This window comes from Papio anubis, chromosome X (assembly GCF_008728515.1).
Source record: "Papio anubis isolate 15944 chromosome X, Panubis1.0, whole genome shotgun sequence".
In the NCBI taxonomy this organism is placed as follows: Eukaryota; Metazoa; Chordata; class Mammalia; order Primates; family Cercopithecidae; genus Papio; species Papio anubis.
In genome coordinates this window covers 13027247-13099335 of record NC_044996.1, presented here as the reverse complement: position 1 = coordinate 13099335, position 72089 = coordinate 13027247, and positions in this window count along the sequence as shown.

Genomic DNA, 72089 nt, shown 5'->3' with positions numbered 1-72089 from the left:
TCTTATTTTATTGACTCTCTGTTCTTATTCTGATTCACTTTATTACAAAGTAACAGACATCTCTTTTTACCTTCGTATCTTTGACCTCATTCCTTAGTCAGTGCTACTTTCCTTAGCTTTCTACTTTCACTGACTGCTAAGCTCAATTTACTGCATGAATTCTACCAGTTGGAAAAAAAAAAGCATGGAATAAAGCCCTAATAAAGAGATAAAGCTTGGGAGCCTGCAGGATATAAGACATCAATGACAGGAAGTCTGAGGAGTTCCTATGAGTAGCAATGAGCAGAGTTCAGAGCCAAGGTGAATGCTAACAGACCTGTAACACTGATATGATAAATGATGCAATAAGAAAGTAATGACCATCTTTTCCAAATTAATACATCCTGCAAAGCACCTACACTATAAAGACAGCAATTCCATTCTTGAGGTTGAAGCCTGAAGCTTAGATGGGGTTTATGATAGTCCATTTTAATTGCCAACTTGACTGGGCCACTGGGTGTCCGTATATTTAGTTAAATATTATACTGGTGTGTCTGTGAAGGTGTTTTTGGATGGATTTGAGTGGGTAGGCTGAGTAAAGCAGATTTCCCTCCCTGATGTGGGTGGGCATCATCCAATCAATTGAGGGCCTGAATAAAACAAAAAGACAGAATAAGAGAATTTTTTCTCTACCTTACTGACTGGACTGGGGCATCAGTCTTCTCCTGCCCTTGTGCTGGGACTTACATAGTCAGCACTCCTGGTTCTCAGATCTTAAACATGGACTAGAATTTACACCATTGATTCTCCTTGTTTTCTAGCTTGCAGAGAGCAGATTGTGAGACTTCTCACAATAAAATGTGGAATTGACTCATGTGACTTTGGAGGCTGATATATATATATATATATATCTTATATTACATATATAAGAATACATATATATTACATATGTAAGAATCCTACATTATTTTATATATGTATTTTATTTGTTTTGTTTTTCTGGAGAACTCTGACTAATGCAGGGCCTAAGTTATTAGGATTTTAATCATTTGGGAACTATTATTACAGATTAATTGTACTAGCCATGTATATAAAATGTCAGTTACAAATATATGTACTACTGGCCCACTTTTACATGCATTGTCACATTTAAACTTCATAAAAAACCAGGGAAACAGCAAAGCTACTATAATCTCCATTTCAACATAGGGAAGAATCAAGCTTCAAAGAGTTCAAATAATTAGCTACAAATCACACACCGTCAAGTAGTGGAAGACGATTTGATTCTGTTTGACTCCAAATTCCTTGTTTTTTCATTTTTCCACACTGTCTCACTAAAATGAAACATAATGGTTTGTTAATCAATAAATTAATAAATAATTGATAATATAAGTACTCATAGTTTTTGGCTTCAGTGTTAGTGACTTTGTTGGATTCTTCTTATTTGTATGGTGCAAGATTTAGGGTGGAGCTACCTAAGCAGGTTTCTTTCTCATATTAAACATCTTCTCTCCACTGAACCTATTCTACACTCAGCACAGGGTCTAGAAAATCTGTGGTTTGTTGTGGTTGTGACTCTTTTCGAGCAGCCTTGCAAATAGATACCTTAAACAAAGCTACTGATGTAGAGGCACTGCTCTCACTTTCGTTTCCGTTTCTCTACACATTGTTCTCTAATTCTTCCAGCAGCCAGGATATTTTTCAAACAGTCTGTTAGTGTTTTCACTTTGCTGGAAATTCCAACTTCATGGGCTCCTGATGGGAACAGGCAGGAGATTATTTGGGTGTAGTATTATTTTCTTTCCCTAAAGTAAATTGCCAGAATTTCAATCCATTATTTTGTATCAAATTGCTTTTTTTTTTTTTTTTTTTTTTGGCACGGTCTCTGTTTTCTTCCATCAAAATGTAGAGATGGAAGTATGGTAACTCGAGGAACGGTATCTTCTTGGTCTAAAAACAGTGTATGTCAACAATACTGGTGGAAGAAGGTTGTTTTTGGTGTGTGTGTGTGTATGCATTTATTTAGAAGAGATCCTTTTCATTTAACCACTGAGAGTCCTCTTGTGAATAAGGACCTGGACACAATCTCAATTTTATCATTAGAGCACAGGCTTACTAACAATACAGAGTTGGAGGGCCTCTCAACCCTTTGCTGGTTTCCTTTCTGGAAGTTTGAACACTTCAATGGTGTGGCTTATACTGGACCTATCATTATATACCTGGCACCTGGCAAAGATACTTGACAAGGTAGGTGCTCAGTAAGTGTTTCTAAAATAGATGAGTAAGTAACTGTAAAGAAATGAGTAAATGAATGGATAAGTGAATAAGTGAATGAATGAATACAGTATTAAGAATAGAAGCTGGGATGGCTGGAAAGCAGCAAAGGCCGGATTGTGCTAAGGATGTAACTCCTAAGGAGTCAGGAAAATGAACTCCTTTGATGTCTTCCAAGAGGATACTCAGGTCTGATTTAGTCACTGTGAAAAAAAAGTTCTATTTCTTATTCATATGGTGGATTAACTTCTCATGTTTACCATCTCTCTTCAAAAACACTGTTTAAATGGTTGTAAAGGAATAAAAATTGTGTAAAACCCAAGGATAAAGAAAATAAGAGAAGTCACTGGCCCAAAAGAGATTTCAGCATTCGTTCATTTTTGCAACTATGTCCGGAATGCCTTGCCATGCACCAGGTACTCTTCTCAACACTGACAACAAATCAGTAAGCTGAACAGACAAAAATTCCTGCCGTCATGTATCCAATGTTCTAGCGGCCAGAGCACATTTTCAAAAGAAGCCTAAAAGTGATGGAAGGATCGCGATTGATTTAGCAAAGTATAGGAAGTTAAAAATGTTAACCTGGGGCAGACATAAAAGGAGGTGAGCCAATTTGCCACACAGAAGCCGGGATAGATCAGGTCTTGAGGCATCAGATACTGCAGAAGACAGATATGGAAAACTGGAGTTAAAACAGAGAGAGTTGTTGAAAGTCTGTGTTTATAGGTGATAGAGTTCCAGGTCTCCCCCTGCTACTCTCCACTTTCTTTTCCTCTCAGATAAGAGACTAAATGTTTTCTTTCCAAAAGTTGAACTTGTGAAGTTCTAGACTTTGAGACACCTAACAGTGGTTGGCAGTGGCAAGATCCAGAGTGGATAAAAAATGGATGAAGCGAAGATGTGCATACTGAGATTCCCACGTGTCTATCAATTTCTTCTTCCCAGAACACCAGATTATGGCACCCTGAGATGATACTGGTGGATTTTTCTATTGAGAAACTGACTGACCTCATAAAAATTATTTCCAGGCTGGGCGCAGTGGCTCACGCCTGTAAACCCAGCACTTTGGGAAGCCGAGGCAGGCAGATCACGAGGTCAGGAGATCAAGACCATCCTGGCTAACACGGTGAAACCCCGTCTCTACTAAAAATACAAAAAATTAGCCGGGCATGGTGGCAGGCGCCTGTAGTCCCAGCTACTTGGGAGGCTGAGGCAGGAGAATGGCATGAACCCAGGAGGCAGAGGTTGCAGTGAGCCGAGATCACGCCACTGCACTCCAGCCTGGGTGACAGAGGGAGACTCTGTCTCAAAACAAAACAAAACAAAACAAAATTGTTTCCAGATACTGATATTCAGTGGTCCCTCAGTAAGAAGATGCAAACAGAGCTCTCAATGAGTATGTATTTGATGAAAAAAAAATTTTTTTTTGAGACAGAGTCTCGCTCTGTCACCCTGGCTAGAGTGCAGTGGCTCATTCTCGGCTCACTGCAACCTCCACCTCTGGGGTTCAAGCGATTCTCCTGCTTCAGCCTCCCAAGCAGCTGGGACTACAGGCTTGTGCCACCAGGACCAGCTAATTTTCATATTTTTAGTAGAGACAGGGTTTCACTATATTGGCCAGGCTGGTCTTGAACTATTGACCTCATGATCCACCCACCTGGGCCTCCCAAAGCACTGGGATTACAGGCGTGAGCCTCCGCGCCCGGCCTGATTTAATCTTAAATGAGAATAAGGAACCCCAAGATGATCAGACATTTCAGAAATCCCGAGACAGTGTAGGAAAAACATTGAAAGAGCAGACAGAGAATATAGGGAGACAGGAATTATCGAAGAGAGAGTAGTACAGAAATTAGGGACTCAGGACTTCAGATTGAAAAGATCCACCAAAAAACTAATGATCGGAGCCTGGTGTCTGTAAATTCAGATACATCGACTGGTAAGGGGTAGGGTCCATACATTGGCATGTTTTATATAGCCCCACAAATGACTTTAATATATAGCTGGGAATGAAAAAAAAACCTGTTATACCTATTAATGTGCACTTTTCCCTTTTTGTATTTAGGCTACTTGGGTTAGCACACACACTGACATGTAAATATTTTTTTCTGGCATGGTGGAACATATGGAAAACCAAGGCCAGAAAGGTGGATCCTCTTTCTCCCAGTCTAGGATTCATATATTGCCTATTTCTTTTTCTCATACTGTGCAAAATATATAAGAAACAATAAAAATGATGTTTTCTGTGATTGGCCTGTAAAATAGTTAAGAAATCTCTTTTGCCATAAGCTTGTATCTTTCCTCTTACAAAAACTTTTATTAAAAAAATTAAAATTTTTTTCTTAAACATTGCCTATATCTTATGTAGGTTTCTTCATGGAATGTTGAAACTCAGAGGCCATGCCAAATCTGATTACAACTTAGAAGGCAAAACTCAATGCAGGGGAGGGGGAAGGAACTTTTAGATATCTGTTCTCAAGAGTTAGTTATATAAAGCCAGTATAGACACTACAACCTCTGGAGCAAGTAGGGCAGCCTGACAAAGTAGAGCAAAGGTTGCTGGTACTATAGGCCTTCCAAATTTATCTTATGGCTTCTTTTACTTAACCACTAATTTAAAGCTATAGTGCTCTGCCCAGAGATGGGGAAGGACAACCCTTTTCATAGCTGTAGCTGTATGGTTTGCTTTGTCCACTGTTTTTCTCTCTCCTGTGAACTGGACGTGTTCTCTGCATTGATGATAATAAAGCGTTAGAGTTACTAACTTGGAAATTAGTTATGAGAATCTTCTATCACTAAAAGCATCACTCCTCAGTAGAATGAGAATGCACTAGAACTAAGGCAGAAAGTGCATCAGCAGAACCCAATGCAAGTCATCCTCTGACCAGAGCTTTCAATGGTTCCCACCTTAGATATGAGCTATTACCCCAGTTCTTAGCTGAGCAACATTGTATCTTACCCAACTCCTCCTTTACAATTGAGAATATGGAAATATATTAATAGAAAGTCGTAAGACTTTCTGAATGGTAATCGTGGAACCAGAATTCAAAGCCAGTTCAGTTGTTCCCTACACATGTAGAAACATTTTCCGACATCATTTGGGGGTATAATTAAAGCACACCGGGAGTACAGGGAAAGGGGAACTTCAGTGTCACCAGAGGAGTCAGGGAAAGTTACTCAGAGGAAGTAACACTCGACGTATGAAAATAACCAAGGCAGATAGAGAAGGGGAGAGTAAGAAAGGCACAGTGTAGGGAAAAACCTGTTCAAAGTCATGATGTCTGGTGAAAGCCAAAGGTGATCTTAGAGATTATATAACTCTTTCACTTTACCCTTAGGAAAAAATAGAACCCTAAACTGTGCCAGGTACTAGGAATATACAGATAATTATGTTCCTGTCATCAAAAGCACACGGTAGAGTGTGAAAATAATCATTTTATTTTTTCCCAACAATGTCTACTTTATGTGATGCTCACATCTGCCAGTAAGCTTAGTTCAGTTTCCTGAGTAAGGGTCATATCTCTGTTTCTTGTTATTTATATTTCCAGTGGTGCTGGAATGAGACACTAACTGCAGGTTCCTTCCAACTACAAGAGAAACATAGTTCAGTGTGTAGAATACTGAGGGCAGGATCAGTATCTTCATATTTGTACCTTAAGATCAATTTTCCAAAATACATTGATTGCTCAAGTTACATTTAGATTTTTATTGCCAATTCTTGAGGTCATTATGCACTAGTTCATTTCACTAATCCCCCTCCATTGAGCATCAGATAGTTGCACAGCATTGAGTCAAGTGTTGTGAGGCAGCAAAGATTAACTAGATGAAGTTTATGCCCTACAGGAGATAAAGGTTTCACTAAGATAAATACATGTATATTACAAAAGTAAAATGTAGCACAGCATACATTTTCTTAGTGTACTCTAAGGGATGCCTCATGGTGTAGGGAAAAGAACATTAATTTCACAGTAATATGGACCCAAGTGTGTGACCTAAATATTTTTTGACCTGGCACAATTTATTAAACTTCAAGTCCCAATTTTTCCAACTGTAAAGTGGAAATGATGAAAACTCCTACCTCAGTAGTTCATATGTGTGTGCATCTGTGCGTGTACTGAGCAAATCAAATAATATACCAAGCAACGTGGAATATACTAGGACTTCAGTATATTTTTACTTAGTCTCTGGTCCCTGCCAAACCATCCCAACACCCTAAGTAGTTAACATCTGAGAAGTCAGAGGAACATAAAATATTTGGTGGTATTGCACTTCTTTCATGAATTATCCAACTTTAAAAAGTACATGACAACACATACAGTTCTCTCAAAATTCAAAATAATGCCCTTACTAAAATGATTTGGAGTGGTGACTTACTATGTCCTTGCATACTGCTTCAGAGATTTGGCATATATTATCAAGAATTGCATTTTATTTAAAAAGCTCATAAAGCTTCATCCTTAGCTATTACGGATTTAGGAGTAGTAGATATATGGAAACTTTCACACTCTATTGAACGGATTATACATTCTTCTCTAGCCCACATAACTCATATTTCCAGGCTCGTTCTAAATTCTTCACTTTCTGATTAATGATATGGATAACATGGCTCCAGGTAGTGTTCCCTTATCTGACCATGCCACAGACTCACTTCCAATTGTCCTTCAGAAAGCATTAGGCAGCATTTTGGCAAAACTTCCTTTAGTAAGGAATATTGGAAAAGGAGGTTATAATTTGTGATTCTAAAACTACATACAAAGTTCACACACACATATCCAAGGACTCTGGATTGCTGATATATATATATATATATATGTATCTGATATATATATATATATATACACACACACACACACACACACACACATATACACACACACACACACCTCATCTTAGATATGAGCTATAATGACTCTTATAGTACTGCTATAAGGATGACTGATATATGCAAATTATCTATTGTAAACACTGACACATAGTAGATGCTCAACAAATTTGCTGAAATGAATTTTTCCATTTAAACATGTGAGGATACTGCAATTCAATTTAAGTAACTTTCTCAAGGTCATATAGATTTTAATAAGAGTTGTATATATATATATGTGTGTGTGTGTGTGTGTGTGTGTGTGTCAGCAATCCAGAGTCTTTGTATATTTTATATATAAAATATAAAAGGGCTTTATATAAATATGTGTGTGTGTGTGTATAAATTAAGCCTATATAGGCTCTCTTTTAGTTATGAATGATTGACATCCACTTCTTTCTGGAGCACAGTATTATTAATTACAAAAATAAATTAACTGGCAATGTTCTCATTAAGGATAAATGTGAACTGGGAAGACTGTATAGATAAATCGTTGCCTGCCTCATTCAGATTGAAAGAAACATTTAGACTCTGGAGGGAACAGTGAAAAAAGTGTATATTATAGAGTTATATGTTTTAATAACTTCACCTCATTCTATTAAGCCTCTAACCCCACTGGAATCATAAAAGGTTAATATTGAGATGAACCCTAAAGGCATAAATTAGGCTTTGCCATTACTTGCCCCCGAATGAGCCTTAAGCTGTGTAATACTGGATCAGCAGGACTTTCCTTTATTATTAAAGAAATGAAGATACACTACATTGAATGATATTATTGAAAATGCCTAAATTTTCTCATTATCCTACAAGTGCTTAAAATTGCTATTACAGATTTCTGTAGGCAAAATCCCAGATCCCAGCAGACCCCTGCAGAATGTTATGGAGTATTTGTAGGGAATGTGTTTCAATTACTCACAAAAATATACTTAAGTAGCCATATTGGGTATTTTCAGGAGGAAATGAGATATTTTATTTTTATTCTACTATAAAGAAGGGTCAATCTGAAATGGTGTGCTGGAGTTACAGGCTACAAATCAAAACTGAGGCATCATCAAAAATATTTCTCATTTATGAACTTTTTATGATATTAAAAAAGCACCAAGTTATCTATCATTTCTTGCTCCTTGGGTAGCTTCATTTTTCAGTATTAGATATTAGTACTTCACGTTTGCTATTCATCAAGTTTAAAAGCGACACTTGTCCAATAAAAATAGTTGGATATCCTTGGCAAAGACGTGGCACTTTTGGATTGTCATATATATCATCAACTTCTTCTAAGAAGAAATCCTCAGGTTGTAAATAATGAAAGGGCAGCTCTATCATAGGTAAAACAATTTCACACAAATCTTTCTTAACATCATCTGTTTTAAAAAAATAGTTTAATTTGTAGATTTCAAAAATCCTTTTTTTTTTCAACATTTGTGCTAACATAAAAAGTTCTTAACATTTTAAAAATATATAAATCTTAACCATTTTAATTTGTGGCACAAAGATTTAATGGTATATAGTATAAGTTTCTAGAACAGTGACATTTATCTAAAACTTTTTTAAAGCTTCCTTTTAATATTCAATTAATAGTCTTAATTATAAGAGTATGATTTTAATTTGATCATGATATCTAACTCTACAAACAATTACCAGTGGTTATGATTATTCAGATTTTTCAACAAAACACAGGGGGAAGAATAGACAACAATTCAATTACTGAAATGATATGCTTTGTCAAAACAAATACATCAAATTTAAAGTAATACTATATTTGGTAAGTGCTTTCTAATTTATAAAGCACTTTCACATTTTTGCCCATTTGATCCTCTTATCCCAAGGAGATAGGCAGGGCCTCAATATTTTTCTGCTACTCAAAAAGAACAAAGCTGAAGGCATCACTCTATGGGACTTCAAAGTATACTACAAGGCTGTAGTAACCAAAACAGCATGGTACTAGTCAAAAAACAGACACATTAGATCAATGGAACAGAATAGAGAACTCAGAAATAAGACTGCACACCTACAACCATCTGATCTTTGACAAACCTGACAAAAACAAGCAATGGGGAAAGGATTTAATAAATGTTGCTGGGAGAAGTGGGCAGCCATATGCAGAAAATTAAAACTGGACTTCTTCCTTATACCTTATGCAAAAATTAAGATGGATTAAAGGCTTAAATGTAAAACTCAAAACTGTAACAACCCTACAAGAATATCTAGGTAATACCATTCAGGACATAGGCACGGGCAAAGATTTCATGACAAAAATGCCAAAAGCAATTGCAACAAAAGCAAAAATGGACAAATGGGATCTAATTAAACTAGAGAGCTTCTGCATAGCAAAAGAAACTTTCATCAGACTGAACTTACAGCCTACAGAATGAGAGAAAATTTTTGCAACTTACCCATCTGACAAAGGTCTCATATCCAGAGACTACAAGAAAGTTAAACACATTTACAAGAAAAAACAAACAACCTCATTAAAAGTGGACAAAAGACATGAACAGACACTTTTTTTTTTTTTTTTTTTTTTTTTTTTTTGAGATAGAGTCTCGCCCTGTTGCCCAGGCCCAGGCTGGAGTGCAGTGGCCTGATCTCAGCTCACTGCAAGCTCCGCCTCCTGGGTTCATGCCATTCTCCTGCCTCAGCCTCTGGAGTAGCTGGGACTACAGGCGTCCGCCACCATGCCCGGCTAATTTTTTGTATTATTTTTAGTAGAGACAGGGTTTCACCGTGTTACCCAGGATGGTCTTGATCTCCTGACGTCGTGATCTGCCCGCCTCAGCCTCCCAAAGTGTTGGGATTACAGGCATGAGCCGCCGCGCCCAGCCAAACAGACACTTCTTAAAAGAAGACGTTCGTGTGGCCAAGAAACATACAAAAAACCCCCCAACATCACTGATGATTAGGGAAATGCAAATCAAAACCACAATGAGATGCCATCTCACACCAGTTAGAATGAAAATTATTAAGAAGTCAAGAAACAACAGATGCTGGAGAGATTGTGGAGATAAAGGAATGCTTTCACACTGTTGATGGGAATCTAAATTAGTTCAACCATTGTGGAAGACAGTGTGGTGATTCCTCAAAGATCTAGAACCAGGAACACCATTTGACCCAGCAATCACATTATTGGGTATCTACCCAAAGGAATATAAATCATTCTATTGTAAAGATACATGCATGCATATATTCACTGCAGCACTATTCACAGTAACAAAGACATGGAATCAACCCAAATGCCCATCAGTGATAGACTGGATAAAGAAAATGTGGTACATATACGCCATGGGATACTATGAAGCCATAAAAAGGAAAAAGATCATGTCCTTGGCAGGGACGTGGATGGAGCTGGAAGCTGTTATCTTCATCAAACTAATTCAGGAACAGAAATCCAAACACCACATGTTCTCACTTATAAGTGGGAGCTGAATAATGAGAACACATGGACACATGGGGAAGACAACACTCTGGGGTCTAGGGGTGGTGGGGGGAGGTAGAACATCAGGAAGAATAGTTAATGGATGCTGGGCTTAATACCTAGGTAATGGGTTGATGTGTGCAGCAAACCACCATGGCACATGTTTACCCACCTATGTGGTAGACCTACACGTCCTGCACGTGTACCCCAGAACTTAAAATAAATGTTGAAGAAAAATATATATATTTTTTCTGCTATTAAATCAGGATAATCACTCTTATTATATAGTACTGCTATAAGGATGACTGAGATAATGTATGCAAATCATCTACTGTAGACACTGACACATATTAGATGCTCAATAAATATTTGCTGAAATGAATTTTTCCATTTTATCATGTGAGGATATTGCAATTCAATTTAAGTAACTTTCTCAAAGTCATACAGATTTTAATAACAGTTGTATTATTAGAAGTCAAGTCTTAATGATTCAGCTGAATTATTGCTAAACATGAAGATTTAAATGTCCCTATTAGTTCAGTTTTATGATATTGTATTGATCAATGTGATTTGATCAAAACAAATAAATTAAAGTATTCAAAATTACTATAACTTAAACATGAAATACAGTCACATCACAAATTTCGACTATGTCACTTAGCCCTGCAGCATGAAGATAGTAGAAAGAATAAATTGTTCACAACTGCAATTTATTTATCACTTATTTTGGCCCAGAAACATAAGTGGTTTACATGGGTCATCTAAATTAATCCTTTCAACATCTTAATAAGGCTATTCTCATTATCATTTTATGATCTGGACAAATAAAGCACAGTGAGAGGTTAAGTAACTTTTCTCAAGGTCATTGAAGTAGGAAGTAGGGGAAGAAGGAATTTTAACCCACACTGACTCTAGTCTGGAGTTCATACTCTTAATCCCCATAATCCCTAGCTTCTACGGAGGATATGTAGGTAAGAATGGCTCCATAGAAGTGCAGAGAAATCCAGAGTGCAAAGCAGGAGGATCAAAGCTTGACTGTTAGGACAATATAGAAAAGAGGAAGTAGAATGTTTGGAAGAACAAGGGGAATGTAAACGGACAGCAGAATAAGCATGGGATTTTGCAAAGCAGTCTTGCATGAGAGTATTAAAGCTGAGGGCTATGTGAAGATTGTACTCCTGCATCTGTCACAAGGCTGAGGTGTGTAGAGAGGTTGATAGCTCTAGGAAAGAACAATCCAGAATGTTCTGGTATGTTCTACAATAGACAAAGTCATAGTCTGACAGGTTAGGGAAAGTGTGCAGCTGTAACCCAGTGGGCCAAGGAAGGGAACTGAGGTTGTGTATCAGTGTGTAGTCATGGTGCAGAGCTATGCTGGTGCAAAAGTAAAGGAGTGAGGCCTTTTCAGCTCATTCTTCTACATTAATTACACTTCTGAAGCCAGATCAGTAGGACTCAGAAGACGTGAGGAAGCAAGGAGGAGTTCATTCAGTGAGAGTTGGCTGGAATGAGAAGCCTACTGAAACATAGTGGTAAACAAACAGGTGTGTGTCGATCTGAATGTGTGGTTAATACTTCAAATCCACACACGTGCGCACACACACACATTAATCTACAATCTCAAATCTAGTTTTTCCTTAGGAGTATTTTAAAAATTTTATTATATCATATTGCAAGTTGAAATTATCTAATATTATGTGTGAATTCTTCCATGAAATTTAGTTTTTTTGGTAACACTTGTAGATAGCTAATATATAGTTTGACGAGTTTAATGTTTTGTTCCAAACATATGGTATCATAATCTGTTTGAGCTGCCATAATAAAATACTGTAGAATGGGTGGTATAAACAACAGAATTTTATTTCTCATAATTACGGAAGCTGCTATGTCCAAGGTCAAATTACCAGCAAATGGCCGGGTGCAGTGGCTCACATTTGTAATCCCAGCACTTTGGGAGGCCGATGCAGGTGGATCACCTGAGGTCAGGAGTTCAAGACCACCCTGGCCAACATGGTGAAACCCCATCTCTACTAAAAATACAAAAAATTAGCCGGGACTGGTGGTGCACGCCTGTAATCTCAGCTACTTGGGAGGCTGAGGCAGGAGAATGACTTGAACCCAGGATGAACCCAGGAGGCGGGGATTGCAGTGAGTCGAGATTGTGCCATTGCACTCCAGCCTGGGCAACAGAGTGGGACTCCCTCTCAAAAAAAAAAAAAAAAAGTACTAAAAAAATAAGGCCTCATTCTGAAGCTTTTTCTCTTGGCTTATAGGCAGCTACCGTCTCACAGTGTGCTCACACTACCTCTCTGGTGTCTTTGTTTGCTTGTTTGTTTGTTTGTTTTTTGAGACAAAGTCTTTATCACCCAGGCTGGAGTGCAGTGGTGTGATATCAGCTCACTGCAGCCTCTGCCTCCCGGATTCAAGCAATTCTCCTGCCTCAGCCTCCCCAGTAGCTAGGATTACAGGCACGCACCACCACACCTGGCTAATTTTTTTTTTTTTTTTTTTTTTTTTTTTTTTAGTATTTTTAGTAGAGATGGGGTTTCACCGTGTTGGCCAGGATGGTCTCGATCTACTGACCTTGTGATCCACTGGCCTCAGCCTCCCAAAGTGCTGGGATTACAGGCGTGAGCCACTGCACCCGGCCAGTGTCTCTTCTTATAAGGTTCATCGTGAGGGCCCTATCCTTATGTCATCTAACCCTAATGACTTCCCAAGTGCTCTATCTCCAAATGCTATCACATTGGGGGTTAGGGCTTCAACATCCGCATTTTGGGGTGACACGAACATTCAGTCCATAAAATATGGGAACTATATATATATGATGAAATTTATGCTAAACGCTGATGAAAAAGTTTCAAATATTTTCAAATGATCATGATAAGAAATTACTTGTTATGTTTTATTCTAACTTTATATCCTCCTGTAAAGATGAACAAAAAATGTATTCTCCAGATGTCAGTAATTTGTCTATGCTATGCCATTAGTTTTTCCTCTACTCAAATGTTTTGGTCAGTCAGCCAGATTTGTATCTATCAAAAATAGGTGCTGTGGTAGCAAGAGATTTAAACTGGTAGTCAGTGATATAGAGTGGGGAGTGTCAAACTTGGCACTAATTTGCTATGCAACCTTCACTTGCTCTTTCTTAGCCTTTACTCACTAGAAAAAAAAGTATGAACTGAATTATGATTATTTTAATGAATCACTTGAATAACCATATGACTGGGTTTTCCTGAGACTGTCTTGGTTTTAGCCCTAAACTTCCCACCTACCAGAAAACCTCTACCCTGGGATGTGAAAAGACCCAGTTTCTCTTTATTATTGGAGAGGGATGGGGAGGAAACCGGCGGCCTCCACAATAGGGGCTCAAAGTAATACTATTTTCAGTGTTAAATGGATAAGTCTCAAATTATTTGCCTTCTGTGTTTTCTGTTGTTCCCTCTGCCCCCGCTCTCTGCCACCCCGCCACCTTCCCAGCTTATTGCTAATGTTGCAACCCTGATCTGTGATACACAGACCAGAGTGTGTGCAACTTACGCATACTGTAATTGTGTTAACGGTTCAGTTTTCAATTTGCCTGTAGGCTAGCTGTTGTGCTTTGTATCAAGATATTGTTAGTGTAACTTTTTAACATTGTGAGTCATGTTACCATGTTTTGTAACAGTTCAGATAACGACAAAGAGACAATTGCAATATTAACACAGAACTTACCTGGCTATCATTGAAAAGAAGGTTAAATGACTGTGTGATTTTAATACTGACAGAAGGATTCAGATATGAGATAAAGGAAGTAAGCAACCCAAACAGAGAATACTGTACAATATGCAGAAAATAATTTGGGAGTAAACATAATGGAGAAGGGGATGTGAAAGCACATATGTAGAGTGAATTTCATAAGTCTTGGGTGAGACAAGTGAGAAAAGTTTTTGTCTCCCCAAAAGACAACAATGCTCAGTTGAAAACACTCGCCACTGAATTAACCTGGACATACCACATGAAAGTACATTCATTATCATATCATTCCTTTGATTGCTCTATAAATCTGAATAAACTTACATTTCCTGATTCAGAGGTTTCAACTAAAACGTCTGTATGAATGAAAACAGGGATTTGATAATGGATGTGTTTGTTTCTTACACTGTAAAGCTGATTCTGTCCATTTTTTACCAACTATCATGCTTTCTACACTATATCAGTTGATACTTTGAATCATGGCAACAAGTCTCTAGCTTTCAGGTGCTTTGATTTGAAATATGGAGTTTCAAACAGTCCTCTTATATGAAGATTTTAATAATGATATAGGAAACATAAAACAAAAGATATAAATTAGGTTTTGCTCATTTATATGCATATTCAGCAGAGAGTACAAAGCTAAATTTTGGCAAACTTCTTTCAATGTATACACTTCTTACCAAAGAAGATTAAAAGATCTTATCTAGTAAATGTTATTTAGGCTTTGCCCACAGCATTTCTGAAAAAGGGCATGATTTGCTTACTTGTGCCACTAAGGCTTTTGTAATTTTTGTAACTGAACGTTTTTGGTTTCCCAAAATGTGCAGCAGCACTTGATGAATTTTTTTGTTTTTGTTTTTGTTTTGAGATGCAGTCTCGCTCTTTCAGCCAGGCTGGAGTGCAGTGGCGCAATCTTGGCTCACTGCAACCTCCACCTCCCAAGGTCAAGCGATCCTTCTGCCTCAGCCTCCAGAGTAGCTGGGACTAAAGGGGCGTGCCACCACACCAGGCTAATTTTTTGTATTTTTAATAGAGACGGGGTTTCACTGTGTTAGCCAGGATGGTCTCGAGCTCCTGACCTCATTATCCGCCCGCCTTGGCCTCCCAATGTGCTGGGATTACAGGCGGGAGCCACCGCACCCCGCCCTTAAACAGTTTTTTAGAGGATAGTTAGCATGATGCCGTCATACTGGACTGACATCAGTAATCATTTTAATGTGGTCTTGATAAGAGCTTGCAAGTCAAAATAAACATTGTATTTGGCTGTATTCAGTTTTATTATTGTATAAAAGAAAAGAAGGATGTCTTAAAGACTGTAGGCAGTTCAGACATTATGTAGTATTGGAAATGGAAACAGTAATAGTAGAAACATCTTACAACAGAAAAAAACATGTCACTATTTTTATTAAATACAGGTAACTTTTTAAATCATGTCATATTCTTTTTAAAATCATGTCATGTTCTCTTTTTTAAGAGTCTTTTTTTGATTCAAGTGTTTTCAACCAAGCGTTGGTGTCTTTTGGGGAGAGTTCTCTTTTTTTTAATTTTAATTTTTTTTTTTTTTTGAGACGGAGAATGGCTTAAGCCCGGGAGGCGGAGCTTGCAGGGGCGATCTTGGCTCACTGCAAGCTCCGCCTCCCGGGCTTACGCCATTCTCCTGCCTCAGCCTCCCGAGTAGCTGGGACCACAGGCGCCCGCCACCTCGCCCGGCTAGTTTTTTGTATTTTTTAGTAGAGACGGGGTTTCACCGTGTTCGCCAGGATGGTCTCGATCTCCTGACCTCGTGATCCGCCCGTCTCGGCCTCCCAAAGTGCTGGGATTACAGGCTTGAGCCACCGCGCCCGGCCGAGAGTTCTCTTTTTTAAGAGTCTTTCAAATGTCTCAACATATAAGATGTTAAAGGTAAGCAAAGTGATGGACATGTTAATTAGCTTGACTTAATCATTTCATATTGTATACATACATCAAAATATCATATTGTGCCCCATAAATGTATATAATTAGTATTTATTAGTTAAAATATTAACAATAATAAAGCTACATGAAAAGACAAAGAGTATACAACAGTATAGCCTACAATATTTAAGTATTCAGTAGTGTTTAAAAAAGAGTTGAATGGCTATATCAGAAGACAATGATACATTATAAAACATTATTGTATTTTTCTCACACCCATAATTTTAATTTATATAAATTACTACTAATTGCCACTGTTAACTTGTTTGATTTTTAAGTATAAATTATAGGATTTATGTGACAGAAGTAAATACAGAATAATGTATAATTCCAAAAATCTATTCATTTTTCATAGTTTAACTTAAAGTAATAACACATATAGGTATAACTGTTTATTATAGTTTATATTATTATAGATTTTTGTCTGGTATGCTTGTGTCCCAGTTTTGTTCTCTGATAAGTTAGTCACTTACTCCATGTGCCACTCAGCTCTAATGTTCTGTCTGCATGACTGTAGATGGCATCCTTAGCAGTATAAATAAGACAAGTAGCAAAGTTCCTCGAGTTCATGAGAATTAATGAAGTGTTTTGTTAAGAAAACGGTCTAACCTACTTTTCACAGTTAATTTTGAGGTTGGCCAGAGTGAGTTCAAAAGAAAATATATGATAACTTTATATTTTGAAGAATTCTCAGTACTTTAACATGATTACTTCATGTCTGGTACACATACTCTCACTTTGTCAATGAAAATCCCAGCAATTTTAGTTCTTCAGGTAAGGGACTTTAGAGGTACATATGGAGTAGACTAATGCAAGATGAACAAGGTGTCATACCGTTTGCTAGTGTAGTCATTCCTCAGACACATGATGTGGAGAAAGGTCCCTTGTGGCCAATTGCATAGTTAGGAAGTAAGAGAGCTTTTTTTTCTAAGACGGAGTCTCGCCCTGTTGCCCAGGCTGGAGTGCACTAGGGTGATCTTGGTTCACTGCAACCTCTGCCTCCCGGGTTCAAGCGATTTTCCTGCCTCAGCCTCCCAAGTAGCTGGGATTTCAGGCGCCCGCCACCACACCGGGCTAATTTTTTGTATCTTTAGTAGAGACGGGATTTCACCATGTTGGCCAGACCTCGAACTCCTGACCTTGTGATCCGCCTGCCTTGGCCTCCCAAAGTGCTGGGATTATAGGCGTGAATCACTGTGCCCGACAGGAAGTAAGAGAGCTTTTTACACACTCACTCAGTGAAAAATATTCTATTAAGAACAGTATTTTAGGTGACATTTTTTGGAAAGTGAGTATACTCAAAATTATACATACTTTAATCTACATATTGTGTTGGCATAAGATATGAAATCAAATTAGTAGTGCCCTGGAGGTTAATGTGGTAGCAGAGGACTACTGAAAAGAATTTAGGTGAAGGGAATTTTGGGAAAAAGAAATACAATACAAACAACTTTGGACGTGATGAAAATTTAGTCACAACTGCAAGCTATTAGATAACAGCTACGCCAAATTATTGGATTTTTATGTATTTGTTTTTTTCTCTCTTGTTAATGAAAAACATAATTAACCTAATTAAGTCTTCTCTGTGTTATTGGCAATAATGAGAAGTGAAAACTTAAATATATATCACATGAAAATTAAAAACAACTTAAAAATCCATACCCGTAAATCCCACATATGCCCTTTATGAGGTGCTATATGTAAGTCATAAAATTGTTTTTTAGTGATTAGCAACAATCATTTTCAATATACTTGAAAAATATTTAAAATCATGAGAGCACTACCAAACAAGAAACATTGTTTGAAAATAGAATTTTAAAATTAGAAAATGAAAGTAAAAAGTTTTATGGTTTTACTGCTTACCTTTCATTTGCTTTTTTAGTACAGAAAAAAGAAAAAAAGTCAGAAAAGACATTCTAACAAAAAGAATGCAACTGATTACCATATCCCATAAAACTCAGAGACTTCACCTATCGAGACCTCAAGATCTATTTTTCTAGATCCTTTTGTCTTGCTCTCACTCTCCTCACCCCCTTAAATGAGATTATGCCAAGAATGTTCATCTACCATCCATGTTTAACTTAATGCAATATATCACAAACATCTTTAATTTTTAAGCTTCATTATAAAATATACACATAAAAGACTGATGTATATGCTTCGCCAATATATATGATGCTGTCTGATTATTACTTCTTAATATTCCCTTCTCTCTCATGTAACTACTATTCTGCATATTATGGTAATTACTCCCATGCTCTCCTTCATATTTTACCACCTATGTATGTATCTTTAAATGACATAAAGTTTGATTTTTCCTGTATTTGATTTTTTATTATTGAAATCATAAGTGTTTTTCTGCAGCTTCTGCTCATTATATTTTTGTCTCTGTGTTGATACAAGTAGCCACATTTCATGTATTTTTCATAACATATGTAGTATTTAGTATTCCATTTTAGGCATAAAACATTTTTTGTTTTGTTTTGTTTTGTTTGTTTGTTTGTTCTTGAGACTGGGTCTCACTCTGTCACCCAAGTTGGAGTGCAGTGGCATGAACTGGGCTCACTGCAACCTCCACCTCCCCTTGTTCCAGCGATTCTCCTGCCTCAGCCTCCCTAGTAGCTGGGACTACAGGCTTGGGCCACCATGCCTGGCTAATAAACATGGATGTGTTGTCCATGAATTTTTTGGTTAATTTTAGTGTTTTGATGGCACAAACAATGCTCCTGTATTTCTGTACATGGTTATGGCTGCTAGATAAAATACAAGATGCTTAGTTTAATTTGAATTTCAGATAAACAAACTCTTTTAGTATAAGTATATTCCCAATATTACATAGAACATACATACACTATTTTTATTATTTATATTAAATTTAAATTTAACTGAGAGTCGTGTTATTATTTGCTGAATCTGGCAACACTCTACATGGTGCAAATTTTTAGGAAGTTAAGTAGGATATATACCTAAGTGTGTAATTATTATGTCTTGGGAAATAAGTGTGTTCAATTTATTTCCAAATTGGTGATTTTGATTTATATATCTCTTTGCGGTTCTACTGGAATGCTCATCACTTTGTGTCTTCACTAATGCATAGTATTGTCCAACTTTATAACTTTACCAATTTGATGAGAGTCAAATTTTATATCATTGTGGTTTGAATTTCAATTTCCCACATTACTAATGAAATTGAGTGTCTTTTCAAATGACTGTGGACCATTTGTGTTTCTGCTCCTGTGAGATGCCCACTTATGTATTGTGCCTCCTTTTTTTATTGTGTTATCAGTTTCAGGGGTTGGAGGATTTCTTTATATGTTCTGAATACTAACTATTGTTGGTTTATATGTTGCACATATAGGCTCCCATTTTGTGGCTTATCTTTTGATATTAACATTAGTTTTTGTTCATCGCATGTGTATAGACTGGCTTCCGGGATCTCTATTTAGTTCCATTGTTCCCATCATCTATCCCTGAGCCCAAAAAACATAATGTAACTATTATAGCTCTATAAAAAAATACTGGAATAACTTGTAGGGCATGTCTCCTAATTTTTTTGAGAATCTACTTAAGGTCTGGCAGATGGTCAGTTTGTGTTAATATTTCATATGCATTTAAAATGTACACTATCCAGTTGTTCAGTGCCATCATGTTATATTTAGATGTCCATTTGATTAAGCATGTTGTCTATGCTATTCAAATCTTCCAGATATTTACTGATATTTTTCTGCTTAACCTATCAACTATTTAGAGAGGTACGTTAAAATTTTCAAATATGCGGCTGGGTGCAGTGGCTCACGCCTGTAATCTTAGCACTCTGGGAGGCTGAGGTGGATGGATCACTTGAGGTCAGGAGTTCGAGACCAGCCTGGCCAACATGGTAAAACCCTGTCTCTACTAAAAATACAATATAAATTAGCTGGACATGGTGGCACGCGCCTGTAGTCCCAGCTATTAGGGAGGCTGAGGCAGGAGAATCTCTTGAACCCAGGAGGCAGAGGTTGCAGTGAGCTGAGATTGATTGTGCCACTGCACTCCAGCCTGTACTGCACTCCAGCCTGGGCAACAGAGTGAGACTCCATCTCAAAAAAGAAAAAAAAAATTCAAATATGATGGCTGGATTTGTTAGTTTCTTTTCCTTTGTAGTTTGGTCAAATTTTACTTTTAAACTATTTTCAAAACTATTTTTACTAGGTCCCATCAGGTTTAGAATTGCTTAATCTCCATAATGAATGAATACTTCTATAAATATGTATTGGCCCTCTTTATCTATAGAAATAAATGTTGCCTAAAATTTATTTTGTCTGATGCTAATGTAACTGTGCCAAATATCTTGTTTCACATTTATTTTGTATATCTTTTGTATCATTTTACTTATATAGTTCTTGTGTCCTTATGTTTAAATATGACTTTTGTAAACAATGCATAAATATATTTTAAAAATATGATCTGAGGGTGAACAGCATAGCTTGTGATTTGTATGTGTATATATACATGTAGATATAGACATATATATACATATATATACTTTGTTTCATTTTCTTTTTAATTGACATATAATAAATATACATATTTACTGGGTACAGTATGATGTTTGATACATGTGTATATAGCATAATTATTAATTTGGGATAATTGGCATTTGATTTATTTCTATCATCTTATTTAGTAGTTTCCATTTGTCCCACTTTTATAGTTTTTTCTTCTTGCATATTTGATTACTTTTGGTTTAACCCTGTTTCTTTCCCTTGGTTTCATTTTTGGTTGTACTGTTCTGGAAGTTGTACATTCTGTTTTATTTATTTAGTAGTTAATTGAGGAAATTTAATATAGAGTTAAACCTCAAAAATTCTACAATTAATAACATATTTCTCTTTCCTTAAGTTGTATGAAAATATTAGAATGCTTGAACTCCAATCACAACATCCCAAATTATATACTTGTATTATTCAGTATTTTCAGTTCTGTTTTGATTTTCTGTGAAGATATAGTCTTCCCTGTTAACAGAAAATAAATCCAAATATATTTTAATAAATGTTTTTTTCTCTTACATCATTTTAATCATGTAGTGTTCCATTAATTATTTTGATAAGTCAGCATTTGTCCAACTCACTTTTGTTGGACATTCAGATGGTTTCCAAACTTCACTATTACCAGCAATAGTCTTGGTTGGCTGAAAATTACTTAAAAGTAAACCTAATAGCTCATAATAATAGTCAAATTCTGACATCAGTTTAACATCATCTATATGGAGCAGTACAAAATAGTTTATAGTTTAACATCATCTATATGGAGTAGTACAAAAATAACTCAGGAAACTGAAACTCTAAAAATAAATAACTTGGTTAAGTTCAAAGAGCTATTAAGTGGTCAAAATGCACTTTGGACCCAGACAGTTTACATTCTGAGACATATAGCAAAAATGTGGAAATTGAACACACACACACATACAAACACACACACACACACACACACACAATTTCCAAGTTCTATTTAAGGAATAAAAACTGATGTAAAGCTATTCTAAGACACACACAAACACACACATGCGCACACACACACACAAATATTAATTAGTGACAAAATGTGTGAAGTAGAAACATTCATTTTTGACCGATTTTCTTGAGTCTTGACTATCCAGGTGTTTTTCTTTTTGCCAAACTTTTATCTCTGCAGGTTATTTTGGACAATTGGACAATTTGCTTTCAAATATCTTTTCTTACCAAGACAACACCATTGAGTGACTACAATTCACATTGTCTAATTCTTAAGATTTCTAGTATACAGACATGTCTGCTGTAACCTTCAGGCCTCTCCAACAAAAGTATTTTCTCAATCACAAAACAGTTACTCATTATAAAGATACGCACTTTACAAAAAAGAAATCTTTACTTTCTACTTTCAATTGAAATAGAATTAAATGAACATGAAGATCTTTTACACCACTATTCAGAAACATTCCTCTAGCATGACAATAAGAATACCCATAATATAATTTAATTGTAGATATGGAGATAGAAATAAAAGTGCTTAAAATACTGACTACTTCAATCTAAACTGAAGATGGAAAATTGATTGGCTTAGAGAAAAAATACAGATTTTGAAATTTAAATTTACTAAAATTGGCACCATCTTATTGATTTTTTCTATTGGCTACCACTTTGTATCACAGACCTCTAAGTATGATTTCAGGCTTTCATTAACAACAATTTAAACATATTTGAAAATAAGATATGCATTTTGTAAAATTAAAATATCTCCCACTCAACCTAAGGTGGAAGACGCTTATAGCCAGAACGCCAAAATATAAGGAGCATGAAAACAGGGATTTTTGCCTGTTTATTCACTACTACAATTGTAGTTTCTTGGACAGTACATGGCCCAGAGTCTGCACTCAGTAAACATTTCTTGAATGAATACACAAGTGAATAATTATTTCTCAGCATTCACTATTTGGTGCATATTAATTGTGTGTTATCAGTGAACAAAGGACCCAACGTGCCTGGCTCTACAGCAGCAGTTTTCAACAGGTGGGCTAAGTGCTCCAAGAATATATCTGGGTCAGGAGTTGTAGTTTGAGAAACTTCCCTTGATGATTCAGAATTACAACCATGCTTTACAAGTTTTCCCAGTGTCATAAGGGCAAGCCAGTTATCATGTTTCTCTCAGAGTAGATTTAATTTTTTTTTCTATTTAACAGCGACTCGCAAGGTCTTGAGTATGGCCTAGCATGTCTGATAGCATTTTTTCATTGTGAATAATCTTTTGTCCTTTATTTAATAAAATAGATCTGTCTTGTGCAGCAGCAGATGTGGCAAGGAATTGGTAGGCAGTTGTATAGGGTCAGCTGGGATGAAAGGAGATAGCAGACAGAATGTTAACACATGGTGGATACAATTACCAATATCGGAAGAGCCATTTTAACTATTCCATTGGTGTGTTCACTGATTTGCAGATGTTCTGGAAAACATCCTGTCATTTCATTTTTAGAGTCTGAATCAAGAGACCATTCTAATCATTTTAAAAGCTTTTCATTATAAAAAGTTTGAAAAGAAGCTGTGTGTTATTAACAGCTATTGAATATATACATTTTGAAAAAAATATATTTTTGAATGGTTTTCCTTGCCCTTCTCATAGAAAACTTGGCAAAATTGTGCGTTGTTTCTCAAAGGGAAATGTAGATTTAAATCAATACATGTGTGCCCCATTTATGAAGTCCCAATTTATGCAAACGTGAATTTAAAAATTCAGTTGGTTTGTTAAATTTTCTGTCTAGAGACAATATTTCTGTTCAGGAAAATACAGCAAGATTTAATAGAGATCATAGAACAAAGTTTTGCCTTTCTGTCTTGGTTTTGCCTTGTAAGATCAGACTATATCACTCTCAGACTCAATTTTCTTACTTGTAATATAAGACACAAAAAATTCTCTAACAGGCATCAATGAAGTAGTTAAAGCCTGATCAAATTTTATTATAAATAATTGTTCCCAATGGCAGGCTTGCTACTACTATGCCATCTGAAGAGGTATTTAATATTTTAGATGCTATGACCCCACCTTTAGATATTCTGGAGGTCTGTAGTTTTGTTAAATATGTTCTCTATGTGAATCTCATGGACCTTCTTTCCCAGAGATCCAAATTTTGGAACCCCTGTTTTAAACACTTCTGAGAGCTGTTTAATTGACCACAGACATATATTGGTCAAATTAAAAAATAGACCTTTTGTCCGGGCACGGTGGCTCACGCCTGTAATCCCAGCACTTTGGGAGGTCGAGGCGGGTGGATCACCTGAGGTCAGGAGTTCGAGATCAGCCTGGCCAAGATGGTGAAGCCTTGTCTCTACTAAAAATACAAAAATTAGCCAGGCGCAGTGGCGGGCGCCTGTAATCCCAGCTACTCAGGAGGCTGAGGCAGGAGAATTGCTTGAACCCGGGAGGCGGAGTCTGCAGTGAGTCAAGATCGCACCACTGCACTCTAGCCTAGGCAACAGAGCAAGACTCTGTCTCAAAAATGAATAAATAAATAAAACAAACAAAAAAAATAGACCTTTTATGGCATGCCTTTTCATGTAGCTTATTTGATTATTCTTTTAGATTCCTTTATATATAATACTGCAAATAGACTTATTGTTTAATAATTCTTTTTCCTTTTTTCTTCTTATTTCATGTGTTCTAGTTTGGTTCACTTTTCAGATGTGGAATAACTGGATCAAAGGCTATGAATGTTGCCAGGCAGGTCGATACTAAGTACATGGGTACTAAGTACAAGGGAGGCATTTACCTTGGACAAAAGATTTTAATAATGTTTAAATGCAATATTTTAAAACAAAATTATAGCAAAAACCCATGATGAACAAAATCACATTTCAAATAAAAGAGGCTCCAATTTCTTCATTTTGCCTCAGGTTCCAACACGGCTGTGCACAGCACTGCTGCCAGCATCATTTGAATATTATCATTTCTGAAGACATTTACAAATTTGAAAGGTGGAAATAATCTCTGTATATCATTATTTGTCTCGTATGTATTTATTTATACACATCTTTATACCACAGCGCCACAATACAGTATGGTGTCTTCCAAATCACATGTAATATGGCAAAATGGTGTAGATTACAAGCAGGTGAGAAAAGACAGGTGATACTATTTTGTCTGTGTAATTCTTTCTGGATTTGTTTTATATTGTTCAACTCTAGATATTTGGTCCATACCAGTTCATGATTATCATATTCTTGGAAGATTGTTTTTTACTAGTGTGGAATCTCTGTCTGTGTTCACATTAATGCTTTTTCAGTTTCATTTTGCTAAATATTAATCTTTCTTTGATTTATTTGTTAATAATTTACTTGATATTTTATTTTAAACATGTTATTTTGTTTATATATGACTGTAGAAAAAAGTATATAGCAGGAATTATTTTGGTTCTGATTTGAATACTTGCCTTTCAATAGGTGTGCTTAATTTATTTCCTTTTCCTGAGATCACTGGTCTGTTTTCATGTGTGTTTGTATATACCATCTTCAGCATCACATCTGTTTTCCTTTCCTGTTTCATTTTGGATTGTGGAGCTTATTCCATGTACTTCTCTATTCGATTAAACTTTCATTTTCTAGTCTTTCTCTAATTTTCCTTACATTTTTACCATTTAAACAAAACTCTGAAATTATTGGGACAACTGGAAAATAATGAAGTGTGACCTCTCTCTTAAACCGTATATAAAAATTAACTCAAAATGCATCGTAGACCTAAATGTAAGAGCTGAAAGTATTCTAAAAGTAGAAAGTTGTAATAGTTGCCTAATTCTGTGAATACACTTAAAAACACTGAATTGCAAAGTTTAAAAGAGTGTGTTTTATATTTTATCTCAAAGCTTTTATTAAAAATCTAAAATAAGTATGTCTGTCTTTCCAAGACAGCTTGCTGTAATATCCTGATTTTCTTAATTTAGATTTTCCTATTGCAGTGCTATCTCTTTCATGAATCTGAATTTCCATTTGTGCTTTTTGATGGAGGGCTGTCCTGACTGGGAGGTGGCTGTTTTATTTTGTTTCAAATCATACATGTTCCTCCACATTTGGCAATTTCATGGTTGCTTCTGCTACACGTTTTGGATTTGAGGATTCAAAAAAGAGTCAGTGAGCAGCTTGGAACTCTTTATTTGTACAACACAATCCTAGTCACTATGTTTGTGTGCAATTCAGGCTGGGTCCTAATTTTGTAGTGGCATCTCAGCTTCCTTCCTGTTCCACAGGCAGCTTTGGATGGACAGTTACATCTTCTCCTAAACAGTCAGAGAGTGCAATTCTAGGCCCCTTCTTCATAAAGGAAGGCTGGTTTTGCTATCCAACCACTTAAGGGATGAGGTCATTCTCTGTTACTGCAAGACATTAAAACTAGACCCCTGCTGCTTGTTTCTGATTGCGGTGTCTTTCACGTTTGGTTAGTGTTCTGCACTGTTAGTTTCCCCTTTCCCTGGCCTACAGATAGTCTGCCGTTCTATGTCAGTGCAGTTAGGCATTTAAATTTTTTTTTTTTTTTTAAAAAGCACACATGCTCCCATGTTTTCAGTGAAGGAGGAAGTTTTCGTATATGCTCAGTCATCCACCTTATGTGGGAAACTAATCAAGGTTAGAAGTACGGAGCTAGAATTGAGCTAATATAAAATACTAAGAAATAGTGGGCATGAGCTAAGATTATTACTTAAGTGTAATTACTACTAGTGAAGCTGAACATTTCCCTATATCGTTGCTTATGTTTTATATTTTATTTTAGTAAATTAGGTTTTAATATTCTCTTCCCCATTTGTCTTTTTGAAACTTGCTCTTTTCCTCATCGGTTCTTATGAGCTACAAATGTGGTTCACTTTATTTATATTTTGACATTTAATTTTAGTTTTTTAATAACGTTCGAGGTAGTTTAGTTATTAGTCAATGAAATCTGTTAGCCTTCTTTCTAATTTCCGCTTTTAATAGAAAGAATCCACACACACAATTGAAGAGATCAGCAAATGATCTTAGTGTATTTGTCATAAGTCAGGAAGCAAAGAAATGTTCGAGAGAGAACCAAGCTCTGAGTATTTATGCCATTTAAGAACTTTTTCTTTGCTAGAATGAATACTTATTAAATCAAGTAATCCTCATTATGCAAATATACTTGTGATCAAATATGGTATTTATGATGGCCACAGTGAAAAAGAACACATTTCTTGAGGTCTCTTGAAGTTGTTATAGATTCTTGAGTTTGAATTTGACTGCCAATCATCAGTTTTTCTTTTATCATATTTCTATTTGCATACCGCAGAGAAACTACTATGGATGTACAACGAGTGAAATTTCACTGGCATGTTGCGAAAGTTGGTATTAACACAGATTGTAACTGAGAAACAAAGAAATGGGGCTTCAGATACAACCAAGATACGTTCTATTAATATTTAAATTGAGTTTCACATTGGAGACATGTCAACGTTCATTGACTCTTAAAGAACAGACTTTTTGTTTTACTTCATTGCTGAGCATTTCTTCAGTGAGAGTATATAATTTTCTTTCACCTTTTTTATTTTTCTTGCTTTACTCCTCAAAACAGACAGAAGCTCCTTATTGTATAGAATAGAAGGCAACTTATTTATCATTGATTTCAGAGTCAGATACAATTTGGCTCCAAACCATTTTTCTCATATTATCCCTCTAAATGATAATAATAGTGATAATATTAATAGTACATTTTGCTGATGATTTCTGACAAGGCGCCGTTAACTGTTTTAAGCACATTATATACATTATCTAATTGAATCTTCACAACAACCTTCTTACTAGCTTTCATTTTTGAGATGTGCAATTTGAGGCTCAAAAAGGATAGGTAGCTTGCCCAAGGCAAAATAGCCACTTTGAGTCCAGAGATGGTGCATTAACTCCCATATTATTTATAGCCAGGCTACACTGGCCTACATGTCATGACCTAAATATCTTAGCATCAAATGTCCACGTATTTGCTTGTCTTTTTCTTAATCCCTGGATGCACTGACACTCCTCATCTACAAATCAAACTTCCTCAACTTTTTAAAAAACTTCAATCCTCTTTTAAATGCTGAGAAATTCCATGCTACACCACTCCAACACAGACCATTCATGTAATGCATTTTCTCAAAAATCAAATGAAAATACAACCACAAGCTTGACAGAGAATCTCAGTGGGACACAGCTGAGTATGGGTGTCAGAGGGATCTAGTGTTAACCCAAGTTTTCTACAATAAATTGGGTTCAGGAATGGCAACTGCTTTCACTCTTCTCCTTAAAGGAATTTGTGCTAATGATTCTGTTGCTTCTCATCGAACTTCCATGGCCTGTAGCCAATAGATAACTGAAAGTTATGTTAAGTAAGATGTTATTAAGCCTATTTTAATATACCCAATCCATACTTGCACTGGTCTCTATAAAGTATGAATTAACCGTGTTGCTTGGATTGCCTTTTTCTAGATAGCTTAATCCAGGAACTTTCAAACAACATTTTGAAAAGTGGTTTTCTTAGATGAATAGTGCACTGTCATTAAGCCAATGTCCACCATTCCCTCATGTGCTATAATTTTGAGCCAAGAATTATCTTTATGTAGAGAAATTAAAAAGAGAATGTTCCAGATATAACATAATAAATGTCTGACTTTCTTCATACAAATGATTGTCAAAATTCTCTTAAAAGGAGGAGTACAGTTACAATATCTTCGTTAATCTTCCTCCTAAGACCTCTAAAATAACATTGACTAGAGACTTACTGAAAATCAAATTCTCAATTGACATAATATTCAGTTATTCACTTACTCATTCTTGTCTTTATTCATTTAGAACAACATGTATGGAAAAATTTGGAAACTGATCCAATAATCTCTACAATATTGTAATTTCTATAAGACAGTGTACCATTTATAGATTAAGGCATATACCTCATGAGATATGTCACGAGACGTATCTCCTGTACAAATTTCTAAAAATCGGGTAAGAAGAAATAAAGGCCTTCCAACTAAACCAAATATAATAGCTATTTTTATTTATGTATTATTTTATTTTTATTTACAAAAGAAGAGAGATATATACACATATGTGCAAGATAGAAGATATTTAATGGAAAAGAAACTTGTTGAGAAATCACCAGCCTTTATTTCACAAAATAATAGAACAATATTAAGGAGCATGCGTATAGAATGTATGACTAGATAGTACTAACTAGTTAAATATTTATGTGGACCAGAATTCTAAAAGTTTGTAGCAAGTTGTTTTTCTTAAAACTAATGTGTTATGATAAATTTAATTTGAAACTGGCATATAAAGGAAATCTGAAATTTTTTAAATACTCAAATGACTGAATACGTGCCTTGTGTTTAGTGCTGTGCTAAGCAGTGAAGGAGCTATGAGGGTATATAAAGCATGAAACTTGTCTTCAACGAGCTTACCATCTAATTTGGAAAGCTTCTAATGTGACAGTCCAAGATGACCCCCTTGTGAGATGCCCCTACTGGTCTCAGAAGGCCTCAGAGTTCTTTCCTTCAAAAGTAGATGAAGTGAGGAGGTAGCTAAATTAATTTCTGCAAAAGGTTTCTATTAACTAGTTGTTTGGCTATATTAAAATAAAATGTTCATATTTTAATTTAGTTTTGATTAGTTACTTCATAAATTTAGATTCCTTAAGGTCATACACACAAAAAAAATTAACATTATTTTTCACTCTCTCCATTAAAGCTTGTATAGAACCAATCTATATATAGTTCATAAAAATAAACACCACTTACACAATAAAATCAGGTTATATCCACTTCTGAATCTGACAAATAACAGTTCAGTAAAATATTAACATTTGTAATTCTGACCTTTCATTGTAGTTTCCTCATTGTAGCACGTGAGAAATATATAGCTGTCTATCTTCTAATAAAATTTATCCAAATTCAGTAGCCAATTAAGCCTCAGTAATTAGTGTGTTATTTGGTTATTTATTTTCTTGGTTTAAAAAAAATTATAAAGGCTACACACTAAACCATTGCAAATAAGTTGTGAGCTAATTGTCACATTTTATATAATACCATAACAGTAGAAGAGATCTACAGTGACTTATGAAGGGGAAAATAAAAGGGTCAAAGGAAAAGAATATGCCAGTGATTAGCTACTTCAGCCTTTTCAAAACAGTTTTCTTCAGATTTTATTTTATGGGGAGCTAATAAGTGTTAATGTTAAAAAGAAAAAAAAAAGAAATACAAGAAAAAAGAAAAGGAAGGTCTTTCGTGGCAAAATAAGCTCATAACATTGTAGGACCTTTCTGAGACTTTACAATGTCCATATATATGGAAAAACTATAGATGAAAAATAAAGCATTTAACTGAAGGACCCCATACCATCCTCTTTTAAAGCAACTATTATCCAGTACTGTTAAGGGTGAGGTTGGCAATCTCATTCTGTAAAGGGCCAGATACACCTGACAGGCCTTATGGTCTTTTTCTCAACTACTCAACTCCATTGATGCAACACAAAAGCAGCCATAGACAATATGTAAAAGAATTAGTGTGACTCTGTTCCAACAAAACTTGATTTATAAACAATTACATTTGAATATTCTGTACTTTTCACATCACAATACTATTCATTTTTGACTTGTTTTAACCATTTAAATATGTAAAAAATTATTCCTGTCTCACAAAGCATACACGAAGAGAGAGTAAGCAGAATTTAACACATAGGTCACACGGGGGCCAACCCTTGGTCTAGAGGAAACAGGAACCGCGTTGTGTAGACCCTGACTCTTTTTCCAGAAATATGCATTCCATATTGGAAAAGACAACTGTATTACCTCTTCCTTGTTAAGGGAAAGTGGAGTGAGGGTGAGGTAAACTCGGATGTGGCCATGCGGTTTCCAGCCAGGTTACTCAAAACTGAAAAGACATCTTCCATTTTCAGAAGATTTATTGCATGTGCTTTGGGGTGAGAAAAAATTGGATTCATATCCGGCTTTTACTACATTCAAGGTGTAAGTCTTCAAATAAATCACTTTACCAACCAGAACCTCTGCTTTCATTGCTAAAGAGTAGTACCTACAACACAAGGTTGTAGTGATAATTAAAGAAGCATTAAACACAGTGCCTGGCACCACAGAGTGTTTCCCAAACAGTAGTGTCACCTTGTTCTTAGTTTGTATTTATGCATATGGTTTGTCTACTGATGATTATTTTCATGTTGAGCAAGTTGCATCTGCTGCTTATTATCAAGAGTGGAAGTCTGAGCACTCCTGCGCACTTCCTCTTGGTATTGGAGTCACTGAGGAAAACACAAGGTAGTCAAGCACTAGCGCATAGGGAGGAAACAGAAAGATCAGCTTCAGTGGTGGGTGCCAGTCCCCCATGGCCAGTGGGTCCCCCTTGGCAATTGACACAGGGCAGTTGGCCTGCGCATACCCCTCTTGTGTCACAGCAGAAGGGCTTTACCTTCTCCTCACTGGGGTTGGCCAGTCCAAAGGAGTGAACATTGAGTCTAAAACAGAAAAATATCCTCACACAAGGCGACAAGTTTAGAACAGGCTGTGAGGATTCTTTATCTCTTGGTAAGGAAGTGCTCCTGGACCAAGGCCCATTTGTATGTGTCCAAGAGAAGACAGAAAGACCACATGTATGGCCAGGCGAGGTGGCTCATGCCTGTGATCCCAGCACTTTGAGAGGCTGAGGCAAGTGGACCACCTGAGGTCAGGAGTTAGAGACCAGCCTGACCAACGAGGTGAAACCCCATCTCTACTAAAAATACAAAAATTAACCAGTCATGGTGGGAGGCGCCTGTAGTCCCAGCTCCTCGGGAGGCTGAGATAGGAGAATTGCTCGAACCCAGGAGGCAGAGGTTGCAGTGAGCCGAGATTGTACCACTGCATTCCAGCCTGGGCGATGGAGTGAGACTCGCTCTCAAAAAAAATAAATAATAAATAAATAAATAAATAAATACTGCATGCACATGACTGCCTTACTCAAGAATTCATATAGAGACACAGGTGTAGATATAGATATTTATTTATACATATCAGAGGTTTACTACAACTTTGTGTGTGTTTACATACAGTGAGTTTTCTTTTCACTGAATACAATAAAAATAACAAATTTATTAAGAAGCGTCAGCTTAATGGAGAAAACATGAAATAGTTCTGTTTTTTGAAAAATCACTGCTTTTAATTTTTGGCTCACATCCATAAATGCTATCTGGGGTAAATTCCACCACTTTCTGTCACTTTCAATTCAATAGAGTGTGCAATTTCAATCTCTAATTCAATTCAAATACTATTTCAACTTCTCTCTTTCTCATATCTTTAGTTTGAGGTTACATGTACCCAGAGGAAAGAGGAAAGAGTGGTCTGCTCTTTTACCTCACCCATCATACCACCTTTAGGCAGGCTCAGGAATATCATCTCTCTCCCTGTTTCCTGAGTCTGACTTCTCTAGGGGGAAAAGCACGAGGAGGGACCAGTGCACCAGGATTCACTGTAGGTGGACAGAAAGCATCCCTGTTCTTGCTCTGGTTTGGTCTGTTTTCATCTACTGGTGGCCTATTCTAGTTTTACAGTCTTCTGAAAATGTCATATATATATATTTATAGTGTTTATTTAGCATAGTACAAGTTTTCTACTTGTTCTTAGAGTGATTAGTTACAAATCATTAGTTCACTATTATCAGGAGGGGAATTCTTTTAATAACTATCCTGTTTTAACTATATATATATTTTTAGTGAAGCTAATTCCCCAACACTTACTGCTTTGAAATTTATTATGTAATTTCATGCATTTATTCTTCCACTAGAACTTTAGAATAATTTTGTCAATTTGTAAAATAGACTTGCATTGCACTTATTTATTTATTTGGAAGAGTTGATATTGTTTTACTAGGATTTTATCAGGGTATAAATACATGACTTGAAAACAATGATAATTTATAAACACTCTTTTTGACTTTTATGTCATATCTTTTTATCTTCTTCATGACATTTTAAATAAAATTGTGGCTAATTTTTCAATTTTAACATGAAACTGACTAATGAATGGAATCTTTTTAAAAGAACACAATAAGCATGTATTTTTCTATTTCTCAGTTATGTTTTTTAAATCAGAAATTGATGTTGGATTTTATTCATATCCTTCTATTTTTCTTTTCTTTTAACTATTATTTATTTTTTTGTCTCCTAGATGCCAGGCAGCCATATATTGTAGGTATCGCAATGAACAAAAGAGAGTGAGACAATTTGTAAGCTTTAATGAAGCTTATAGTCTTTATCAGTCAGAGTCGTAGCAAAAAACAGATGGCATACTCAAAAGTTACTACTATTCCTAGGCCTAAAGGGTCAAGGGGAGAAAATACTTCCTGGAACCTGCAGTGAAAGTTCTATCTGTATGAAAGTTTTGACCACGGGAGCTATTAATAGATAGACAAATCAGCCCAGACAACTTGCAGCCTATAAAGGAAGGAAACAAAGAAATTAGTACTTCATTCTCTCCTCCCATCCTCAAATATCTTTTCAGTATTTTCCTTTGGCCAAATCTAGTTGGAAGCCAGAGGGAAAAGAAGCCCAAGCAAGCCAGATTCCTGGAAAATAGTACAACATGGAAATAGATAATCAATCTATAGCAAAAACTAAAGAATAAGTAGCACATAATATACGGAAACTGGCATTTAAGTAGGTAAGTTTTATATAGAGTGATAAGTGATATGTTAGAGGAAGTTTTGCATGGCATTAAAACTTTTAGAAGGGGCATGTCTGATTTGCTAATCTGTAGTATCTCTTGGACAGGTATTGTCTACCTGTTCTGCTCTAGTCAGATCAATATCTGCATCTGTACTCATATTCAGTAACTTTAAAAACCATTTTATTATGCAAATGTTTGAATGCACACAAAAGTAAAGAGAACAGTAATTAGTTACGATCTATCCATCACATACATTCAACAACCATCATTACTTTGGAAGCTAGAGCCTTCTATTGCCCAACTACTCTTTTTAATTTTATTTGAGAGAGGTTCATAAAAGATTACAGCATTATGTTGTTTTACCAGAAAATACTTAAATATACATCTCTAACTGATATAATACTTCAAATATATTTTACATATCACCATGTCATTATCATACTTAATAACATTAACTCATTATCCTAAGAAAATTAAATTCTTTAATACCATCTGATATCATCTATACTCAAATATCTCTCAGATCATGCAATTGATTGAGAGAGAAACCAGATCATTTGTCCTATAGACCATCCCACATTCTTAATTTCAGATTGTTTCCTCATGACCTCATTTAATGTATTCCTCTTTTTCTGGTATTTCCCATAAAATTGTGTGTAGCTCTAGAGCCTTAATTGTATTTTGGTCCAATTTTAGGCAAGAATATTTAGTGAGTGGTGGTGTGTACTTTCCATTACATTACATTGGAGGCACATAATGTCTGATTGTCCTACTTCCAGTAATGCAAACTGTCATTGTGGGTTCAGATGATGCCAACCTAACCATTCCATTATCAAATTTCTCACCAACACTTCAACTAAGGTTTTTAGAATTAATTGATTATTGTTGTGAAGGTACATTATGCCTTTAGGGGATACAAAATGGAGATTTTCTCATTCTATCATTCCTTTTGAATCTATCAATTCAATAAAGAATAACTTTCTCTCCTTAATTATTAACTTATCTTAAAATACACTTCATCTGGAAAGGGAAGATGAATACTTAAGTTTTCCACTTCTTCATCAGATTTCAGAAAAATGGGTTGATGCCTGAACAACTTCCAATGGTATCTAGTAAGTTTTTATCATTCTGAATTTATTTATTTTTATACACGTGATGTGTTTTTGACCATTGAAGTTATTATTGCTGAAATGATTCCATTTTCTGTCCGGTGGGAGTTCACTAAGTTAACATGTACATTAATATTTTACTTAACTTGAAATTGAGATCGCTCTTTGAATTATACTCACTCCTGACATCTCTCCTTTTTAAAATACTATATGTTGCTACAAAACTTTGACAGAATATCACATGAACACCTTTGAATGCTCTAATCACTAGCCATATACTGGATAGTGTTCAATATTCATTCTAACTTTTCAAGATATCATCAGTTGACTCTGATTCAGCTCTACGTCAGACATGCCACTTAACTGAAATTTGATGTCCTATAGCTCTTCAGACCTACAAATTCTGTCTATACTCATTGTTATGGAATTTGGAGTTCTCCATGATTTATCCTTAAACTTATTTCTCATTACTACTTCACCCTACCTCATTGCTGCCCTATTTGTCTTTTTCAGCTTCTGAAAGGCAGATCCATGTTGAATACTTCCTGCAAGTCTAGGTTTGTGGAAGTTTCTGAGCTAATTTTGGAAAGGCTAAAGAGAGTTGAAATCAAAACAGTAAGAGATGTACTCGCATTTTTTTTTTTTGTTAATTCATCTAACTCCCTTTGTTATGGCTCTTTTTTTGTTATGGCTCACCAGAAGAGTACTGCCTGTTATGGGTCTTCCCAGGTCGATCTTACTTTCAAAAAGAGACTGCTCTCACCAAAGTAATTGATGGCCTATTTCTCTTTCAGTTACATGTTTTTTTCATTATAATTAAGTTCCTGGCATTTTCACTATAGGTAGCTTTCTATGCTCTATCTTTTACACAGGGAAAGTCTATAGAAAAAAAGATGCCTCATCTACAGTGCCTAGTTATTATCACAGTCCTGTTTTTCACTGCAATTAATTATTTGTATTTCTGATCAGTCTTGTGAGCCAGCACAATGTGAATCTACCCACTCTCTGAGTGCTGATAACTTAGATCACTGAGTCAAAAAGACTGCAGAGTAGATCTCAGGCCTTGGCATCATGATAATGAATGTATCCGTGTCCTTCCCCTGGTGGCAAAGTCTTTGTGTTAGTCTTATCCCCATTTGTCTTATTTGAACTTCTACAGGCACAACTTGCAAGGCATCACAGATTAGATTATGCTTTGATCCAATTATTTTATTTTATAGATGAGAAAACTGAAGCCACAAGAAGAAAGGACTTGTCTGAGTTTACAAAGTCATGAAAAAGTCACAATTTATTCCAAGTCTCCTGATACTCAAATGAGCATTCTTTGCCTTGTTTGATGGGTCTAGATGGACTAAAAAAGCATTTTCCTATTATCATTTGGACTTCATAAATATTCATGGATTATAAAACTCTAGTGATGCCTGAGACCGTAGGACCATTTAATCTATTGTATCTCAACAGGGATCTATGTACTAGATATATTAGAATGATCCCTGGAAATTTTCATTCTATGGTACTGGGATGAGGATAAAAAACTGTATTTTTTATAAAAATAAAAACTTCCCAAGTGATTCTGCACAGTAAGACTTGGAAACCCCTCCTATCTTATAATGTCTTCCTTTTGCGGATGAATTAACAGGCCTAGGAAGGAGAAGAAATATTTTCTTTATACATAATTTCTTGCTTGCGGTCTTGATCACAGCACAATTGACTTTTGAGCAGTTATTTACAACTCCAGCACTATGTACTAACAGAGATTGAAGCTGTTCAGTTTGGAAGATCTATGTTAGGGAAACATCACGTAGAGCAAATCCTGGAGCAGATTGGGAAGTCAGTCCCGAATGTCATTTGGGCACAAGTGTTTTTTGCTTCTATTGCTGAAATATGCATAACTTATGCTGTGGGACGTATTCAAACAGGCAGAAAGCTACAATTAGAAGGAGACGATAACACACATTGCTATCACTGAATTTAGAGAAATAATAATTGAAGTCATCATTAAAGTCAAAGCTGGATGCATTTTGGAAGCATAATCAGGTTCTGAAGGGCCCCAGTGCGAATTATTCACTTCTTTGGAGGTTGTTCTCAGCTACATACTACCATTAGGAATGTAGAGTGTACTTTAATACTCATGGGTAGTTCTGGTTCTGTAACACTAACCCATTTTAGAGGCTCGTAGGCCTATATCAATTGTCTATGCCAGTACCTCCTCAGATGTGTATCTGTACATTATTTTTCTTAATGATATTGAACACTTTTATATGTGAGGCACAACCATAAAGCATTTTAAGTCAGATAAGGGAGTAAAACAACTTGTATAGGATTGAAATAAAAGATAAGTTTACTTAGTAGTATTTGTTCAGAGGCAAGAATTATCACATTCCATTTGTGGAAGATAATGAGAAACATTGATGGCATATGAGGTGGGCCTTGGAGAATGGGGTGGATGGAGACAGACAAGAGAGAGACGGAGAGAGAGAGAGAGAGAGAGAGAGAGAGAGAGAGAGAGAGAGGAAAGCAAGAAAGGAGATAGAAAGAATGAATGAAAGCGTTCATTCCAGGCTTCCAGGCACAGGGAACTGCATGAATAATGCTACAGATGAATGAGAGTACAAAATAGATCAGGCTAACCCAGAGACTTATCCTTTGCAGACATTCTTTGAAAGGGCATTCCACCCTCTTTAGTTTCCTTAAGAAGCTTTCAACTGAAAGCTCCTGTCTTCCACGTATTAATAAAGAGTAATGGTTTTCATAGATTGGTGGTAAACAGAGAGGTGTAGTTGAACATCACCTGTAAACCAAATAGGGTATTAACAGAAATCTAGAATTCTGACAATGATGCTATAGTTACGTGGAAGGTGGGACAGTAGTGTTAAGGAAAAGGGAGTAAAGGATTTAGTAACAGAAGGGTAAATGTTCAGCCTCTTCCTTGTTACTAATTAACCATATGACCTTGGGTTTTTACTCAATGTCTTTTGCACCTCACTTTCTTTCTTTACAAAAATAGTATGAAAATGCCTCTTCTTTCTAGGTCTGTGGATTGCTGTGAGGGTCAAATAAGGTAAATGCAAAATTTGGTGTTATTATAGAAGTAATAATGGTAAAATAGAATATTTCATATCATTTAAATATTTTTATATATGCTGAGGAAGGGTTTTTTTCATACTTTTACAAAACATTAATTCTGTAGTGTTATAAATAATTTTATTAAGTGAATCACTGGTACAAAGATCACATTCTGATTCATAAGTCCTTTCTGGATGACTTAGAAATATTTAAATGTTAATATGAGTGTGAAAACCCAGCAGACTGAATCATTAAGGAGGAAAAAGAATCAATTTTTATGCATCAGTCAGGTTTCAGTAGCTGATATTGTCTGTCTACAGGAGTTGGACACAATGATTCTTGCATCTTTTGGATTCAAATGCATTCTTATTATCATTTTACCCCGGAAGCTAGGTTTGGAAAGACAACATTTGTTGCTTAAGACAACTTCAAAAACTCCCATTTCTAAGTTATCACGTTGGAAGTGTTGTCATGAAACTATCATGTTATTTTATTTGCCAAATATGCTATGAATATGTTTCCTTAGTAATGTGCTTTTAAATTTATGTTGTTGTTATTGTTTTTAGAGAAAGAAGATACTGTTCTCAATAAAATAAAGAACATGCTCAAATAACCAACTAATAAAGAGATGAAAATAGTCAACATTGAGAAGCTTGTTCACTCTCACTAGTAATCAAACAAATAAAATGTAAATCACTGAGATACTGTTTCAAACTATCGAATTGCAGACATTTAAAAGAAAAGTAGCTGGGCAAATTCATAACCTCCTTTAAAAGGGGAGTAGTTAAATGAGGTATAGTAGAGTGATTAAAGTACGTTCTAAAGAATAGATGGCAGTGAGGAAATAATCACTGTAAATACATGAAAAATATCAGATATATAATTGGTGATCTGCAAGGAAATGAGGTGAAAAGTTAGTAGCATTTACTTCTGAAAGGTTGTGCAATTTTTAGATTTTTAAAATCTCAGTTTCCGAATTTTCTGCAATGATTATTACTGTTATTATCAGTAAAAATGAGAAAACAAAATTATGTGTATGTGCACTCATGCATGAATGCACACCTATAATCATCTTCTAGAGCTGCTTGTTCTTAGCTACAGCAAGAGTATAATCTACCACAAAATGACAGCAGCATGCTTTATTGAGCTGCAGCTGTGCATATGGCCTGTTTTTTCTTTTTCTTTTTTTTTTTGTAAACCTGTACTTCTTGTTTGGTTTTCTGTATTATTGGTATTTGATATTATAAATATAAATATTATAGATATTTGCAGATTACATGTTTCCAGTTGCCCAGCCACAAATATCAGTGGTGGTATATGCACCATCTACTACACTCATTTAGGACATAAATTTACATAACAGAAAGGCTACTGGTTTTGTAATTTAAATACACACAGCTATTTTATTCTATGGGAGCAAGCAGAACTTAGTTTAAACTGGTGTTTTCTCTGTAGACCTGGGAGTAGAATTTTACCCAGGAATGCACTATTTTATGATTTTATAGTGAATAGTATCTGTGACAAGCATGCATTACATTACTACTTGCTGAGTCATGAATACTACCAAGTAAATATTTCAACTTTATAAATTTTAATGCAATTTTTATTTTTGAATTGATCTTGTGTCTTTGATAGAATATACCTAAAAGGCTTAAAGTGCACAGACTGAGCAGTTTTCTTTTATGTAATGATGCAAAGTATATATGAATAGGAAGTAATCTGACTCAGCAGAGAGACAAGAGTTCATAGCCAAGAGATTTGTGCTTTGAGCTTTGGAAATAGCTCTTATTATGTATTTTTGATCTTGGGTGGGCTATTAACTATGAGTCTCGGTGTCCTCATCCATAAAATGGTATTAATAGCACCTGCCTTTTTTGATTTTCGGGTTTAGAGACTTGAAAAGTAAACAATAATACATGGAAGTTCTCTAACACCTTCTGTGCCCAGCTTGACCACATACTTGGCTTTTTGGTAATGAGCACAATTAAAATGAACCAAGGGGGAACAAGTTGCCGAATTAATTTGGGGTTAAAGTAATTGTCTTCACACTGTGTCATAGCCTAATTTAGTCCAAGCATTCTGTAAGTATGTGTGTCTATTTAAGAGATTAGCTGAGGGTGGCTGATATTGAATGTCAGTTTATCTCAGCTGTGGGAAAACAATCCCTGTATGTACCCTATCTGTGCTTGTGAGTCCACAGTGAGATTTTGTATAAAGAATAGCATGTTTATGTTTACAAGACTGAAAATGTGTGAAGTTAATAAACATCTCAAATAATTCTTTCTTCCTGAAAGCTTTCCTGCTCTTCTGGCATTCTACTTTGTAACATTCAGTTTCACATTTACTTTCCTTGTTACGTTGCAAACTCCATGGGGTCAAAGCTTATGTTAGTTTTGCATACTACTGAGTCTGTTGTGTCCATTATAGTGCTTGACACATAGCAGATGCTCAACAATTATAATAGTAATCACACACACACACAGACACATATATATATATAAAAAAATATAAATATATATATATATAAATATAAATATATGAAAACAATTGACAGACTCATTAAGTCCCACCACCCACCTCATAGTTCCTAGCATAGTGTCAGGTACTTATTACGTGAACAATAAATAGTGACTGCATCTTCTTCATATTATTTAGGATGGGTCTCTAGGAGTTCAGTAACTTACTGTTTTATAGTAAATCAAAATATTAATCCTTATATGACACTCAAATGCATGCCTACAGTATTGTACTTAAGTTGGATACTGTCCTCAATAATTTATATATATACATGTGCCTAAATTTTTTCCATGCATTGAAAATGACTAGTCAAGAGATGAATATGAAGGCAGTGATAAAAGTTTTGGAGCAATACAATCTAACTTAGGGCTTGAGGCTCATTTGAATTCCCTAATTATCCTGATCTAGATGTTCAAGCTTGTACCTTTCCCTGAGGGTCTTGGTTATTTTTCCTAATAGACTCCCCAGTCTTTTTAATCAAACAAATCTTCAACATTAAATATAAATCTCATCTTAAAATCGAAGTTGCATGTATTTGAGTAAAAGTCTAAAGCTACTTCTACTAATTACTAACTTCAGGGAATAATTTGCCCAGACATTAGCAATGTGCTGAGCCTACATCTGAGCTACAGTGTATTTACTTGCCATAATTAGTGATTTAAAGTAAGAGAATTTTCCCACTTGGAATAAAAGAACATCAAAAATAAATGCTATAATTCAGTGAAGTTTGTATGAAAAGAATTTATGCATGGTATTCATGACACCTTCTAAATTAGTGCAGCAATACATTATATTTTATCTCTGATTTAACTGTTTTTATAAAATAGCAAGATTATAAAAATTCCCAGTTAACCTACATTAAAAACAGCATTAAAATCTGTAGTAGCTAAAGGACATATTATCAATAAATTCCACGATATGTGCTTACAATTTTTTTCCAATGTTGGATGATTGATACTTCATTTTCTAATCTCTTTCAGACACGACAATCTGGATGGTAAACTGTAATTCAATATCTCCAAATTTATGTTTGGTTTTATTTGCCTCAAATTATCATCTTGTGTGTGTGTGTGTGAATGTGTGTGTATATGTGTGTGTGTAGCGGAGAGATGGAGAGATAAAAAATAAATAAATAAATAAATGAAACAAATCTTGTGAAATAATAACTATGCTTTGGAAGATAGGGCTTGTTTCCCTCTTGGTATAGTCTCTTCATAATCTTATTTTTATTTTTAAATTTTTTTGGGGGGACATAGTAGGTGTATATATTTATGGGGTACATGAGATGTTTTGATATGGGCATGCCATGTGGAACAAGTCAATCATGAAGAATGAGGTATCCTTCCCCTCAACATTTATCATTTGAGTTACAAAAAAATACAGTTATACTCTTTGATTACTTTAAAATGTATAATTAAGTTATTATTGACTATAGTCATCTTGGTTGCTATCAAATTGTAGGTCACAATCATTCTTTCTATGTTTTTTTTTAAACCATTAACTATCCCGACCTCCCTACCAGGCCCCCACTACCCTTCTCAGCCTCTGATAACCATCCTTCTTCTCTCTATGTCCATGAGTTCAATTGTTTTTATTTCTAGATCTCACAAATAAGTGAGAATATGCGATGTTTGTCTTTCTGTGTCTGGCTTATTTCACTTAACATAATGATCTCTAGTTCCATCACACTGTTGGAAATCACTGGATCTCATTCTTTTTGTATGGCTCAATAATATTCCATTGTGTATATGTATCACATTTTCTTTATCCACTTATCTGCTGATGGACACTTAGGTTGCTTCCGGACCTTTTATTTTTCCAAAAACCTCAAAACTGAGCTGCAATATGATTCAGCAATCTCACTGCTAGGTATATACACAAAAGAAAGGTGATCAGTATATTGAAGAGATATCTGCACTCCCATGTTTGTTGCAGCACTATTTACAATAGCTAAGATTTGGAAGCAACCTAAGTGTCCATCAACAGATGAATGCATAAAGAAAATGTGATACATAGACACAGTGGAGTACTATTCAGCCATAAAAAAGAATGAGATCCAGTCATTTGCAACAATGTGGATGGAACCGTAGATCATTGAATTAAGTGAAATAAGCTAGGCAACAAACATAGGAGTGCAGATACCTTTTTGATATACGGATTTCATTTCTTTTGGGTATATACCCAGCAGTGGGATTGCTGGATCACACAGTAGCTCAATTTTCAGTATTTTGAGGAACCTACAAACTGTTCTTCATATTGGTTATACTAATTTACATTAGCACCAATATCGTATAAGGATTTCGTTTTCTCCACATCCTCACTAGCATTTTTTATTGCCTGTCTTTTGGATATAAGCTATTTTAATTGGGGTCAGGTGATATTTCATTGTACTTTTGATTTGCCTTTCTCTGATAATCAGTGATATTTATGCTATTTTCATTTGCCCATTTGCCATGTGTATGTCTTCTTTTGAGAAATGTCTCTTCAAATCTTTGGTCCATTATTTGATAGGATTATTAGATTTTTTTCCTATAGAGTTGTTTAAGCTCCTTACATATTCTGGTTATTAATCCCTTGTCAAATGAGTAGTTTGAGAATATTTTACATTTCCATTTTTTTGCTGTCCTCTTCAATTCCTTTCACCGATGTTTTATTGAAGAAACTATGAAATTATGTTTTATAGTTTTCACTATAGAGCTTTTTCACTTTGTTGGTTAATTCTTAGATATTTAATTTTATTTGTGGCTATTGTAAATGGGATTACTTTTTAAATTTCTTTTTCAGATTGCTTATTCTTGGCATATAGAAATGCTACTGATTTTCGTATATTGATTTTGTATCCTGCAACTTTATTGAATTTTTTATTAGTGCTAATTGTTTTCTTGTAGAGTCTTTAGATTTTCCAAATAAAAGATCATATCATTTATACACAGGGATAATTTGACTTCTTCCTTTCCAACTTGGATACCCTTTGTATCTTTCTATTGTCTGATTGCTCTAGCTAGGATGTCTAGTAATACATTAAATAAAAGTGACAGTGGGCATCCTTGTTGTGTTCCAGGTCTTAGAGGAAAGACTTTCAGTTTTTTTCCTATTCAGTTGATACTAGCTGTGGGTCTATCGTATATGGCTTTTATTATGTTGAGGTGTGTTCCTTCTATCTCCACTTTTTCAAAGGTTTTTATCATAATGCGATGTTGAATTTTATCAAATGCTTTTTCAACATCAATTGAAATGATCATATGGATTTTATCCTTTATTCTGTTGATATGATGGATCACATTGATCAATTTGCATATGTTGAAGCATCCTTGCATCTCAGGGATAAATCCCACCTTATCACGGTGAATAATCTTTCTAATATATTGTTAAATTTGGTATGCCAGTATTTTGTTGAGGATTTTTGCATTAATATTCTCCAGAGATATTGGCCTGTAGTTTTCTGTTATTGATGTGCCTTTGCGCAGTTTTGGTATTAGGGTAATACTGGCCTTGTAGAATGAGCTGGGAAGCATTCCCTCCTCCTCTGTTTTCTTTAATAGTTTGAGTAGGATTTGGTATTGTTTCTTCTTTAAGTGATTGGCAGAATTCGGTAGTGAAGTCATCAGGTAATGGGCTATTTTTTACCGGAATAATTTTTATTATGACTTCTATCCTGTTACTTGGTCTGTTTGGGTTTTGAATTTCTTCCTGGTTCAATCTCGGTAGGTTGCATGTATGTAGAAGTTTGTCCATTTGTTCTTGATTTTACAATTTAATGGTATCTAGTTGCTCGCAGTAGTCACTAATGATCCTTTGAATTTCTGCAGTATCAGTTTTAATGTCTCCCTTTTCATTTCTGATTTTATTAACTTCATCACCCTGCATTTTAACTTTTTGTTGTTTCTATTTATATACTTTTATATTATGTGTTAAAAAGTTGTTGTAATTATTATTTTGATTGGCTCATCATTTAATCTTTCTACTTAGAGTAAGAGTAGTTACACATCACAATTACATTGTTATAATATTCTGCGTTATTCTGTGTGCTTACTATTACCAGTGAGTTTTGTACCTTCAAGTTATTATTAATTGGTGATTAATATCCTTTTCTTTCTGATTCAAGTACTTCCTTTAGTATTTCTTGTAGGACAGGTCTGGTATTGATTAAATTTCTCAGCTTTTGTGTGTCTGAGAAAGTGCTTATTTCTCCTTCATGTTTGAAGGATATTTTTGTCAGGTATGCTATTCTAGGATAAAAGCTTTTTGTCCCCTCTCTCCTAGCCTGTCAGGTTTCAACTGAAAAGTCTGCTGCCACACCTATTGGTGCTCTATTTTATGTTATTAGTTTCTTTTTTCTTGCTGCTTTTAGGATCCTTTCTTTATCTTTGACCTTTGGGAGTTTGACTATTAAATGACTTGAGGTAGTCTTTGGGTTGAGTCTGCTTGGTGATGTATAATCGTTTTTTGAACTAGGATATTGATACCTATCTTTAAGTTTGGGAAGTTTTTATTTACTTTAAATAAAGTTTCTACCCATATGTCTTTCCCTGCCTCCTCTTTAAGGCCAATAACTCTTAGATTTGCTTTTTTGAGGCTATTTTCTAGATGCTATATGCATGCTTCATTTTTTTAATTATTTTTTTTCTTTTATCTCCTCTGACTGTGTATTTTCAGATAGCCTGTCTTCAAGCTCACTAATTCGTTCTTCTGCTTGATAGATTCTGCTGGTAAAAGACTCTTATGCATACTTCAGTATGTCAGTTGCATTTTTTCAGCTCCAAAATTTCTGCTTGATTCAGTATAATTTTTTCAATCTCTTTGTTAAATTGTTCTGATAGAATTCTAAATTCTGTGTGTTATCTTGAATTTCTTTGGGTTTCCTCAACATAGCTGTATTAAATTTTCAGTCTTAAAGGTCACATATGTCTGTTTCTCCAGGATTGTTCCCTGGTGCCTTATTTAGTTCATTTGGTGAGGGCATGTTTTTCTGGATGGTGTTGATGCTAGCAGATGTTCTTCAGTGTCTTGGCATTGAATAATTAGGTTATTTATTGTAGTCTTCACTGGCTGGGCTTATTTGTAGCATCCTTCTCGGGAAGGCTTTCCTGATATTTGAAAGGACTTAGGTGTTGTGACCTAAGCTGTATATGCTTTAGGGGACATACCAGGCTCATTAATGCTGTGATTTTTGCAGACTTTTAGAGGTACTGCCTTAATGTCCTGGACAAGATCCAGAAGAATTCTCTGGATTATAAGGCAAAGACTCTTGTTCTCCTCACTTATTTTCTCCCAAGCATACACAGTCTCTCTCTCTGTTCTGCACCTGCTAAAGCTTGGGGTGGAGTGACATAAGCACCCCTGTTGCCACCACCACTATGACTGCACTGACTCAGACCTGATGCCAGCACAGCACTGAGTCTTACTCAAGGCCTGCTGGAACCAATCCACAGCTTCTGCCTATGTTTCCTCAAGGCCCTGGGGCTCTACAATTAGCAGGTCGAAAAGCCAGTTGGGCTTCTGTCCTTCCCTTCAGGGTAGCAAGGGCACCCAGGCCCTGGGTGGGTCCAGAAGTTCTGTCTGGGAGTCAGGTACTAGATTTAACTCCTTGGAAATCTACCTGATGTCCTACTGCATTGAGGCTGAGCTGGCACTTAATGAGTGGGAAGATACCATCCTCCCACTCTTTTTTCCCCTTTCCAAAGGCTGAGGAGCCTCACACCAAAGCCACCGCCTCCCGAGTCCACAAGGAGTACTGCCAGACTACAGCAGATGTTACTTAAGGCCCATGGTTTTTTAAGTCAGCTTGTGGTGAACGCTGCCTGGCCTGTTACTCATCCTTCAGGGCAGTGGGCTCCCCTCTGGGCCAGGGCAGGTCCACGAATGCCATCCAAGAGTCAAGAGCCCACTAGGTGCTTTAACTCCCTCTGGCTGTGCTGGTATCTACGGTGCAAGAAAAAGTCGCCTTAACCATTCCCTCTGCTTTTCCTAAACAGAAGGAGTTTTGCTGCTAATATGCTGAGTCTCTCCCGAAGCCAGGAATTTTGAGAGGCTCACCAAGGCCCTTGATGTAGTACCTGGGTATCACTATTCCTTATTCAGGGCCCAAAGGCTCTTCAGTTAGCAGGTGATAAATGGTGCCAGGACTGGGTCCTTTTCTTCAAGGCAGCGAGTTCTCTTCTGGCCCAGGGTATGTCTAGAAATGTCACGTGGGCGCTGGGGCCTGGAACAGGCATCTCATGGCTGAACAGTGCTCTACCCTGCTGTGGCTAAGTGTGTAACCTGGATGCATCTTTGTAATATTTTTGATCTATTATTTGGCAAAGACAACTAAACATACCCACTAGTGTATTATTTCTGGTGAGATTAAAGTTTATATATGTATGTTTATGTATATATATAAATTTATGTATAGATAAATATATATTTACATATATAAATAATATTTATATATAAACATACATTATATAATATAATTATGTATCATATATAATATAATAATATAAAGTAGACATTATATAATATATAAATATATTATATATTATATATGATATAGACACAGACACATATATTTTTATAAAATATATATTATATGTAAATTTATATAAATATATATTTATATAAATATATAAAAACATATAAACATAGATAGATATAAATAGTTTTATATATATATAAAGACTTTATATATATAAAACACTTGAATGCTTCATTCTTTAACAACCACAAAAGTACCCCAGGACATCAAAATAGTTTTTTCCAGTTTTGGCGAAAATGAGTAGTATACTTGAAGGGCTTTGCCAGCATCATGCTGCTAAATGTTTACCTGCGTGCCAGTTAAATGGTCTCAGGTGAATTTACTTCTACCCTCTCCAGAAGCAGGACAATTGTAGGAATTTTCACTGCAGGCTTCACAATATGCACCACAATATCTCAGTGCAGCAGAACTGTCACTCTGGAGTGGGTCTGAAGAGCAGTCAAAGAAAAGTTAAATTGCTTTACCTTAGGCTTGCTCAGTTAACTTTGGACAATATTTCCATATTTGTGTTTGAAATCACAACTTGTCCTCAGGATTGAATCCTGAGGAGAAAGTCATTCCTCAGTCTGTTTTTGCTGACGATATGCTGACTCATGACAGCTTCATATCTGGACAGTATTTTCATCCCATGTGACTGAATGGCAAAATATCAAGTTCAATATTTTAACTTTTAAACAAAGAAAAATTCTGGAAAGACTTTTGCTTCTGACACTTGGACTCACTTAATCCATCATGCATTCACTCATTCGTTTCCTTCAAAACACATTTGTTAAGTACCAATTATGGTTCAGATTTTACATAAGATGTTGCAGATATGACAAAGAATACAAAAAATCCTGCCTTAGTGAGCTCAGAATCTAGTGAAGAAAATGAAATATAAATAATATTAATACGAAGTTATAACTACAGCAGCATGCTTAAAAACACAACTTAAAACAACAAATAGTTATCCGAAGCTGGGTCTTCAAGATTCTTCACAGAAAAACAGAGTAAGGCCCACAGAGGTTTAAAATGCTTCCTTCCTGGAAGTGAAATCTCAGGGCTATGAACGTTTAAAGGAGGATAGATTAGTCTACCTTGGGTGTTCGGGAGATGGACCATCTATGAGGAGAAGGAGTTACACAGATGAAAAAATGACGTCTCAGTGAAGAGAAGGGTAACAAAGGCTTAAAGGTAGGAAGATGATTTTTTATCTATCTCAAGGCCATGCTGTAAAACATGCTATGAATCTTCTTCCCTTAGCGAGTATGAGCAGTAAAGCATTACCATGGTGTTTTTTGTAGATAAATGGGATACTTTTCAGAATGATTGTCATTTGCATATTCCAAGTCACTATTACCACCCAAATGTGTAGAGTTGTTGAGGCCAAGATCCCAGGTTAAGACAAACAGCTCCATTTTGTCCTGCAGTCATAGGTAGTGCCACTAACACTGCCCAAGAGCCTCAGTGGTCCCTGGCCACAGAAAATCCCATGAAAAGATGGAGCCAACATCCTCCCTGATAAATAAAATTAACCCCCTTAATCACATGGATGGGGTGAGCGGAGGGCAGTACCATACTCACATAAGGATATCACCTTTAATCCTAGGCTATGATACCTGCCAGTGGTGACACTCTATAGCTCAATTTACTTATCTTTAGCCTTCTGCAGTGGCAAAAAGGTTATAGCCATTTATTTAATTCAGCAGGAGATTGTTGAATAAATGTATTGTCTATTGTCATTAGGATTTGGTCTTGCACATAAATGCACGTTGTACAAGGTTGCTTCTCCAACCTACTTACGACAAAGTACAGTAAATTAAAATAGTTTTCTCTCCTATCTACTTTAAGTATCATTACTTTTTGACTGTCCCTCATGGAATTATAGAACTTTTAATCAAGAAAATATTTTAGTACAATATTTTTCAAAATGTGGTTGGAGAGCACCTATCTCAGGCATCCTGTTATTATGATCTAGATTTTAGGGTCATTGTTCGGTCTGACTGAATTAGCCTGTGAAGATGGGGCCAGAAACCTACATACTGAATAAGCTTCCCGGGTGATCTTATGTAAATGAAAATTTGACAACATTACTTTCAATGATAGTTTAACTCCATCATTTCACAAACCAGTAATATGCAGTTCAAAAAGGGAATGTGACTTGTCTAGGGTTACAAAGCAAATTACCCACTGACCTCAGACTTCCCCAAGCCTCTGAGATCTCAGTCCAGGGTTTTTTCTAGCAATACAGTGGTTTCCTCCCATCATATGTCTGTTGTGCAAAATGTCCAGAAAAAATGCTTTTAATGATCAACTATCAGTACATGAACTCTTTTAAAATTATCAAGAACACTTTTTAGAGTGATTAGTTAGAATACACCTATGGCAATAGTTTTAACAATCCAGAGAACTGTCTGAGAATGTAGCGTCAGCATGGAATCTTTGTACACAGAAAATATTAAGGAAATGTAACTGACAAAGTTTATCATGTGGTCTCAATATAGACCTGTCATTTGTGCCTAAACTTTGTACAGGGAAGATGGAGTTGTAGAAAATGATGCTGAGAAACCAAATACCATAAATTAACTAGCCTATTCGTAAGACTGAGACTCTTGTCCACTTTGTATGCTTTCTTCGTTAAAATCACTGGGCCTGGTGCCTTTGTTCATCTCAGTTATAGCTGGGTTAGTGAAAGTGATGTGAACATTCTCGATCCTGCCCACTGGAATGCCTGCAGAGTTCAGTGTTTAATTGCGTTGAAAATCGATGAAAATGATTTTCGTTTTGAGTATTATGGCTTAAGTGATAGCTATCAGTTAAAATGGGCAATGTTTTGAAAACCCGAATAACAGTTTTTCTATAGGCTCTAAAAAAAGTCAAGACCCAGTGGTTGAAAACTCTTAAAATGATTTTACTTCTGAACAAATGTAAACTTTGGGTACCAAAAAATTGGAGCTTTTATCCATGTTTACATGTAATGGAGTTTTCTGGGAAAAAAAAAATCACCTCACGGGTAGATTGTTTAATTTTTAAGAAAGTGTCTCTACAGAATAATGATTCCTGACCAGGTGGCTTCAGTTTTAAGTAAGACTTTCTTCTTTTCTTAAAATGACAGAGGTTTTGAACCTGAGAAGAGTGGGCTTTTATTGGTACTGCCAGGTTTTGTAACCCTGTCCATGTATTCTACAAGTCATCTGATCTGATAAAGCACTCTCACAGATTCCAAAATGAATACACAGAGATTTGGGACGTATTGTTTTGTAAATTAAACTTTTGTATTTTAAATTCTTGGACTTAAACTTTGTCAATCTTTCAACTTTATATTGAGATGGGAGAGAAGGAAAAAAAAATCACTTTGCCTCAATTGAAATATTCCCCACATGTGCTAATTATCTCAGCTGATAGTTGGAAACGGGCTTCTGTAACCATTAAAAAATCCGACTAATGGGGCCAGGTTTTGTGGAGGGACTTCTAAGCAACATCTCTTTTGATTAAAAAAACCCATCTCACTGGGAAGAAGTGGGGATGATTAATGGGTATTAAAATATCGTTACAATGAATAAGATCTAGTATTTAATAGTACAGCAGCATCACTACAGTCAACAGTAATTTATTGTACATTTTAAAATAATTAAAATAATATAATAGGAGTGTTTGTAATTCAAGTAAGTGATAAACGCTTCAGGTGATAGATACCCCATGTACTTTGATATGATCATTACACATTGTGTGCCTGTAACAGAGTATCTCATGTACTCCATATAAATACATACACCTACTATGTACCCATAAAAATTAAAAATTAAAAAAATTCCACTCCATTGTCTTTGATTTCCTGCTGTGTGTGCTTTAGGGCCCCCTATTTTATGGGCTCTTACTCAGTTTCTAATTTCATATCATTAATATAATCTAAAATGTGAGATAATCACCAAGTGCCCATGCCTTGATGATTACTCTCTTTATGTCACTTTCATTTTTGAAATAAAGAAGGTTCAAACACAGCTAAAACACTCCCTTTTATTATCTGCAAAAAAATCACTATGTAGGATTCAATGATTTGCAAAATCTTTTCCCAATTCAACATCATGTGGTTAGGCCTAGGGCACATTTAAATCTGTTTTATCTGTCTTTTTTGGCATGTATTTCTAAAAGGGAGATAGTTAATATTTTGTTGTGTTAGAAAAGAACTGCATCCCCACATTCTCAAGTGAGGAGATAGTAGATTTCAAGTTAGAACATATTGTAATAAAAAGACTATTGTAAAAGCCCTTTTTATAATAAGCACCACTAAATGTAATGCATTAGGTCGTATATTTGTATCTTTGTTTTTAATGTCCGTATATGAACAGTGTGTAAAAAGTATATAAGTGTTCTCATTTGCAATCTCATTTTGATTACCATTTTATTTTTAAGAGAGAAGCTCAGAAATATAGGTAAAATCAAACCATACACTGTTACTATGGTTATCGTCTGTTTAATGGAAGCATTTGAAGAATATTTATCCTTGACATTTTCAAATGAAGTTCAGTGAATTGTGCGCAGGGGAATACAAATGGATACATTCATCCTTACTTGAGACAAAGAATCTGGCTTTGTTAAACACTCTTAAAACTTTACATTCTCAGCCAGGCATTAAAATCATTAAAATCTAGTTTTATGATTCAAAGGTAATAATTTAAAAATATGATTAAAAATATTTTAGGCCAAAATATGACATTCATCATCAAAACAAATTTAAGACATTAGAAATATACCTAATGTTTTCATTTTTTCAAAAAGTATTGGTAAATGAAGAAGTTAGATCATGAATGGTAGCATTAGGTTAGAGTTTTAATTTGTTATGAAATATGAAGGTTATTTATCTCTTCCTCTACCATTTTATTAAGAAATCATATTAGAAGCATATGAGCAGGTTACCCTTTGCACAGTGCTCTAGATTGTTGTATAGATAAGTTGAGGACACTTCCATTTTTCACTTTCCTTTATTAGGATATCATCCTTTGGGTGCTTTCCAGTCTACCAGTGAATGACAAACACTGCTATATCGAGAGTGTGAGAAATTGAATACCATACAAGTTGTCAGACATCTAAGACAGAAGATCCCTGCAAGCAATGAGGAGAGATTGGATACATTCATTGGAATTACAGTCGTGACAAGCAATAGGGCTACCACTGAAGACAACCTTTGTCTTCTTGTTAGTGAAGTGAGTGTTCCTAATTCAACGTTATAAAAACTCTAATGAGATGCATTCTGAGTTACTCTCCTTGTAGGTTTATTGCTTATGCAGGTGTATAAAATGTTGACAGATGAAACTACTCTGAGGAATCCAAACATATATTCTTCGAATAGGTTATATCAATACCATAGCTTTCTATTAAAGAGCCCAGAAACTGCAGTGTGGCAAAAAGTCACATGCAATAGATAACTTACTGAATGATGTTTAAAATGTTCTTTATGTAACAAACCTGCACATTGTGAACATGTACCCTAGAACTTAAAGTATAATAATAATACAAAAATGTTCTTTTAAAGAAACAAAAAAGGAGGGAAGAGAATGGAGGTTGTGATGTGATAAGAAGGCAACGAAGAGCTGGAAGCAAACACCAACAACAGATAAACGACATGATTCAAAAACAAAGGGTTTAAAGACACCAGAGGTAACATTTTTCTTCTAAGCCACTGTTGCTTCTGCTGGTTGTATGGCTAATTGATATGGTTCGTTGATTGGTTGGTTGGTTTTAGCCAAGTTTATTAATGGGAAGAATTCTAAAATAGTTTTGCAACCTTGAAGAACCAGTTAAACAGATAATTATTTTTAAGCTGTAAATTGAGATGTTATATTCTTTTGGCATTTAAGCATGCTACGTTTGGACCATTCAAACAAAGCAAAATGATATTTTTAAAAGTTGGGTTTATTGAGGTATAATTTACATCAAATGAAATTCACCCTTTTAAGCTGCACAATTTTATGAGCTTTAAAAAATGTGCAATCTACTCACCTGACAAAGGGCTAATATCCAGAACCTACAAAGAACTCAAACAAATTTACGAGAAAAAAACAAACAACCCCATCAAAAAGTGGACAAAGGATATGAACAGACATTTCTCAAAAGAAGACATGCATACAGCCAACAGGCACATGAAAAAATGCTCATCATCACTGGCCATCAGAGAAATGCAAATCAAAACCACAATGAGATACCATCTCACACCAGTTAGAATGGCGATCATTAAAAAGTCAGGAAACAACAGGTGCTGGAGAGGATGTGGAGAAATAGGAACACTTTTACACTGTTGGTGGGATTGTAAACTGGTTCAGCCATTGTGGAAAACAGTATGGTGATTCCTCAAGGATCTAGAACTAGAAATACCATAGGACCCAACCATCCCATTACTGGGTATATACCCAAAGGATTATAAATCATGCTGCTATAAAGACACATGCACACATATGTTTATTGCGGCACTATTCACTATAGCAAAGACTTGGAATCAACCCAAATGTCCATCAGTGACAGACTGAATTAAGAAAATATGGCACATATACACCATGGAATACTATGCAGCCATAAAAAAGGATGAGTTCGTGTCCTTTGTAGGGACATGGATGCAGCTGGAAACCATCATTCTCAGCAGACTATCGCAGGAACAGAAAACCGAACACCGCATGTTCTCACTCATGGGTGGGAATTGAACAATGAGATCACTTGGACTCGGGAAGGGGAACATCACACACCGGGGCCTATCATGGGGAGGGGGGAGGGGGGAGGGATTGCATTGGGAGTTATACCTGATGTAAATGACGAGTTGATGGGTGCTGACGAGTTGATGGGTGCAGCACGCCAACATGGCACATGTATACATATGTAACAAACCTGCATGTTGTGCACATGTACCCTAGAACTTAAAGTATAATAAAAAAAATGTGCAATCTACTTTTAGATAATTTTTGTCACACCAAAATGTTCCTTCATATCCCTTTAGAGTCAATCCTCTCTTCCTATAGCCAGTTCTCAGCAGTTACTGGTCTGCATTCCTGTAAGTTTACTTTTTCCAGAATGTCATATCAATGAAATCTTGCAACGTGTAGCTCTTTGTAAATGAAAGGTATCCTTTGCTTGACATAATGCTTTTTAGAGTCATCCGTGTTGTTGCACACAACAACTGTTTTTTGGGATATGATAATATATATTCTTTGTAAATGAGTTTAAAACTGCAATGCAACTCTAAAGAAATATCTGGCTCACACCTGTAATCCTAGCACTTTGGGAAACCAAGGCGGGTGGATCACGAGGTCAGGAGTTCAAGACCAGCCTGGCCAATATGGTGAAACCCCATCTCTACTGCAAATACAAAAATTACTTGAGTGTGGTGGCGCATGCCTGTAATCTCAGCTACTCAGGAGGCTGAGGCAGGAGAATCGCTCTAACCCGGGAGGCAGAGGTTGCAGTGAGCCAAGATTGTGCCACTGTACTCCAGCCTGGGTGACAGAGCGAGACTCCATCTCAAAAAAAAAAAAAAAAAAAAAGAAATATAATCACTAATCCTTATGCAAGGATAATCACCACTCACTGATTTTAAACATTTCTGTTCAGGTTTCTCTTTATGCATGTACTGTTTCTGATACACATGCACATACATACACATACACACATCATTCTTAAACCTTCTACCATCTCTATATATAATGTTGTAGTTTTTCAGATAACATTGTATTAAATTATTTCTCACGTCATTACTGTCTTTGTGAGCCTCATTTTAAGGCCTGCAAATGGCACATCGTTTGTCAGTTATTTGGCCATACTGATATTTTTAGATATCTTGCAATTGTTTCCAATTTCTTACTACCATAATGGAACAGTGAACATCTTCAGACATAATGCATCAAAGAAATAGAGACTTTAGGTGTCAAATGGTCACAGATACTTTTAGTCTGAGTATAAAAGAGGGGAATCTGATGTGGATAGGTGTGATAAATGCAAAAGAAAGAGAAAAATTGGTCTGATAAGATAGATGCATTATAATAGAAGCAATAATATAGTACAAAACACAGACTCAAAAACTGCACAAACAAGCAAACAAACAGAAGAGTATACAGAAATAAATTTCCTGCACTGAATTAGGCATTAAGCATTTGACTTATTATCTCATTTAACTCTTGCAAAAATCTTACGAGGTAATATGGTAGGCACAATACCCTCCAACAAAATGTCCTCACACGATCCTCCAGAACCTGTCAATATGATACGTTACATGACCAAAGGAGTTTTGAAAATATAATTAAAGTTAGAGACCTTCAAATAGGGAGAGTACCATGGATTATGCAGGTGAGCCCACTGTAAGCAACATTAGCCCTTAAAAGCAGACAACTTTCACGGGCTGTAATGGGTTATGTCAGAAGGAGAGGTCAGAGGGATCCTAAGTATGAGAAGGACTCAATACATTGTTGCTGGATTTGAGGGTGGAGGGGCAAGGTGACAAGGAATACAGTTGGTATTAAGGATCTGAGAGAAACTCCAGGCTGATAGTAAAAAAGGAAGCGAGAACCTCAGTCATACAACCACAAGAAACTGAATTCTCTCAATGACCTGAAGGAACTTACAAATAGATTCTTGCCCACAGTCTTCAGATAAGAGTCCGGGTCACTGCTGCCTCGAATTTGGCTTTCTGAGACCCAAAGCAGAGAAACCAACCAAGCCCACATGAACTTCTGACTTGCAGAACTGTGGAAAATCAATCTGTGTTGTTTTAATATGCTACATGTGGCTATTTGTTATGGCAGCAATGGAAAACTAATATAGTGAGGCCCTATTATTATCTCTACCTAATTAAAACTGCAAATTTGTAGCAGCACAGTAACTTACTCAAGGTCACTTTGTGGTCCAGTCAGAATTTAATTCCAAGTCAAACCAACTTTGGGGACAATTTTAGTATATGTCATTTTTCATACAATCATTTCTTCTGTTGTTTTGAAGATGCATATGGTGTTCTCTGAATGATTTCTAAGTTTTTCACATTTCTTTTGTATCCACAGTTTTTAAGGATTTATTAAAATAATACTCTTTATATCTCTAATATTGTTCCAGGATTGATGATTTTATTGGTTATTTTCAAGAAACAGTCTTCAATTATTTTAATCAGCTCTACTGATTTTTCTGTATTCTATTTATTAATTTCCTCTACTTTTTAAGATTGTTTTTTAAACCTATTTTCTACATCGTCTAGTTGAAACTTTAGTTGATTTAATTTGTTCTCATTTTCCAATAGTAGCATTTAGTGCTAGGTAAGAAACTTCAGGTACTGCTTTGGCCATATTTCCCCTTTTCTGAAATAATTATCCTACTATTATTTATTTCTATTACTTAAGATATTTTTTGTTTCTCCTTCAACCAGAGGTATTTAGAAGTACATGTGCATGTGTGTAACTACATATGTTGTGGAATTGTTTATTTGACCCTTAATTTTCAAATATATTGATTTCTATTGACTGTTTTTATGATGTTATTTTATAATTACATTTAATTGTAATCAGTAAGTATAGTCTATATGACGCTGGCTTTTTGAAATTGGTAGAGAGGTACTTATGGCCTAACACATGGTCACTTTTGGTCACTCACGTTTGTTTAAAACAAATCTGTAGACTCTAAGAGGACAAAATTATTAGTATCTCTATGTTTAATATTATAAATGAGTTATTCAGTTTCTCTGTATATTTCCTCATTACTTGATTTGTTGTTTTCTGAGAATGGTGCATTAAATTTCCCAATGATTATTGTTTTCTAATTTCTCATGTTATATTTCTATTAGCCTTTGCTATATTTATTTCAAAGCGATGATGTAATGTGGATGAAGATTTATGATTCCCATCTTATTTGTGGATTTAAAATATTTAATTTGAAATAGTTTATATAAATGATTTTACCTTGAAATTTTTTGCCTAAAATTAATATCACCACACTTGCTTTATATGTGCTATAAAAATAATAGTATAATTTTAATTATACCTATATAGGTGCCTCTATATTTTATTAACAATTTAATATTAAATTATTCTGATATTAATAGACCAAAACATAGTCTTTTCAACTTTTCTGTGTTTTCTTATGTTGATTTCAATTTGCTTCATATTCCCCTTTCAAAGTATTTACTTAGTTTCATGTTTTTAATGAAATTTTTCATTTACCTTGAGGCTTGGACATTATATTTACGTTTATATTATTCAAGTGTTGTCCTTAAACTTTAATACACACATTTAAATATATTTTTCTAAGATATATATATTTAATTTGTATCCATTTCCTCTCTCTTACAATACTAATTTCCTCACATTTGGTGATACTTTATTGTGTGCTTAAACTTTGTATTGAGAATCTGTAATAGCTTGTCTTTACATTCTTTCCCTTTTAACTACTACTGACCTCAAGTGATTATTGTGGAAGGGCATGCTGTGATAGAGAGCTAATTTCCAGACTCTACCCTGTCCTTCTGGTTATTGCTATTCTTCCTACTTTTTAACTTATTTACTGTTCCATTCTCGGGCTATACATATTTGTTGCTTACTCCATGACCGAAAGGGAGAGAAGTAGGAAAGTAGAGAAAGAGCCACCTGTCTTGCTGCTTCTATTATGGTACCCTAAACATTCACAGTTAGTTCATTAGGAACCCCCTCCTCCACTTCACAATCTAGGACACCCCTGTGGTCTTTCCTACTCCTTTTCTATCTTTGTAACAGATTATTCTCATTTTGAGCTGTGGTTTCCTTTTCAATTGAATCTTATCTGCCTTTAGTACATCTGGTATTCCTTACTCCACAAAAGATGAAACTGAGACACAGAGAATTAAGTGTCTTATTCAATGTCACACAGATAGTGAGTGAGTGGCAGAACTGGGTTTTGAATCTAGGCAATCGGCTCCAGAATCCATACTTTTAACCATTGAACCATAGAGCTTTCCCTTTCTGCCTATAACCTCTTTCCGTTAAGTCTTTCATTTTTAAAATGTGCTATTCCCTTAAAAAACAGTATTAATTTTCATTAAAATAAAGATAAAATCATAGTAATACAGCTAGAGATGAATACTTAATTCTTGTCTCTCCAGGGTGTCACTGTCTATTCATAGAAATATTTTTGACTCATTGCTACTACTGTACATTGTTACCTTAGTTTTTTTTCCTTCTTATAAGCCATAATAAGGAAGAAAAGCCTCATTTTAATTAGCTGTGTATATAACAAGAGCAGCATATTTGATCATTTGGTGGTTTTAGAAATGAAAATAAAGTTGTTCCAATGAATATATAATCCATTAACTATGAATAAAACTAAAGCCAAATGCATCCAAAGAAAGAAAAGAGGTCGGTTTCTAAATGAAATATCTGTGGGTAGTGAAGCATATATGTTTAAAAAGTGTTAGATATAAAAAAATTTAGTTTGATTCTCATGATCAATTTTTCTCCCACTGAATCTTCCTCTCACAGATATGTCAGAAGTGTTCATGGCTAAAGAGAGATGTTGGAAAGCAAATGAATCCTCATAGGTGTCTCACTTCAAAACTTTTAAAAATACCTGCAAAATCACCAAGAAGTTAGTTTACTTTGGGCCTTTATTTCTGTGTGCTTCCCATACAACTCAGGATACATCACCAGCTTCTCTTCCAAAACAGTAAGACATTGAAGGCTCATATTTTTCTTCTGTGCATTATGATCCAAGTGTGTTCATAAAATAAGATATAGTAAGGCCATTCTATGAAGTATTACAGTAAAATAAAAATCCGATGTTGAACCTGATTTTCCCTGTAAGTCTCTGACCTCATTAGCTATATTCTTTCAACTCTGGAGTAGGGATTGCATTTTTGCTCAATGCTGTCACTATGGGAGATGCTCAAAAAATATTCTCCAATTCTTCACATTTTATTGAGGGTTCTTCCTTGAGTATGACAGCCAATCCACAACTTCTAACATGAAGTGATTGGGAAGCCCAGAGATACTGACTAATTCTTACAATAGGGACACAGCTTTGCAGCAATCCTATTCTAGTCCTTTTCTTGACAGTCTTGATGGAGGCAAGGGGTGATATTGGCCTATAACTTATTGCCTTAACACTACCATCCTTTTTTGTTGTGACTTTGACTACCTTCAATTAAGTCATGTAACCACTTATTCTTCAGGTTTTCTTTGTTCTCAAGTGGAACAACTATTTCAGAAGCTTAAAGGGCTTTTGGAGAGCTAGAAATTCAGAAGTCGAGCAGAATCCAGTTGTCTTTAGGACTATTTCCTTAGCACTGTGAATTTTATATCTTCATTTTTAACAGTACAAGAAAATTAAATTGATGGATAAGTTATAAATAATAGGAAACAAGAGACTAAAATAAACATGTAGAAGGACAAATCAACTGTAGTCAAGATTTGGTTAAGCTGACCAAGGCTTTCTTTTATGCAAAATATTAGGAAAATTATCCTGTGAGATAGGATTAAAAGGTGAGCTCTTTGGTCAGTGGAGTTTAATTGTCTAGGCTAGGCTGAGTGTCTTTCTATTCAAATTTGAGGCCAAAGGAGAAAGTGCTCTATTATGTAGGGTGAAAGCAGCAAGCGATTGGGTGAAGACTGTTACCCAGCTGATGATGGTGCTCCTCAAACCTTGTGTGTGTGTGTATGTGTGTTTTATTATTATACTTTAAGTTCTAGGGTACATGTGCACTACGTGCAGGTTTGTTACGTATGTATATATGTGCCATGTTGGTGTGCTGCACCCATTAACTCATCATTTACATTAGGTATATCTCCTAATGCTATCCCTCTCTACTCCCCCCACCCCACGCACAATAGGACCCGGTGTGTGATGATCCCCTTCCTGTGTCTAAGTGATCTCATTGTTCAATTCCCACCTATGAGTGAGAACATGTTTGCAGATGACATGATTGTATATTTAGAAAATCCCATTGTCTCAGCCCAAAATCTCCTTAAGCTGATAAGCAACTTCAGCAAAGTCTCAGGATACAAAATCAATGTGCAAAAATCACAAGCATTCTTATACACCAGTAACAGACAAACAGAGAGCCAAATCATGAATGAACTCCCATTCACAATAGCTTCAAAGAGAACAAACCTTGTGTTTTTAATGTGAACCTCTCTTCCTATTTCAGATTGAATACGACTGTCTCCAGACTCTCGTTTCATCAACTTTATCGATTTGTTTCCTCAAGGATACCATTAGGAGAAATATCTAATGTAAATGATGAGTTGATGGGTGCAGCACAACAACATGGTACATGTGTACCTATGTATCAAACCTGCACGTCGTGCACATGTGCCCTAGAACTTAAAGTATAAACAAAAAAAAATCCACTCCTAGGGATAGATCTAGTTGTTTGGGACCATATTCCATATACCCTAACCATGCCACTTCTGATGTCTTCTACTCAACCTACCTCTTTTTTCTGGCTCTCCAAATATTCTTCAGGTCTTACTCACATTTTTCATTTTAGCCTAATATCTGTAGCTCTGACCTATGCATTGTTTTTTAATTCAGAGTAATTTGTCTCCACAAATTGAATTTTGACTTTTGATCTCAAATCCTGCACACTGCTGAATCCAAGTTACATACCAATCTATCCTTACCCAATTGTTAGTCCTAGACATAAGTATGCATTACCCAAGTTCTCCCTCTGCCACCCTTTTGCTCGCCATATCTCATGTCTGTTGATAAACCTGCACTGACTTTGGATAATTTTTTGTTGTTATTCCTAATCCTTTTCTCTTATGACAAATAACATTATTTTATGATAAATGAAAATAGCCCTTAAAATACTTACCTGCCTGAACGGTAATTAATTGATAATATACACTTTAAAGTATTTTAAAACATAGGAAGATGAGAATATGTAGGATATTAAGATAATGTCAAATAAAAAAGGTTTTGATGTTTAAGTCATTTACATTGCTTTTCCTTTTTTATAGACATTATGGAACATGTACTTGAAATATTTTTCTCCTATATATGATAATCAAAATGTTTTAAATCTAGACTCATAATTTGAAAAACACTTTATGACCACTTATTCACTTAAGACTTGTTGGATCGTGCTTATTGTCATCTTCATTCCTTCTCTCTGTGTAATGTTTAAATGTGCTTTATACTATTAAACAAGTGAAGGATTGTGTGCTTATTTTGCAATTTGTGAAATAGCTTTGTACAATTTTTGGTGTCACTAGTGGAGGGATGAACTTTGCTTTTGTGTGGTATAATAACCTATAGTTTGAACCAAATATCTAATAATTTCTCCAGTTTGCACAGTAGAACAAATATTTTATAAATTCTGTTTAATAATTTCAGACTTGGAACAGATAAATCTGGGTTAAATAAACTAGTGTATAAATCCTGTTTTCTCCATTATAGAACTAAAATAAACTGAAACCAAAACTAAAATTTTACATCCCTTTTCATTTTAACCTTACAATTCCATCAAATAGACAAGACAGACATTCACGTGAGACTCAAATTAAGTGAATTATCCAAAGTCTCATTCTTTCTATGTAATAATCTCAGTGACTTAAACCCAGGGTTTTATTTTAAACCTCCAGATCCATTGTTTATTATCATTGTTTTGTTTATTGTGTTTTTTGTTTGCCTACAACATCTATACCCTCATTATTATTATTTTAAGGTCTCTTGTAATAAAAGTTGAAATATTCTATCTGCCCATCATCAAGAGTAATACTTTAATACCAGTGTTCACAGAAATAATTACATACATGTTCACAAAACAAAACTTGAGTAAAGACCATTTTTTTTCTTCTGTTTAGGGCATAATTAGAACAATATGTTTATGCTAAATTATAGCATCACAATTTTAATATTTTATTAGCAAACAATGAAGCATATTAATGTAAGTACTAGGGATTTTTAAAAATTATACTGAATTTAGCTGATGATATATAAGCTGTCTCTACATCTAAAAACTATAGAATATAGTCTCATTTATCTGATGATGAATTTTCATGCCTGATTGGTCAAACTGCGCAAGTTAATCTTTATTAGGAAGACAGATGACACCAGTATCCAAAGGGCCATGTCAAAGAAATGACTTCAGACTAATTATTTCATGTGCCTTAACTATTGTGCTGCTTATAAGACAAATGAGGTTTAGTGGGAGGATGTTACATATTATATCATATAAGCAGTCTTATAAATGAAATATGTTATTTAAATCAACTATTCATTATTATTTTTTGTTTTTTGAGATGGAATTTGGTTCTTGTTGCCCAGGCTGGAGTGCAATGGCACGATCTCTGCTCACCGCAACCTCCGCCTCCTAGGTTCAAGTGATTCTCCTGCCTCCACCTCCCAAGTAGCTGGGATTACAGGCATGTGCTACCACACCTGGCTCATTTTGTATTTTTAGTAGAGACAGGGTTTCTCCATGTTGGTCAGGCTGGTCTCATACTCCTGACCTCAGGTGATCCACCTGCCTCAGCCTCCCGAAGTGCTGGGAACACAGGCATGAACCACTGTGCCCGGCCAATTATTCATTATTGAATCATAAGTGAATGGTGAGTAGAAAGTCTCTAAGAAACAACAGAATGCTCCCTAAGAGGGACACGTTGTCACTGATTTTCTAATCTTGTATTTGTAGAGATTTGGTTCACTTCTCTATATAATTTTTCTGACTTAGTTTTTCCTCAGAAAAAGGCATATCACAGGTCAGATAATTTTATGAGAAATAACTGAAGACCATTTAGAGCATAATTATGAATCCAAATGACACCATAAATATGCAGAATGGAAAATGGTACATTGCTTTGGAAGAAACAAATTTACAAGTACCTGTAATTCCTGTTTCTATGTAATTGTCTATTTTATGATACTACCCTATACTTATTATTAAGTCATATCACATTTTGTAAAGTCTAACAAGCTGAAGAATGGTCTCATATAATTTAGCTGTTTTTGTATTTTATAGTAGTTGATTCTCAAGCCAATAAATATCAAGTTCAATTGCATATTAAGTATGTCATATTTTCCATTTTTCAAATAAGGTGTTGCAGAAGATACTTTGACAATTTGAAATAGGCTAGCAGTTGTGAATAATCTCATTTTAAATGTCCAATATTGTTTGTACCTAATTTAAACCTGTTAGAAACTATAAGTTGAATAATGTCATGAATTTGCTATTATTGTTATTCTTATATATAAGAATATAAAAATTATTGCAATATAATGAATAATTTTAAGGTACATAAGTATATGTGTTTGTGTGTGCATGTGTGTATGTACATATAAAAACTGGCAAGATATATTGAACAAGGTAAAAACAAGTGAAAGTAAATGGCTTCTCTGGGTATTACAGTAGGCAGGATTCTAAGATGGCCCCTAAGATTTCTGGCATCTCGTATATACATGCTTTTTCCCAGTTATTCAGTTAAACACCAACTTGGGTGTTGTTATAAAGGGATTTTGCAGATGTAATTAAAGTCCCTAATCAGTTGACCTTAAGATAGAAAATATGTGTGGGCCTTGCTTCATCAGATGAGACTTTAAATCTGGATCTAGAAGTCAAGAGATAGAAGTCAGAGACTCAGTAGATGGATTCCACGTAAAAGACGTCTATATTTCAAGCTTGGAGATGGAGGTAAAGAATATAGGTGGCTTCTAGGAGCTGAGAGTGGTCCCTAGTCACCAGCCAGCAAGAACACAGGGACTTCAGTCCTGCCACTACTAAATTCTGACAAAACCTGAGTGGATTTCAAAGAGAATCCAAAGCCACAAATAGGATTACTACCCCAGAGCACACCTTGGTTCTAACCTTAGTGAGACCCTGAGCATAATACCCAACTAAGCCATCTTTGGACTCCTGACCCAGAGGAACCATGAGGTGATAAACTTGTGTTCCTTTAAGCTAATAAGTTTGTGTTAATTTGCTACACAGAAATAGAAACAGAAAGTTAGTTTGTTTTTACATTATATTTTTGAGATGGGGTATCACTAGCCCATACCGGCCTCAAACTCCTGGGCTCAAGTGATCCTCCAGCCTCATATAGCTTATATTTTATCTGCATATATTAACCCAGGTCCTCTCAAAAGAGCAGTGGCCATAATTGGTCTTGACTCTTGAGTAAAGATCAAAGTCTTTAGTGTTTGAGAACTCACACATTTCCCTCCAAATCACTTCTTCAGTCTTACCTTCAACTATAAGCTTTTATTCACCCTCTTCTCTGAGCATGCTCTTCTCTGCATATATTTTCCTATCAATGGTTTCACTGTATCCTCTACCTAGAAGGCTTTCCAACATTCCTTCAGTATCTCCTAGTACAAATATTAACCATCATTCAAGGTTCAATTCAAATGCCACATCTTTCATAAAACTGTCTTTAATCCATTGCATCTATTATAAACTGTCCCTGTTTTGTACCTGCAGAGATGTAACCTAATCCTGTCATGAGCTTTTCATGTTTTTTATTGTATTCTACTTAGGTAGACATTTGCTCTTCTTTACAAGGATGAGGAATCACTGTAGCACCTATACTGCCTTGCATATAGAAGGTGATTTAGTATTGGATGGATAGGTGGATTCATGGATGGACAGATTAATGAGATAGTGAAATCTAAGAGTTGGCCTTTATCATTCTAATAATCCAGCTAGTCCACTTTCCCTCACTCCTTTGTATCTGATTCTTTTCCTTTTGAGGTTACTTAGTATGTCACTAAGTAAACATTCTGACTCTTCTCTCACTAGCCCTGACTATCCCACTGCTTTTCTCTATTTTTCAGAAACCTATGAGCAGTAAACTTGAAAACACATTGCATGAGAAATTATGATAATCTTGTGTTAAATATTCTAATTTAGCCTGGGGAAATTACTTGATGTGTGGGGCATAACTGTATGCTTATTCAATCGGTCTCACTTAATTCTGAAAGAACTTTCAAAAATATTTACCCCTTACTGATAGCTATCTAGCTAGCTGGATATACATATATGTACTCTACACATTTTAAAATCTTTTTAATTCTTTTGTTTCTTAAATGTCTACATTATACAAAGTAAAAGTCAAAATCCTTGGTGACTAAGCAAACAAGAGAATGAAGTTATTACTCAGTGTACAAAAAGTATGTGTCATCTGGGCTTGGAGAAGCAATTAGAATAATTTGCTTCTAGTGTCATAATTTTGCTAGAAACAAGGAAACAGATGAAAGTGCGTGAACTTGAATAATGCTGTAAGTAATTTGTCAAGACAGTTATTATTATTACAAAGCCAGCAAGAGTAAGGGGAAATTTTATACTGACTAGAGTTATAATGGATAGTATGTGAGCAACTCAAATGATAGCACTTGATATTGTTCACAATGGTGTAGTCATCACATATAACTGTTTATAGATTACCAATTGCTTCTAATACTAAATTATGTGTATCAATACATTCATGATGTTTCTGTTAACTGTGCCAGAATCCTCTGTGTGTGTGTTTTTAAAATTGTACCTATCGAATGTTGCTTATGGTGATAACTGTATGTAAGGAAATTCTTCCTCTAAACAAGGAAAAATAATTTATTACATGCCTTTTCATGTCTTTCTAGTTCTGCCTTGGTAGGTGCTCTGCCTTTCCTATGCTTACTTTAATCCAAACTGCCCATCGTTCGCTTTTCTTCTATTTGATTCCTGGATATCTTTGTAAAGATGATGATAATGATTGTGAAAGCTGCCAATTATTCGACAGTTACTATGTATGATGTAAATGATGTGCATTTAAGTGTGCATATGAGTTTCGGTGTGTGTACTTATTTATATACTTATTTAATCTCCCCAATAATGCTAAACAACAGGGTAGATAATAAATATTTTAAAATCAATGAATAATATAGCTGATAAAATCATAGGAAACACACATTCTAGAAAAATGGGAAAGAACACAAAGTGGCAGAGAACCATTAAGAAAAGTTTAAAGAATCTGAACCTTTCAAACTTTGAAATATTTAATCATTTAAGCTATGAAACAGAGCTTCAAGTCAAAACCAAATCTGGCTAGTCCCCAGAGTGTATATATTCACTCGGGGTACTAGAGTAATTGCCTCATCCACAGAAAAGTCAATGACAACTCTTCACTCTCATGTCTTCAAACTTCATGTTGGTTCTCTACCTATTTACCTTATTTTCATTTCTCCCCCAATTGATTCTTTATGGTGTAATCTGCTGTATTATTCAGCAATTCAAAAATATTTACTGAGTGTCCACTTTGTGCCATGCAAAGAAATAAGTGGAAAATAAAAACAGACACAGCCGCTCACCATCATGGATCTTATATTCTAGTAGGAGGAGACAGACAGCATATAAGTAAAACACATGGTATATCAGGTAATGATAAGCGCTAGGGATACAAAACAGAGGAAGGAGGGAGACAATGCCTTGGAGCCAAGGCCTTGGCCAAAGAAGGCCTCAGTGATAACCTGAGACCATTCAGCAGATACCTGAAGGAAAAGTTGAGTGACATAAGCCCCAAACAAGTAGATAGGAGATTTGTGCAGAACACTCACAGGTTAAGGTCCTGAAGCACATGCTCAATGGTCAGACTAGTAAGCATATGCATGTACACGGTTCGCTTCCAGATTCATGAGTGTCTAATATAATGGTAATTCTCGCTATTTTTGACTGAGTGACAAGGGGCTCAACACGTTTAAGTTGGTTCTAGAGCTCATCCTTAGGTGTTGACGGGGCACCTGAATTCTGCTAGACTGTGTTGTTTTTGAAGCACAAGCATCAGTCCACAACTAAGTGGACTCAGAGGATAGTATCAGGCAGAGGTAGGAATTCCATGGGCCCCATTTGTCGTGTTGTTCTGGTCTTTTTTGGTGTAGGTAGTAGAGAAGCCACCTTTCTTTCTTTCTTTCTTTCTTTCTTTCTTTCTTTCTTTCTTTCTTTTTTAAAATTTATTTATTATTATTATACTTTAAGTTCTAGGGTACATGTGCATAATGTGCAGGTTTGTTACATATGTATACTTGTGCCATGTTGCTGTGCTGCACTCATCAACTCGTCATTTACATCAGGTATAACTCCCAATGCAATCCCTCCCCCCTTCCCCCTCCCCACGACAGGCCCCAGTGTGTGATGTTCCCCTTCCTGAGTCCAAGTGATCTCATTGTTCAGTTCCCACCCATGAGTGAGAACATGCGGTGTTTGGTTTTCTGTTCTTGTGATAGTTTGCTAAGAATGATGGTTTCCAGCTGCATCCATGTCCCTACAAAGGACACAAACTCATCCTTTTTTATGGCTGCATAGTATTCCATGGTGTATATGTGCCACATTTTCTTAATCCAATCTGTCACTGATGGACATTTGGGCAAAAAAGAGCCCGCATCTCCAAGACAATCCTAAGTCAAAAGAACAAAGCTGGAGGCATCACGCTACCTGACTTCAAACTATACTACAAGGCTACAGTAACCAAAACAGCATGGTACTGGTACCAAAACAGAGATATAGACCAATGGAACAGAACAGAGTCCTCAGAAATAATACCACACATCTACAGCCATCTGATCTTTGACAAACCTGAGAAAAACAAGAAATGGGGAAAGGATTCCCTATTTAATAAATGGTGCTGGGAAAATTGGCTAGCCATAAGTAGAAAGCTGAAACTGGATCCTTTCCTTACTCCTTATACGAAAATTAATTCAAGATGGATTAGAGACTTAAATGTTAGACCTAATACCATAAAAATCCTAGAGGAAAACCTAGGTAGTACCATTCAGGACATAGGCATGGGCAAAGACTTCATGTCTAAAACACCAAAAGCAACGGCAGCAAAAGCCAAAATTGACAAATGGGATCTCATTAAACTAAAGAGCTTCTGCACAGCAAAAGAAACTACCATCAGAGTGAACAGGCAACCTACAGAATGGGAGAAAATTTTTGCAATCTACTCATCTGACAAAGGGCTAATATCCAGAACCTACAAAGAACTCAAACAAATTTACAAGAAAAAAACAAACAACCCCATCAAAAAGTGGGCAAAGGATATGAATAGACATTTCTCAAAAGAAGACATTCATACAGCCAACAAACACATGAAAAAATGCTCATCATCACTGGCCATCAGAGAAATGCAAATCAAAACCACAATGAGATACCATCTCACACCAGTTAGAATGGCGATCATTAAAAAGTCAGGAAACAACAGGTGCTGGAGAGGATGTGGAGAAATAGGAACACTTTTACACTGTTGGTGGGATTGTAAACTAGTTCAACCATTATGGAAAACAGTATGGCGATTCCTCAAGGATCTAGAACTAGATGTACCATATGACCCAGCCATCCCATTACTGGGTATATACCCAAAGGATTATAAATTATGCTGCTATAAAGACACATGCACACGTATGTTTATTGCAGCACTATTCACAATAGAGAAGCCACCTTTCTATTAATCACAATTATTCTTTGACCAGACAAGATTATCCTGTGCAACTTTTAAAAAAATATAATTTTTGTGGATACATAGTAAGTATATATATTTATGGGGTACATGAGATGTGTTGATACAGGCATGCAATGTGAAATAAGCACATCATGGAGAATGGGGTGTTTTTGAGTTTGTAACTCAAGCGTTTATCCTTTGAGTTACAAACAATCCAATTACATTCTTTAAGTTATTTTAAAATACAAAATTAAGTTTTTTATCAACTATAGTCACCCTATTTTGGAATAAATAGTAGGTCTTATTCATTACTCCTATTTTTTGGTAAATATTAACCATCCCTACCCTCCCCTGAATCCCCAACTACCTTTCCCAGCCTAGGGTAACCATTTCCACTGTTACCTTATTACCTAGGGTAAGTAGGCAACAACTGAGTTCGGTTGGTTTGATTTTTAGATTACCACCAATAAGTGAGAACATGCGATGTTTGTCTGTGCCTGGCTTATTTCACTTAACATAATAACTTCCAGTTCCATCTATGTCATTGCAAATGACTAGATCTCATTATTTGTTACGGCTGAGTAGTACTCCATTGTGCACATGTATCACATTTTCTTTATCCATTCATCTGTTGGTGGATATTTAGGCTGCTTCCAAATCTCAGCTATTGTGAACAGTGCAGATATCTCTTCTATATACTGATTTTTTGCGGGGATATATACCTACAAATGGGATTGCTGGATCACAAAGTAGTTCAATTTTTAGTTTTTTGAGAAACTTCCAAATGGTTCTCCATAGTGGTTGTACTAATTTGCATTCCTGTCAAAAGTGTGCAAGGATTCCCTTTTCTCCACATCCTCAACAGCATTTGTTATTGCCTGTCTTTTGGATATAAGTCATTTTAACTGGGGTGAGATAATATTTCATTGCAATTTTGATTTCCATGTCTCTGATGATCAATGATGTTGAGCAGTTTTTCATATACCTATTTGCCATGTGTATGTCTTATTTTGAGAAATGTCTATTCAAATATTTGGTAGGATTTGAATAGGATTATTAAATTTGATAGGATTATTAGATATTTTTCCTATAGAATTGATTAACCTCCTTGTATATTCTGGTTATTAAACCGTTGTCAGATGGGTAGTTTGCAAATATTTTTCTCCCATTCTGCTGTCTCTTCACTTTGTTGATTGCATCCTTTGTTGTGAAGAAGCTTTTTAACTTGATGTGATCCCGTTTGTCCATTTTTGCTTTGGTTGCCTGTGCCTGTGTGGTATTACTCAAGAAATATTTGCCCAGATCAATATCCTGAAGATTTTCCCCAAAGTTTTCTTGTAGTAGTTTCACAGCTTGAGGTCTTATATTAAAGCCCTTAATCCATTTTAATTTGATTTTTGAGTATGGTGAGAATAGGGGTCCAGTTTCATTCTTCAGCATAAGCATATTCAGTTTTCCCAGCACTATTTATTGAAGAAACTGTCTTTTTTTCCAGTGTACGTTTTTGCCACCTTTGTCAAAAACGAGTTTATTATAGGTGTGTGGATTTGTTTCTGTGTTGTTTATTCTGTTCCATTAATCTATGTGTCTGTTTTTAAGTTAGTATCAAGCCGTTTTGATTACTATAGCTCTATAGCATAATTTAAAGTCAGGTAATATGATTCATCCAGTCTTGTTCTTTTTGCTTAGGATAGCTTTGGCTATTCTGGGTCTTTCGTTGTTCCATACAAATTTTAGGATTATTTTTCTATTTCTGTTAAGAATGTATTGATATTTTGAGGAATCGCCATACTGTTTTCCATAATGGTTGAACTAGTTTACAATCCCACCAACAGTGTAAAAGCGTTCCTATTTCTCCACATCCTCTCCAGCACCTGTTGTTTCCTGACTTTTTAATGATTGCCATTCTAACTGGTGTGAGATGGTATCTCATTGTGGTTTTGATTTGCATTTCTCTGATGGCCAGTGATGATGAGCATTTTTTCATGTGTTTGTTGGCTGTATGAATGTCTTCTTTTGAGAAATGTCTGTTCATATCCTTTGCCCACTTTTTGATGGGGTTGTTTGTTTTTTTCTTGTAAATTTGTTTGAGTTCTTTGTAGGTTCTGGATATTAGCCCTTTGTCAGATGAGTAGATTGCAAAAATTTTCTCCCATTCTGTAGGCGACAACAGTATGGCGATTCCTCAAGGATCTAGAACTAGATGTACCATATGACCCAGCCATCCCATTACTGGGTATATACCCAAAGGATTATAAATTATGCTGCTATAAAGTCACATGCACACGTATGTTTATTGCAGCACTATTCACAATAGCAAAGACTTGGAATCAACCCAAATGTCCATCAGTGACCGATTGGATTAAGAAAATGTGGCACATATACACCATGGAATACTATGCAGCCATAAAAAAGGATGAGTTTGTGTCCTTTGTAGGGACATGGATGCAGCTGGAATCCATCATTCTTAGCAAACTATCACAAGAACAGAAAACCAAACACCGCATGTTCTCACTCATAGGTGGGAACTGAACAATGAGATCACTTGGACTCAGGAAGGGGAACATCACACACCGGGGCCTATCATGGGGAGGGGGGAGGGGGGAGGGATTGCATTGGGAGTTATACCTGATGTAAATGACGAGTTGATGGGTGCAGCACACCAACAAGGCACAAGTATACATATGTAACAAACCTGCACGTTATGCACATGTACCCTACAACTTACAGTATAATAATAATAAATAAATTTAAAAATATATATATCAAAAAGAAGAGATGATCCAACAACAATAACAAAAAAAGAATGTATTGATATTTTGATAGGAATTTCATCAAATCTGTATATTGCTTTGGGGTAGACATTTTAACAATATTCATTCTTCCAATCAATAAACTTGGAATGCTTTTTCATTTTTTGGTTTCTTCTGCAATTTCTTTCATCAGTGTTTTAGAGTTTCTATTATAGAGATTTTTTACTTTGTTGGTTAAGTTCATTCTTAGGTATTTAATTTTATTTGTGGCTATTATAAATTGAATTACTTTTTAATTTCATTTTCAGATACTCTGGCATATAGAAATGCTGCTGATTTTTATATGTTGAGTTTGTGTTCTGCAACTTTATTGAATTTGTTTACCTGTTCTGATAGTTTTTTTTGGTAGAGTCTTTGGATTTTCCAAATATAAGATTATACCATCTACAAACAAGAATTATTTGACTTTATCAGTTCTAATTTGGATGTCCTTCATATATTTCTCTTATCTGATTGCTCTAGCTAGGACTTCTAGTGCTATGTTGATTAACAGTGGTGAAAGTGGGCATCCTTGTTTTCCAGGTGTTAGAGGAAGGCTTTCTGTTTTTCCTGGTTCAATATGATACTAGCTGTGGGTTTGCCATACATGGCTTTTATTAGTTGAAGTATATTCCTTCTTTCCCCACTTTTTTGAGAGTTTTTATCATGAAGATATGTTGAATTTTATCAAATGCTTTTTCAGCATTATTTGAGATTATTATATGGTTTCTAACTTTAATTCTGTTGGTATGATGTTTGATTTGCATATGGTTAAGCATCGTTGCATTCCAGGGATAAACCCCAGTGGGCCATGATGAATGATACTTTAAATATATTGTTGAATTTGGTATGCCAGTATTTTTTTGAGAATTTTTGCATCAATATGCATCAGAGATATTGGCTTGTAGTTTTCTATTATTGATGTGTCTTTGCCTGATCTTGGTATCAGGGTATTACTGGCCTTGTAGAATGAGTTTGCAAACAATCTATACACCTCTAGTTTTTGGAATTGATTAAGATTTTGATTACTTCTTTACGTCTTTCATAGAATTAAGCAGTCAAGCCATCAGGTCCTGGGCTTTTCATTATTGGGAGATGTTTTATTACAGCTTCTATCTCTTTACTTGTTGTTGATTTGTTCAGGTTTTTTATTTCTTCCTGGTTCAACCATGATATATTGTAGGTGTCTAGAAATTTGTCCATTTCTTCTAGATTTTCCAATTTATTTGCATGTAGTCGCTCATAGTAGCAACTAATTATGTTTTGAATTTGCACAGTATCAGCTGTTGCAATGTCTTCTTTTTAATTTCTGA